The sequence below is a fragment of the Ostrea edulis genome, chromosome 1 (genome assembly GCF_947568905.1).
Source record: "Ostrea edulis chromosome 1, xbOstEdul1.1, whole genome shotgun sequence".
Classification (NCBI taxonomy): Eukaryota; Metazoa; Mollusca; class Bivalvia; order Ostreida; family Ostreidae; genus Ostrea; species Ostrea edulis.
The window spans coordinates 98,742,147-98,814,235 of NC_079164.1; the positions used below are offsets into that span (position 1 = coordinate 98,742,147).

General features: G+C 35.7%; 4 protein-coding genes across 24 annotated transcripts; 3 read left to right on the forward strand and 1 right to left on the reverse strand.

The window, feature by feature from the left end:
- Nucleotides 1-1,457: 1,457 nt before the first annotated feature.
- LOC125671242 (tripartite motif-containing protein 2-like) lies at nucleotides 1,458-37,343 on the reverse strand. Of its 20 annotated transcripts, none has more exons than XM_048906804.2 (8): nucleotides 37,084-37,343; nucleotides 33,138-33,238; nucleotides 31,831-31,954; nucleotides 24,107-24,172; nucleotides 12,681-12,789; nucleotides 10,790-11,134; nucleotides 4,234-6,282; nucleotides 1,458-3,459 (listed from the first exon to the last, which is right to left on the reverse strand). In XM_048906804.2, the coding sequence occupies exon 7, from the start codon at nucleotides 6,278-6,280 to the stop codon at nucleotides 4,250-4,252; it is 2,031 nt and encodes a 676-aa protein (XP_048762761.2). In that variant the 5' UTR covers nucleotides 6,281-6,282; nucleotides 10,790-11,134; nucleotides 12,681-12,789; nucleotides 24,107-24,172; nucleotides 31,831-31,954; nucleotides 33,138-33,238; nucleotides 37,084-37,343; the 3' UTR covers nucleotides 1,458-3,459; nucleotides 4,234-4,249. The 20 variants fall into 20 exon arrangements, with proteins under 20 accessions (XP_048762761.2, XP_055996239.1, XP_048762744.2 ...); XM_056140264.1 differs by having other exon boundaries at nucleotides 4,220-6,282; XM_048906787.2 differs by lacking the exon at nucleotides 10,790-11,134.
- Nucleotides 37,344-37,404: 61 nt separating this feature from the next.
- On the forward strand, nucleotides 37,405-42,272 carry LOC125671281 (uncharacterized). Of its 2 annotated transcripts, none has more exons than XM_048906858.2 (3): nucleotides 37,405-37,539; nucleotides 39,928-40,229; nucleotides 40,957-42,272. In XM_048906858.2, the coding sequence occupies exons 1-3, from the start codon at nucleotides 37,532-37,534 to the stop codon at nucleotides 41,607-41,609; spliced, it is 963 nt and encodes a 320-aa protein (XP_048762815.1). In that variant the 5' UTR covers nucleotides 37,405-37,531; the 3' UTR covers nucleotides 41,610-42,272. The 2 variants fall into 2 exon arrangements, with proteins under 2 accessions (XP_048762815.1, XP_048762823.1); XM_048906866.2 differs by lacking the exon at nucleotides 37,405-37,539 and adding an exon at nucleotides 37,611-37,783.
- A 7,701-nt stretch (nucleotides 42,273-49,973) lies between these two features.
- On the forward strand, nucleotides 49,974-50,984 carry LOC125664784 (toll-like receptor 5). Its single transcript, XM_048897592.2, has one exon. It carries the CDS (start codon nucleotides 49,974-49,976, stop codon nucleotides 50,760-50,762), a length of 789 nt encoding a protein of 262 aa, XP_048753549.2. The 3' UTR covers nucleotides 50,763-50,984.
- Nucleotides 50,985-63,699: 12,715 nt separating this feature from the next.
- LOC125671237 (uncharacterized) lies at nucleotides 63,700-69,501 on the forward strand. The gene is made up of 8 exons (XM_048906773.2): nucleotides 63,700-63,963; nucleotides 64,681-64,893; nucleotides 65,000-65,291; nucleotides 65,577-66,158; nucleotides 66,255-66,332; nucleotides 66,611-66,694; nucleotides 66,802-68,127; nucleotides 68,417-69,501. The coding sequence occupies exons 1-8, from the start codon at nucleotides 63,712-63,714 to the stop codon at nucleotides 69,082-69,084; spliced, it is 3,495 nt and encodes a 1,164-aa protein (XP_048762730.2). The 5' UTR covers nucleotides 63,700-63,711; the 3' UTR covers nucleotides 69,085-69,501.
- The last annotated feature ends 2,588 nt before the right edge of the window (nucleotides 69,502-72,089 follow it).

The following is a 72,089-nucleotide window of genomic DNA, read 5'->3' on the forward strand; positions in this document are numbered from 1 at the left end:
TTTTTGTTTGGAATCCTACCATGCTGTATAAAGTGGATGGGTATTTGTCAATATTTGGCGGGAATATATCAAGGGACCATAGATTAAAGTGCATTCTATTTTCTGATATCAAAAATTACATTTTCTGATATAAAAAATACGCCAGATATTCTGATATCAATTAAAAATGAAAATATATTTATTGGTATTAGAATTTTTTTTTTATATCAAATATTCCATTCTACAAAAATGAAAATAACGCATAATCTTTTTAGAAAAATAGCGCTAGAATTTGATATCAGGAAATGCTTTTCTGATATCAGAATTTCTTTTATAATTTTTAAAATCAAAAAATAATTTTTCTGATATCTAAAATTCGATTTTCAATACCAAAATATGATTTTTATTTTAAATATGAGAAAATATATCAGAAATCGATATTTTGATACCAGAAAATGGAAATTTCTTATATCAAAAAATCATTAATTATATCAATAACTACCCAAATACTAAAACAGTACCATCTTCTGCTTCTCTCTCTCACATATATAAGCACCATCCGTGCAAGTGTCAGCTGGGCAGGGCATATTGTTTCCTGGAGTTGGGCCCCTATGAAACATTAACCTGCCAGACCACTCATCTAAAAAAACACGGGTCAGACGTCACAATACGTAGAATCACCCGAGGAATCATTCAGACAAGGCTGAATTATGTAGGATTAATAGTTTTACTTTACTGGAAATAAACCAACAAACTTGTCCGGCTGTCCATGGACTCTGACAGTGGCATACGAAAATGTTGTTTCATATGATATACATTGGGAGGAAATATTTTACATGAAAAATATTGGGAGGAAATGTTTCATATGAAATATACTAGGAGGAAATTATTGTTTTATATGAAATAGATGTATATTAGAAAAAAATGTTGTTTTATATGAAATATATTAGGAGAAAATGTTGTTTCATATGAAATATATGAGGAGAAAATGTTGTTTCATATGAAATATATGAGGAGGAAATATTGTTTTATATGAAATATATTAGGAAGAAATATTGACTGCATGTCTCTGTATCAGCTATGAGAACGAAGTCTGCACCAGGCAAATGCACTCAGTCTTCAGAGAGAGGAGAGTGAAAATTTCTCATGAAGAACTGGGTGTTATAACCATCATTTCTGACCTTGAAATGTAATCACTCTTCTACATGCATTCTCTCGAAAATTAACTCATTACTAAAGTCAATTTTATCTCGTACCTACTAAACACGCAACTTTTAAATAAATTACTGTGCGTGTCAAAATTAGACTATTACTGGACCTAGTTCTTTATCAAAGATACCTCATAATTTGTACATATGTGTTGTCGGAACCCATGGCTTTTCTCTCCGTTACACTTCTTATATAGTATAACGTAGATAAAACCTGTGGATTCCAACAATGGTGCACATGAAACCATGCAATAAATTAAAAAGATGTCATAATATTGTACTATATTTTTATTTTCTTGTGTAAATCATGAAATACTTGCACAACTTTGTCAAGGCAGTTTACATTTTACATGAACTGATAGCTGAAGCAAACATTCAAGAACACTGCACTGAGTTGTCTATACTGAATCAGTACTACATCATGAAAGACTCGATTCACTCATCATACAAAACGTACGGATATAACCGCAATGGTACAGAGGATAAATATAAACATCTCTAAATCTCAATTATCTAATATCCAAAACTTAAAAACCAACATCCAATCTATGGACAAAAATCATTTGTCATGTAACCCAACCCCCAACCCCCTAACACAACAACCAAAAAACACCACCAGAATGCATGTATAACGATAAACTGCATTATAAATCCGATTTTAACACAAGTTATATTTTCCTCATAAACCTTTTTACGAAGTAAGTTCCTGAAGCAGTTTATTTTACACATATGTCCACACATAATGGTTGTTGAAAAACAAAATTTAGACTTGTTTCCTTGGTAACATGATGACTGTTGGTAGTTGATGGATAATTTAGACTTGTTTCCTTGGTAACATGATGACTGCTGGTAGTTGATGAATATCAACTATTTTTTTCAAAGTTTGATATCACTAACATAACAGATATCTTACTAGCAAAGGAAAATGATCTATTCTGGACAAAACTGACTCTCAACCTATCTCACTAGATTACTCTGCATTACTTGAAGTGATCGCCCACATAAAAATTAAAACAAAAATGGATCAAACTTCTGAAGGAAATTTCATCCCAGCTATCACACACCTACATGTACTAGCATAATGACCAGTCATGTCTTTGTCACTCAGCGACATCTATCATATCACAATCACGAATTCACATAAAGTCAAAAATGCATAGAAATTCAAAGTAAACAGCTTGTAAAGTTGATTATGTAAAAACTCAGTATATTTGTGGACCAATGGAGCTCATACCCCAGCAAGATTGACATCTAGTCATACTTTAAAATTAAATATAATGATTTGAACTTTCAGCACTTCATACATAAAAATCAAGTTTTGTAATCTCATATTCCAGAAAGGAAAATGAAGAAGTTGATTTTTGAGATTCTTTCAATAGGAATTAATTACAGCAGGGAGAGGCAGTTCACAGCCCCGTGAACACCATTTAATCATGTCAGCTAGAAACCCCCAATTCCTCTGCTCCAAAAATTTACATTATTGACCAAAATATTGTACATGTAGCTGATGGAATTAGTATTTGGTCTCAATCTAAAAATAATTCAGATATATACTAACAGCACATCAGAACCAAAATTTCAATAGCGTTCAAAATACAGTATTACTCGAGATGAAAAAAGAAAACAAAATTCATATTCCATGTTTAAAACAGAATTGATGGGTTAATATGCAACATAACACACACATGATGGAATAGAGATGGTACAATGTTTGCTGTTACTTAGTTTGACAGAATTAATATTAGAGGGGCGGAATGACCACTGATGGATTGGAACACTTTTTTTGTGTTGTCTTTCATGCATAATACTAGATGAAACTGATTGTCCACCACGCTTCTGGGGATTATACACACATGTACATGAAGAAACATTAAGTAGGTCGATTTCTTGACAATATCATGATTTTACAGATCTTTAAAACATCTACAGACTTTGCTATTCTTTGAATGTATACTTTTTTTGATTTAGAATTCAATACAATGTTTACAAGTAAAATAACTGCACAAATTATCCCACAAATATTGAAACATCAAAGAGAAAAGTGCATATTTGAATAGGCCTTACAAAAGTGTGTCATACAGAGTTCTAAATATATCACATAAACACCGTCTGGCATCTTGAGTATCTAAGAACTAAGGTCATTGCACAGAGTTACTCCTATTTGGGTTTTGTTTGCTTGCTTTTTTTCTTCCTGGTGCAGGAATGGATTTCACTTTTAGTCACATGGTCACATGATCTGTCCCATGGTGCATTTGGGATTATTAGTTTACATCTACAACAACAGATTAACAAAATATTGATTATAGATATGAGAACCATACATCACTGCTTAACACATTCTTTGTTTCATCATTGTGTAGTATGAAATCTGATATGAATGTTTTATTTTTCAAGATTAAAATACCATTTTCCCTAATAGTTTCTTCTACAAAGAGGTACAGTGTAGGTTTACTAATTAGTAATTTGGTCCTAATTTATCGTAATTTTACACTTCGTCTAAATAAGTTACAAAATTGTTCATCAAAATTTTTGAATTAGGTGAGATAAACAAAACTAATAAAATTTTTAGTAATGAATCATAAATTTACTATTAACAATGTCAAAACATGTGCATATTCTACCATTTCTTTTCAAGTGGCAAAAATTCATATTTTTCTCTCAACTACAAGGTTTCAGGAAGAGTCGGCAACATGCATTGACCACAATGAAATTGAGATGTGTTGATTTTTACATCTTATAAATGTTGCAAATGCAAGAAATTAGCTTTAGTCAGTGCATAACATCTCTGATTTTCAAGTGTTAAACTGCCCTAAAAGTCAATTTTTTAAAGAAGTTTCAAGGAAACTGAGAAATTCCCAAATTTGTGATCTTATAAAAATAAATCTTTATTTTGTTACCGACTTATTTAACATGTAAATACATGTACATGTAGCTTAATTTCATATAAATAGAAGAATTTTTCTAAATGAATTTCCGGGCCAGAATTGGCTTATTTCCATCTTATGTCTTTTCTTTTTCATGACTTCCTTTACCTCATTATTTTTACCTTGGAGCAGCAGTGTTTATCTGTAGCGATATTTCTTCAAACAGTCATTGCCCAGGTCAACAACGAAGACATGGTGATCTGACGTGGTGGCCAGGCCGCTGGGACGCTTAAGCCGATCACTGTTGCTGTCAATACAGAAAATCACCTTTCCACTAGAGTTCATGACTTGTACAAAGCTCTTGCCTTTCTCAGTTTTAGTGGCTAGAATGTATCCACCCGAGTCCACCACCAAGCCTGTGTACTGCCCTTTCTTTTGATCTGGAATCATGCGAGAGAACTTGCCATCCCTGCTAAAGATCTGAATTCTGTGGTCAGCGACTAGTATTTCATCACATTTGCCTACAGCTATGGCACAAATAAGCTTGAACTGTCCATCTTTTTCCCCTCTTCCTCCAAACGTTGTCAGGGGCTTACCATTGCCATCAAACATAAACATTTTGTTGGCACCATGATCTGCTACAATGATCTCTCCTCGGCTGTTAACAGCAATGTCAGTTGGCTCCTGAAAATCGGAGCAGGTAAATTTGTTGACTAGCTCACCCTCTTTGGTCACTATGGAGACAGTTCTGGTCCTCCAGTTGACAATCGCTATTTTGCCTTCTGGTGTCAAGGCCAGACCAGTTCCTCCCTGATTCTCCAGGCCCACAGGGCCTAGGTGTCGGACGACATCACCAGCATTACTGATGACTTTGATTCTGCTATTACCCGTATCAGAGACAAACAGTGTACCCTCACTGTCTGACACAACTCTCACCGGCTGAACGAAATTCTCTTCTCCCTTCCCACGAGACCCTAACTTCCACACCGGATCTATGTGATCTGAGACATCAACCACATAAGGACTTCCTTTGATTGGTCGGTTGAAAATACTCACAAAGACTTTGACTTTTCCGGCCCTCGGTGGAACGTATTGCACTTCATACGATCCGTCATCTCGGTCTCGCACTTTCGACTCCACCAGCTCCCCCTTTTCCGTGCGCACCTCGGTACACACTGGGTCAGAACCATTGGTTCTGGGGTTGCCATGGTAATCCACTGTGTTGATGACCATGGAGGATTTGAGATGAGTAATTGCCTCCCCTGCTTTAGCTGAACACAAGGCAGGAAAGGTCGTACTGATATTTATTCTGCCAAACTCATTTAGAGCTTTGCTAATTTCCTTCACTGAGCTGTTATGCTTGAACTCGTACTTCATGAAGGAATTTTCTCGTGGCTCAGACAGTGTATTTGTTGCATCAAGCTTCTCGTTGAGGTCTCCAATTTTCCTTGTGATGTTCCGGACTTCGACTTGAAACTGAAGTCCATCACACTCACTCTGTACCCTGTCTTTTTCTGCCTGGATTAAGTCCAGTTGTTCACGCAAAATTTTGCGCTTGTCTTCTCGTATTTTACGGACCCACTGTAGGCAATCATGCCTGCGTTTGTCCACCATGGCGATGACATCTTGGAATGATCTATTTATAGATTCTACAGTCTTTTCTACTGAGTTTTCTAAGAGCTGCATCTCTGCAGACACATTGTCGTAAGCATGGTTGAGGTTTTTGATACAGAGGTGAGCTTTGTACAGCAGGATCTCCGACATCCTCTTGATGGCAATGGAGAATGGAATGACGGTGTGTTGACTGGCGCCTGCGCCGTTGTGTTGCCCACCGCTACACTGGGTACAAAACACCGAATCACAGGTCTCGCAAAAGAGAAGCTCCTGGTTGGAATGTGTTGAGCACTTGGGTATAACGTCGCGACGCTGCTGCTGCATCAAATCTAGCAGCTGGTTTACGATATAACTAGGTGGAAATGCAACAACTCCTCCACGTGGGACACCGATGTGTTCTCGACAAATGGGACATCGGAAATAGCCAGTGTCGTGGACTTGTGCTTCCACAATCCTCTCTAGACAGCTTCTACACACAGTGTGGGAACATGGCAGCAGTTTCGGAGAATGCTCCAGAGCATCATAGATACACAGGCACGTGCCACAGGTCAGAAAACTGTCATTAAAATCTTCATAATTAATGGACACTGTCTCCACCAGAGTTTGTGACATCATATCTGTAATGAGGAGAGAAATAACACACATTACCACATAGCTTAATCACCAAATCTACCATGCATGTACAGTATTATTGATAGTTATGAAAGTTCACTTGTCACAAATCTACGATTCAGAAGTCGCGAGAGAGAATCCAATCTGATTGCTCATATGATATAAAATAAAATATAACTGTGCCTACTTTCAGAGTTACCCTGAAACATCGGACATAGGAGAACCTATCAATGTCATTGTTACATAACGGTGAGCAGCTCACAAACTTCCTGACCTCTAGCACAGTGATACACTGTGCAGCCATTTGTTATTTATTTACAATTTACGCTCCAGTAATCAGGTCACCACTCTATTTGTTACAGTTTCTGGGTGAACAAGCTGGTTAATTGACAGATTGATTTCTGATACCTTATCTCCCTGTTTCAGAGGTATCTTCTTACCTGTAACAATTCCACACCTCTTAACATCAAATGTGTTTACCTGAGTTTACCTGCGGATGGAATGTGTAAACACTAGCCATTTCAAGAGGGATAACTCATTCTTGTTTATAATACCTCCACACTGTAAATCTATACTAGGGAATGAAGGCATGTTTTAAATCTAATTTTTTTTTCATACGAAAACTACAATACTTCATCAAAGAATTTCTATTCTTATATTTATTTTCATTTTCGAAGAATTTCTAGGGATTTGTGTAACTTTCAGTGTGACATATGAATCGTGAGATGTCGGTTCATGAGTATCAATCATGAATGGAAGAGGCAGTTTCCGAGAGACAATTTCACATTGATCAAGCTCCTGCTAAAATTCCCAATAGACCTAACAATCCAGGGTCTATTAGTTTAGTAATTAGCAGGTGCAGTCGGCCCCATAACTTCTCCTTGTGGGTGCCAGAACACAACATAATGCAATACACAATTTGTAACCACACCACCCCTCTTAATTATTAATGAAACCTACTTTCACCGAAAACCATAATGTGAGCCCAATACACAAACCCCCGCTGTAAATGGTCTGTCAATTATTAACATGTATCACACAATTCCATTAATTGCTACCAATCAATATTCCCCCAGCAAACATCCCCAAGCAGCTGTGTTGTTGACCCCCTGATGGTCTATAAGATATTGATGTTATATATTTACCATCCCAATTGAAGGCATAACAACAGAGATATTTCTTCAACTAATATCTAATTTGCAATCACAGTATCGAAAAATCAGAATCTCCAATCAAGTCAACAGATAATCCAAGAAGATTGAACTCTTCATTTCATATAAACTGAAAGTTAATAAAATCTTAAAGAGATTCCAAAAATATAATTCTCTTTAGCTGAGTTTGGAACTAATATGGAGGATATCCAGAGGCCAGTAACTCTTGATTTAACAGCAGGGAATTGGCAGGACAACTTTATCATCTCCAGCCATCTGTTGCCCACAAGCAGGACTGATACAACCAGCCCCTCATTACTGGATATATGTTACAACAAAACTTAATCGCCCTTACATCATTTCCCCATTGAAACCTACTTGACATTCATTTACAATGTAGAGGAGTCCTATCTCTTAATGTGATCCAAATTCTGCTGTTTCTATATGGAATTTAATGTAACAAATGCCAGATATTATGTACAATTGTAAAAGTCTTCACAGATCACAGACTACCATCAGATAATTAACTTATCTGCCTTAATTTTAAAAAAATAAGATAATAATTCTCTATTTAGATAATTTATAAACATACATGTACATCAGAAATCATGAGAAGCAGTACTTCAATTACTGCTTTAATATTATGATGATCAAATCATAAAACATTTAATTAGATATCAGCATTAAAAAAAAAACAAATATTATATTTCAATTTTCCTAGCTATTTACATATTTCAATTTAAAGCGCTGAGTAAAAGATTTCAGAGAAGTTATCCAAAAGAAGGGCACATGTACAGCAACGTACATTATGATAATGTTTGCCATAGGAAGGATTTGTGACATATTAATATCAATTTATTTATCTACAATATGTGCTTTCTCTGACATCAATTTATCTAATTACAATTTGTGTCATTTCAGTAGTCTACAATTTTGCACAAAAATATTTCATCCAAAAAGCCAGATGTATTTAAAATTCAAAATTGAATGAACTTGCCAAATGAATTGAACCTAATAGCAGCAATTTTATACAGGTAAATTGTCATCTATATATCTGAGGGCACTACAGACCCGTAAACTGTAAGGAATGAATGTAGAGTGTATATAAATATCAAAGTATTACTAACACTGAAAGAAGAATTTAATCATTAACTTTTTCAAGGTTAGAAGAAAAAATTTCCATTCTTGCATTTTTCTTGCATCATCGATCTGCAGAAACAACTTTGCCATAACAGAAATCAAAATACTGAAAAAGGATTAAAAAAAAACAAAAAACCACTTACACTCACAGATGAAATTCCAACAAAAACTGACACAGGAGTTTTATCAGCCATGTCTGTAACAAGGAGAGCTCTCACTCTGCTCTCACTTCCTTCCCATCCAGTCACTGCTAGCACAATCAATACTCACATTGCTGATCAGCCCTATTTATTGGGAGTTTAGTGTGACCCCTCCTATGTCAACTATAGGCCTGAAGTTTACAATTTATAATCCCTCCTCCAAATTCCACCTATGACACTCTATCAAACATTTTGAATTGGAACGGTACAGAATTCAATCAGCCTCTATCCTATATACCTGTACATCCCTAATTACAACTTCCTGTCCCATTTCTGCAACAGATATCATGGAGTTGAGTGTTAAATGGCCCAATAAAATCTCCTCTCAACACACATCAGATCCCTTCAGCACACACTTTAAACAATTAAAAACAATTAGTCCCACAAAGAAGGCCAATAGAGCAGGCCAATTTTATGAGGGCTTGATGAAGCAATATATACACCTTGTTGACAATCTATCTAAGCCCCCTGATAAAATTCTGGTTGTGCATGATAAGCATCAGAATGACCCTGACTCCTTCACAGGTTACCCCAGGAGGGACACAGCACGATGTTACAATGAGCAAGCCAACAGGTGAATGTAAAAGGTGAATAACACTCTGTCAATAATCACCTGAATGATTGGTCATTCACCTTAATTTAACACCTGTCTGTGTGTATTTGTCTTTTCAATTAGCCGCCATCATGCATAACTGAAGATATGAAGGAATCTGCTGAAATGAGAGCTTTATCTGCAGTATTTAACATAGCTAATAGTGGCTAGTGGAATATTATATGTTTTGCTTCATGCAAATATGAATACTTTGTCTTCTGTGTGAAGTTAATTAATACAACAATTATTTATATGATATTTATCAGGATTGCTACAGAGTCTTCATGCATTGCGTACTCAGTTAAGGAGCTGTACGTGTTAACACCAATATTTACATTCACTGAATCTTTTCTCTTATATTTCTTTTGAAAGTGACATATTGCTTTCATCCTCAACAATGAATACATGTTTGTTGCAAACTAGTTTGATCCAGTTTTTTAGTACCATCAGTCCGCGTAATCATTACCAAATATGGAGCATTGTCAAGGTCAAAGGGTGTATTGGCTGTTCTGTTCAAAGTAACGAATAGGTCAACGATAGAATATTTCTATTACTCAAATGTAGTTTATATTTTGAAAAAATACCTAAAAATATAAATAAACAATACGTTTTTCTTTACGCGGGTTATGAATTTTTTCTGCAATGTTTGCTACCTTCACCACCCGATGAAACAACAATGAATGGCATTTTATTCTTTAAATATTAACATTATGCATGTAAAATAAAAAAAAGTATTGGGAACTTTCAAAAATTATTTTATTTAGCAAAATACTCGGTATTTGCAATCCACTAACTTATGGCCCTGAGATATCAAAAGAGGCCTACAGGCCTTATTTGTCACCTGAGTATTAGTTAAAAGTATCACTATAGTCCCAAGGGCTACAGAATCTGATATATTTTTTTCTGTTCTGCACATCTAAGCTAAATTCAGCAACAGTACATAACATGATGTGTTCTTAAAACATAAATGCCCCAAAATGTGCCTATACTGATGAATGATTTTACACAATACAACACATGTAACATTAACATGATACATGACTATAACAGAGTCAACACTCATGTAACCTAAAAACTCATGATCTAATATTTTATACATCCTGCAGTAGCACTTTTAAAAGCCAATCGGAGTGGTAACCACATCTACTAAAGGGAGAAAGAAAATAGCCCCGATATTTATTTACACACTCAAACACGCTCCTCACTAAAACTGTGACAATGTGTTAATTATCCTAAAGGATAAGTTCACACAGCAGACAGAAAATGTGACTGCAGATGTCATGCATTTTTAAAATATAGAGGGATTCTCTATTGCATTCCCTGCATCATTCATGAAATATATTGTACACTTACTTTAAACCAAATACTACGATGACAATTCAGAAAATTTACTAAAATTCAACAGCATAAGACAGATGTCTATACTTACTGAGAGAGAGACATTTAGTTCCCCTTATTAACCTGACTGCAACATGTCAGCCATGCCCCGAGTGATCTAAACAATTCAATAAAATGAAAGACATCCACATCGCTTGATAATTCCTCATAGGACTGAAGAACAATACATTACATCACCACACACAGCTTCAGAGAAGGACGCACAGCACGAGGATGTGCATCATGGGAAGCCTGTCTGCACGTCTCACTTATAAGACACTGGAAAGTGTCACTAGAATATCACTATGTAACATATTATGTAATCGGAAGATAAGCCCAGTCTGCATTCTCTCCAAATAGAAATGTACTCCCATCAGTTAATCGACCATCCTCATTCCTAAAATGGATTTTAGCACCCCGTTTAGATAAATCATTCCCATTATTTATTAATGTTCAGTTCAAATGTAGTAGTAAATTACATCATAACTTGTTAGAATTTGCATGATAAAGGAAAGCTATGTTACATGTATAAAACAATAAACATCAAAGCTGGCTGCCATTCTTTGGAATCCTCTGTAAGTTTGCTGCCATTGTCAATATGCTGTAAAACACATTGCTGATGAGCTACAGGGTTCCTTTAGTCAATACAATAATAAATCTATAATATATGTTTTTATTTTTTAATTTCAGCCAGTATTTTTGGTAAGGAAGGTCTGCAAATCTTTATGCCTGGTCTGTTCACATCCATACATAGTACAACCATTACAAATGTTTCTGGGAAATCCATCCACAATCTATTACAAATCTTTCAGTCTGTCTTGCCAACATCTACTAATTTTGGACTATACAAATTTTTCAGTCCGGTCGACCAAACATCTACTAATTTAGGACCAGACTTACAAATCTTTCCGTCTGGCCGACCAAACATCTACTAATTTAGTACCAGACTTACAAATCTTTCTGTCCGGCCGACCAAACATCTACTTTTTTAGAATTTGAACCCAGTAGTTCACACAGAGTTCTGATTCCACTACAGAGATCTTGACCAAGTGACAGTAGAGAGAAACCTGTAGTATTGACTATCAGTACAATGCCCTGTGAAACCACAATCTCTAAATATCCTGACAGAAGAAAAGGGATCCCTCTAGTTGAGTCCTGTAGTGGAAAAAATTAAAACGCTAAGCTGATGCTGGAAATCAGAGGTTTGCCATCAATCGATTCTGCTGATGCCACTAAATCACTTGTTGCATTGTTTTAGACCTCCAGCTCGGAATACTTGCTGCACACACATAAAAACATGCTAGAAGTGTTTCTAGAGCTCTTAAGAGGAAAATTTAGGTAATTGGAAAAAATTGTTTTAAGACACAAGGAATGAAATACTCTCCCCAGAATTCTGGAGCAGATGGTAGTGTGTGTCAATTAATTTGTCCCTTAATTCATAACCAGGTTGCATCCCACGTTTTTCTAAGCTATTACAGAGTGCATACGCCTGCTGATTTCAACATTACATTGAGGAGAGTTCACTCTACATCCGCAAAACCGATCTCAAGCTACCTTATACATACCACTGTACACCAGAATAACTCGAGAGAGAAGAATCCTGACAAACCAATTATTGTATGAGTACAGAGGGGTAGGTCATCCTGCCTTCGCTCCTGTACAAAGTCACAGTATGACTGTACTTTGGCATGGGAAACATATGAAAGCCTCTGTGATACAATATATCTATAAAGAAAGGCTGTAAGAGCTAGCACGTAGCTAAACTACTGTGGATATGAATGGACTTCCTTGTGAGATAAATGGTTAGAAAGTCAGGCCTTCCTATTACACCTGAAGTATTCAGGTCTAAATATATGTACATATTAGTATCAAGTGTAATATATATCACTAGGGGAATTCTCTAGGACGAGCAGAAGACATGCAGCACACATACAAACATTTACCTGTGAGCACACCTGGATGAAATCCTTGAACAGATGATGCCTGGTGCTCGTGGAATGTCCGACAACATTGGGCTACTTTTTACAACATTCTGGACCTGGTGACTCAAATCTACAGAGAAATAAATGATATTTCAATTAGATTAGACCATTTAAGAAATAAATTTCAGCTTTGTAAATACAAGAGAGTATGAACTCACAGTGACACTTCATGCCAGCATACTTCATGAAGCATGTTGCACTCTTTGTGAAAAGTATGCTGACGTGAAGCGTTGCTGCTCAAATAACTGAAGCATTGCTGCTCATATAACTGAAACGTTGTTTACAAAGTACATATGCATTATGGGTAATCAAATGATTAGCAAGTGGTTAACTCCGTTAACACAGTGTTAACTATAACCACCGTGTTAAATTGCTTTCGAAAAACAGAATTTAACCATTGTGTTTGCTGATCACTTGGTTAGGAGTTAACACTGCGTTAAACTTTAATAACCACTGTGTTAAAGTTAACCAGCTTTCAAAAAACTATGCAGGCCCTGAACATTAAATGGAATATATACTATAGATTCCTAAATAATCACGTGGGGAATTTAATATTATCATGTAAATAATTACGCGGGGAATTTATTATCGTGTAATTTCGTGAGAGGCATATCACTTGCAAAATGAGATTATTCGTTTTTCATTTTCTGTTGCTAAACTACAAGTAAGAACTCTTGACAGACGACAAATTCCTGTTCACGCGATTTGACGTATACGTCATTTCACCTTATTAAGTACTCGCGTAAAATAAAGAATTAATGTACAGTATCCTTCAGTATAAATTCATAAGATTTGAATGCAAAATAACACAGTACAGAATATGAAATGATTTTTTTGTCTTAAACACAAACATGTATTTCCAATTACAAGGCATAGAAACACTATAATTGACAATTAATTGTACAATAGATCGATGAACCTAGTTCTTATGCGACTATAATTCCTTCAGATGACAAATCTGATGAGGTACAAGAAAGAGAGAAAAAATCCAGGATAGCCCAGGAACCTCCAGAGAGCATCAATTGAAATCCCGTAATTTTCTCCCACCGCATAAGATGTCTGGGCTTGAAAACCCATGAGCTTTACTGGGATGACTCAATCAACAAATTAACAGCAATTAATATGTCTGACTATGTGTGTGCTTTCTTCCACTTTAGACGTTAACATCACATAGGCCTGACAAGAATAGCCCAAACTGAGACATGTGCCAGACAATATGTCATATGTAGATGCATGCCAGACCATGTTTCCTATAATGCAGTTGTTCGACCTGTAATATCAAAGGTTGGGTTTTTTCCTCTCTGTATCCAATCAATAGTCTTGGTAAAATTATTCAGTAATAGCCACATAAAACTCCTGATCAACAGTTCTTGTGGGATTCCGGAACTGACTATCAACCTAAACATTGAAATGACTATCTACCTAAACATTGAAATGACTACCTACCTAAACATTGAAATGACTATATATACCTAAACATTGAAATGACTATATATACCTAAACATTGAAATGACTACCTACCTAAACATTGAAATGACTACCTACCTAAACATTGAAATGACTATCTACCTAAACATTGAAATGACTATATGTATACCTAAACATTGAAATGACTACCTACATAAACATTGAAATGACTATATATATATATACCTAAACATTGAAATGACTATCTATACCTAAACATTGAAATGACTATATATACCTAAACATTGAAATGACTACCTACCTAAACATTGAAATGACTATCAACCTAAACATTGAAATGACTATCAACCTAAACATTGAAATGACTATCTACCTAAACATTGAAATGACTATCTATACCTAAACATTGAAATGACTATATATACCTAAACATTGAAATGACTATCTACCTAAACATTGAAATGACTACCTACCTAAACATTGAAATGACTATCAACCTAAACATTGAAATGACTACCTACCTAAACATTGAAATGACTATCTATACCTAAACATTGAAATGACTATCAACCTAAACATTGCAATGACTATCTATCTAAACACTGAAATGACTATCTATACCTAAACACTGAAATGACTATCTATACCTAAACATTGAAATGACTATCAACCTAAACATTGAAATGACTATCTACCTAAACATTGAAATGACTATCTACCTAAAGATTGAAATGACCTAAACACTGAAATGACTATCTACCTAAACATTGAAATGACTATCTATACCTAAACACTGAAATGACTATCTATACCTAAACATTGAAATGACTATCTATACCTAAACATTGAAATGACTATCTATACCTAAACACTGAAATGACTATCTATACCTAAACATTGAAATGACTACCTATACCTAAACACTGAAATGACTATCTATACCTAAACACTGAAATGACTATCTATACCTAAACATTGAAATGACTACCTATACCTAAACACTGAAATGACTATCTATACCTAAACATTGCACTGATTGTTTAACCTAGATACAGAACTGACTTCGTATCTGTCTAAACACAATTAACTGACTATATCTGTCTAAATACAGAACTGACTATCTGTCTATAAATACAGAACTGACTATCTGTCTAAATACAGAATTAACTATCAGCAATAAACATTACACCGCCAGTTACAAATCAGAATGCATGTTGCAATAACCATTGCACAACACAATTTCCTTGCATAACAAAACAAATTGCAGATTTGATAAAAAGTAATCAAAGAAATTTCCACTCCATCCGAGCATATTGTCCAGACCACTATGTTTGACTAATTGATTTCCTGTAAATTTTCAGGTGTTTGCTCAGGGAGACAAACAAGAAAATGAAGGAGGATAATTTGTCATAATTTCATTCTTAATGAACAGTTGGCTCAAGTTATGATAAAACAATTTCTACCTTAATTAAATATCATAAATCATGTACAATCATTTTCTGTCCACATTAAACATAAGGTACGTGATGCAGATGAGGTTGTGTTTTAACTTTCCATTAAATCCTGCTATACACAACTTCCACGGTAACAAAAGTAACTATGGATACCAAAGAATTTTTATGAATTTTTCTTTATCAGTGTTCTACAGTAAGTTGAATATAAACAAAGAGAGCTTAAAGGAAAAAATACTGAAAATGAACCAGTAAAGACATTTCATATCCATGTAATGTACAGCAAACACGCTAATATAATGAATTCACACATAGAGACATTAATTCCCATACAAGAAAAAATAATGCAAATTTTATTGGATATAACGAAGTTTGGTTATTATGAACTGTTTTTCACTGGCACTAGCTGGAGGTTCATTATAACTGTGTTTTACAGTATATAATAAACTATTTTTTGCTGACCCTGGAGGTTCACTACAACTGTGTTTTATTGTAAATGAAGTTTGGTTATAATGAACTATTTTTTGCTGACCCTGGAGGTTCACTACAACTGTGTTTTATTGTAAATGAAGTTTGGTTATAATGAACTATTTTTCGCTGGCCCTGGAGGTTCACTATAACTGTATTTTACTGTATAATGAAGTTTGGTTATAATGAACTATTTTTTGCTGGTCCTGGGGTTCGCTGTAACTGTGTTTTACTGTATAATGAAGTTTAGTTATAATGAACTATTTTTTGCTGGTCCTGTGTGTTTTACTGTATATAATGAACTATTTTTTGCTGGTCCTGGGGTTCACTGTAACTGTATTTTATTGTTACATATATGTGAGTTCACATCAATGTGACAGCCTGTCATTCATAGTGAAGACAGGTATCTGATCATGTAGATGCAGAGTAACGATTAACTATTGTAATCAATTATGAAACCTAATCTAGACAGAACCATGAGAGAAAATGCTGATACTGGATACCTTTAGATCAACTTACTGCTAGCAACAGGTGCTTTTTACTGGTGTTTTAAGTAGATCTCTACCAATTATACAAACATTAGTATTAAACAATGAATGTTGAACGGTCAATATGGGACAATTGACTGCATGCCAGCCAGATAAACTGATCAAAGCCTGCACTATAGGTAACTCTAGCTGCAATTTAACTGAGGACAATGAAAGATGTTTATCAAACATGTATGACCTAAATTGTTTCAACAATTAGTTACAAAAGAAAACTCCATAATTCATATTCCTGAAGAATGCAATGATAATTGTACTAAATAGATTATTGGCACCCCGTGCACACTGAACGAGGGTTATACGACCACATTTGCATGTTCAAATCTTGTACAGAGAGCAGGACCCCATTCTGTGTGCCAAATTCCAATACTCTGAACTTCCTGATCACATTAGGAGTGTCAACAATGTGTAACTTTTATGTTTAAACTTTAATATTTATTTAATGATTATTTACAAACAAGTTCTATATCTTATATCAATCATGTTTCTCATCCACTCAGATGTCAGTGCAAAAAGGTCATTTACAGATGTGGGAGGATCAAAACCTAAAGAAACCCACATGTCCGAGTGGGCAACCACATATTTCATACTCTCACATACAACTTTTCTCTTTTGGATTATAAGAAGCATTGCAGCAGATTTAGAGTTAAATTGCATTAAATGTAAAATCATTTGCCCTGGCTAATTAAAATTAAATCATTTAACCTGGTTAATTTAATGAAATAATTCCTGGCCAATAAATTGAAGTTATTTACTCTGGCTAATTTAATTCTATTATCTACCCTGGTCGAACTGCATGCCTACAAAACTTCACATATACAGCTCAGTGCATGGTTATTTCGTTGAACTACAAATCTATTGATTGTGAGATTGAATCTGGTAGATAATTTTGTTGGTTTTAATCCTATCATAATTCGATAAAAAATATTTTTTTCATTTTCTCAAATCTTGACTTTCCAGAAGTTTTCACTAGTTCACATATGCCATTAACATGTATTTAAAAAATTGATAAAAAATATTTATTCATTTCCTCTAATCTTGACTTTTCAAGAGCTTTCACTATAGTTATATATAAACACCATTACATGTATTAAAGGGACTGGTTCACGATTTTTGACAAAAATATTTTTCGTTTTTCATGTTAAACATTAAGAATATAACTCATTTAATGCTGACAGCCAAAAACAAAGACTCGGGTCTTTTTATGTATACAAATAAACCAGTGAAATATTAATTTTGTAATATAAAGCATCTTAATTTTGCATAGTCGCAAATTTTAATTTTAGATGACAAATTTTACCCAAAGAATACTTGAAATGTGATAGATGAAATAAACTTAGATCAATATCCATTTCTTTTGAAAAATTTGTAAACAATAACATACCGTAATCTTAGTTTACAAAACAAATAATAAACTCTCTAAAATGAGCTTCTGTGATAATGTATAACCTTAATTTTTATGTGAAATCTTTTAAACACATTAGACAGTAGATTTTGATCATTAAAAGTGAAAAACAAAATTTGAAGGAAAATCGTGAGTCAGTCCCTTTAAAAGAAAAGCACAGAGAGCATAAAATATACAGTATATACACACACCATCAACACCCTCCACCATCTGTAGAAACAGCAAATCAAGAGTCCTCAAAAAGACTTCAAACCTTTCTGATCAGTTACACTGATGATCGTAAATCTCTTCTTTGATAGACAGACAAATAGTAAAAATTATCTATCAGTTCATGAAGTAAGCTATAATATACCTTGAAAATCTTATCAAATCACCGGTAAACCCCCTCCTCCCTGCACCTGCCTGTCTGAAGTAATCGTTCATAACCCGTAATATTTCATCTTCTTAGCACTCCATGTACATTGCTCTCAGCAACAAGTTTTTTGAATTTGTTGAGAGTGATCACTTTGCAAAATTATGACTTGAAGAATTCACAAAGTATAGATTCCAAATAAACTTGGTTTTCATTAGTTTACCTTTGGATTACCGCATCAGCTGCAATATTCCAACGGATGTAGAATACTACAGCCAAAACTAGCAGATGGTTAATGTCTGCAAAACATTTTGCAATGTGATAATTTGCATCACATTCAGTGGATGTAAACAATGCTGTAGTCTTTTACTGAATATCGCTCCATAAAGTTCCCTTCACCTCAGAGATTTCGAAATGTTCAAGTCTGAGCATGAGTTTTTACTGTTTCTTTACTACACAGAATTCCTTACAATTTTCCAATCAGATTACAAATGTAAATAACTGTGATTACGCAATTCCTTGCCTTTTACAGCTCAGTAATCCAATGACAAAATCCACCAAAGTTATTTCTTCCAGATACATGTAATAGAATTTACCTTTCCTTAAAAAGGCAGCTGATACAATATAAGTAGATTAATATCTAATTCACGACAGCCTTCACAATATATCCTATGAATTGATAGAATCATTGAATGCTATAAGGAAGCAAATATTTGGGGATATAAAACCCTGCAGCCGTAAATCACAAGCTGATAAATATATACCATTGTGTTGTCTGAGCTGCGTATCTTAAAAATGCAACACTTAGAAAATTTCTGAGGAAATTTACAGTTTCGGATCAACGTATAAATTGACTTTCTTAATTGTCCGTTTACACTTTCAGTTGAATTTGTAGAGTTGTTGTTTTTTTTAAAAATTCAATATCAGGAAAATCGGTCATGATTTATGCACATATAACATGCTATCATTTATAGAAAATTTGAAATGTAATATTTTCAAGTACAAGTCAAAAAATTTAATTTGAAACTATACATAAAAAAATGCATTGTAATTAATCAAAATAACATAATCCACTCCACAATAAAAATTTACCTAGTTATTGTCGTAGCAGGCTGACAAAAAGGGATTTTGCACCAAGACTTCTACCAAGAGAATTATAATATCCTATTGTACTTGAATTAAAGGTAGAATTTCAAAACTTAATTTTTCATTTGAATCCGGCTTGGAGAACTTATCAGCCTGATCTTCCTTAGAGCTATTACCATCAATGTCATTCTGCCCTTGAATGTCATTGAACATTCCACCATATTAATAAATCCAAGGCAAGACTGGACCCGGGTTTCCTTTTAATATCTTTTATATCCTTTTGATGGCCACATTTTTCAGAAATGATGCTTGAAAGAGGGGGAGGGGGTGTTTCCAAATCAAATTTCTCTAAAACAAAATCAATAAATGAAGTCTAGAGTATAATGATGTATATTACAATCCCTATCAATAAATGAAGTCTGGAGTATAATGATGTATATTACAATCCCTATCAATAAATGAAGTCTAGAGTAATGAAGTATATTACAATCCCCATCAAACTTCTTGTAAATGAAAGATCTAGGATATCTATGATAATTAAATTTGTGGTGTTGGAAATTTGAAATTTTGTCTAATGTAGCAAAAAATTGCTATTTTGCGTAAACCCGTGAAGACATTAACTATTAAAATTCCTGTGGCACTTGAATGTGTCATTATCAGTTTGCCTGCCTACATGTATCTCTCTATAATCCCCTGAGCTAACGAGATGGATGATGAAATTTGAAAGGACAAAGAAAAACTTTCTAATTTAATTTTGCCACAGTGACATACTTCTGTATGAATGTGTTATTCTTCCTAAAATCTTTTTGAAAAATAAGGTAACAGATCTAGAGTCCAAAGGTCACAGTGTAAGAGTCATATACTGAATATTCGGTAAAAAAAAAAAGTGCATCCTAATTTTCCCTCTCTCTCTCTCAGCATACCCCTTTCCATTTCTTTTCATCATTTTCTTTTTTATATTCCTTTAGAAATTCAGGGTAAAAATTCAAAATAGCAAGCAAGCAAAGTTTCCAAACTTCATAATTTCTATATAACTCACATTGTCTTCTGTTCAGTACAGAATGGGATTGAACAAGTACAGCCCGATGCACAAGAAATTCAATTATTTATTTTTTATATTCAGCTATGATTATATTTTAGCAGACTCAAAAATTTTATGAGGTATTATTGATGAGGTATTACCTGCACCTGATTTCAGGGATTTTACTCCTCACCAAAATTAGCCAACAGAAAACAGCAGTGAAAAATAAGACTGTATAAAAGTCTGCACTAGTACAAAGTAACATCAAACACCATCAGAACTCCTGACTGTCAGATTTACCTGAAAACGGAAGATCTGCACCTCCACAACAAAGGATTCTTCCACTTAAAACACACACAGTTTCCCTATAGTTAATGAATGAACCACCAGACATGAACCTCCCCCAATCTCGATGACCTGGAACCTTTACTGCAGCAAACATCCACATTTAAAACATGCTGTCGTGGTCATAAGACCTGGAGGTCAAAGGTTATCTCTCTGTAGTTTAATTACTGTGTTGTGTGTGATGAACTGATCTGATAGAGAGGCTTGACTTGGGAGTAATTGGATTGACAGCCGTTAAAGTCTGCACCATGGATACCTTTAGTGTGTTGATGAATACAAACCACCTCTTTTAATTACAAGATCCGGAGAGGAAGGGACATAACTTTTGAGAAGTAGGGTACTGTGAAATGGTTAGGATGTCTCATCTGATGGCATCAGTACAGCTTTGTTAATGAGCACCTAGTGTATTTTATGAACTGTTCCTCATAGGGGTCAAAACTAATCAGAGACAATCTTTGTTACACAGACCACTGTTACACTGACATTTTAGTAGTTAGAAGCCCAATTATCTGTAGTTAGGAGCCTATTTATCTGTGGTTAGAAGCCCAATTATCTGTAGTTAGAAGCCCAATTATCAGTGGTTAGGAGCCCAATTATCTGTGGTTAGGAGCCCAATTATCTGTAGTTAGGAGCCCAATTATCAGTGGTTAGGAGCCTAATTATCAGTGGTTAGGAGCCCAATTATCTGTAGTTAGGAGCCTATTTATCTGTGGTTAGAAGCCCAATTATCAGTGGTTAGGAGCCTATTTATCTGTGGTTAGGAGCCCAATTATCTGTAGTTAGAAGCCCAATTATTAGTGGTTAGGAGCCTATTTATCTGTGGTTAGGAGCCCAATTATCAGTGGTTAGGAGCCTATTTATCTGTGGTTAGAAGCCAAATTATCTGTAGTTAGAAGCCCAATTATCAGTGGTTAGGAGCCCAATTATCTGTGGTTAGGAGCCCAATTATCTGTAGTTAGGAGCCCAATTATCAGTGGTTAGGAGCCTAATTATCAGTGGTTAGGAGCCCAATTATCTGTAGTTAGGAGCCTATTTATCTGTGGTTAGAAGCCCAATTATCAGTGGTTAGGAGCCTATTTATCTGTGGTTAGGAGCCCAATTATCTGTAGTTAGAAGCCCAATTATTAGTGGTTAGGAGCCTATTTATCTGTGGTTAGGAGCCCAATTATCTGTAGTTAGGAGCCCAATTATCAGTGGTTAGGAGCCCAATTATCAGAGGTTAGGAGCCTATTTATCTGTGGTTAGGAGCCCAATTATCAGTGGTTATGGAAGCCCATTTATCAGTGGTTAGGAGCCCAATTATCAGTGGTTATGGAAGCCCATTTATCTGTGGTTAGGAGTCCAATTATCAGTGGTTAGGAGTCCATTTATCTGTGGTTAGGAGCCCATTTATCTGTGGTTATGGGAGCCCATTTATCTGTGGTTAGGAGTCTGATGTATATATTTTACTTTTCACTTTCACTTTTGCAGCAGTAAATCTAATCATCTCTACAATCAGGGAAGCTTCATTACGTCCTATAGGTTTACATAGTACAGATATGATCAGATCATTCCCCGCCCATACTCCTTATGACACCTAATGCAATCTGTTTTATTAGGCAATACTCCCATTTCTTGAACTTCTGATTATAAACTTTTTATATATACATGCTAGTAAGCAGTTTTTGCGATTACTCTGTAATTCAGCTCTATTTCTTTGTAAAGGACAAGCAAAAGTAGCTTTATATACAGTAGTATCTTGATGGTGCACATTTTTTAATTTATGAATCTGTATCATCAACTAATCTATATACTACACCTGATATTCAACTTAAATATATTTTATAAATCTTTTGAAGGTCATTCCAAGGTTGTTGGTTAGAGCACATGCATGTCAAAATCTTCAAGAAGCCTCAGCTAGGCAGGAAGTACATCAGAGTTTTCATTCTTACGTCCATCTTCCATAATCTGTAGTTCAATGTCCGATTAAAACCTTCCTTCATTCAACAACATATCCTTCAACTTATACTTAAGTGCACCCTTATCATTTCATGTTTTATGAACAGAGGAAACTTGGACACACACCTTATAGCTTCTCAATAAAATGGTGAAAGTATCAAAACCAAATTCAATTATTTCCCCAGTTTCCAAATCAAGGTTAAAAGGTTAAAAGCACCTGGAATAGGAATTCCAGATATTTTTGGTCATCATCATCAACATTCCTGGTGCATGCACAACATATTCCATTGAGTGGAACTGATCAGGGGGTACAATTCATTACCCTGCCTAGTCAGCCACTGCTCTGCTTATCTCCCTTATCACCCCTATCATTGTTTCAGTAAAGATATGATTGATGTTCCTTGTCTATTTTCACGACTCTGATGAAGTTCTATCCACCATTAAGTTTAATAAAGTGCTGATCTCCAGCTGATAACAGCCACTGAGAGACCTAAAGAGTTAAACATGCTTGAAGGTCAAATCGGGATGAATATCAGTCCATATTGCCCAATGGCTCATGTATTAAAAAGAAAGATGAACATTAGATATGAAAACTGCCTAGGAATTTGTCAGAGTGTTTTCAAACCAAAAAATTATGATGTACTCATTAAGCCTGGTGTCATGGCCAGTGAAGACTGATGTGAAGATCTGATAGTGTGCCTCTAAGTCTGTCCCTGCTCAACTGCTAGCTGATTACATAACAAGTGCACACAGAAAAATTCAATGAAAACTCCCTCCTAAAATCAACTTGAAATGACAGCTCCCTGAAGAATTAAATTACTGACTGGATACAAGCAGACACCACAAGAGTTTCCTGGCGGTTCATCCTGTGCATAGTCATAAATAATACTGGTAAATGCTAGCTCTTAGAAATATGAGATGTCGATAAAAATATTTTATAATAAACAGGAGTATGTTTATCTGAACAAAGAGATGCTGATAAAGTCGCCCAGGGAGAAACAGACAGACAGACAGATGGTTAGGCTGCAGAGGCATTGTACAATCCAATCAAAGCTCTGAATTTACATCAGATGAAAGCTGTCTTTGACGAGATCTTGATGGAAAATACATAGATTTCTCCCCACAGATAACCCAGATTTCTGAGTAAATGGAGGTCAGGCATTTACAGGAATTCACACTTTATCCCCATTCCAAATATTGTCTGTCGGTTACTGATGGTTTTGTACGGAGATCAGAAACAGCTCCTATAAAACTTACCTCTCTCAATGTCAAATATTTCTTCCTACAGATTACGATTAAATCCTAATTATTCAAAACATTTCAATATATGGGTAAAATATGCCTTACCTTCCCAGAAAAAATGTCTGTATTTCCTTAGTGCTTTAATCTTCTAAGACTGTTGTGATCCCTAATCTGAAAGTTAGAGAAGACTCCACGGTAATCCCAAAAATCACATTAAAGTAACGAGTGTTGTTGTTAGATTGTTGATAAACAAATCGATGGTTTTTAAATTTGTTGACTTATTGCCCTGTGGGAGCTATCAGGTGAAGAGTCTGCTTCATTTCTGAGTGGTTATGAGATTAATGTAACAGGTAAGAAGCTATTGGCCCACCTACAGCCTTACACCTGTACTTATCCACTAGCTTCTGTAGGAGTGATAAAGTTACCTATAGCTATATTGCCCGTGGATTTACTTACAACAATTTGACCGTACATGCTAAAACAGGACTCCAGTTTCACTCTGCTGTGAAATGCACTGACGATCTTGAATATACTGTGTAATTGTAACCCTGCTTTCACCCCATTAAGAGGCGGTTAAAAAGTTGGTAAGAGGGTGGTACAAGATCAATACATTTATCTTGCTAAAAAATAACTTGCATAAAAAGTTTTTTTGCTAAAAACTAGATAAAAAAAGACTTGATAAATTTGCCAGACACGAGTGCACGAAGTACAACACACAGAACCAACACCCTGGCAGTAATTAAGTAATTCAACTTCCAAAGTCTACGGTATGTGAAGTTTGGGATAGAAAGAACACTTGTTCATTCCAGCTGAAAATAACTATACAGGCAACATTTACTTACATGGGCAGTAATTGCATGTGGTAATAAAGGTATTTTCTGAAATTCAACTCAATCGTCAACCATTTCATGATATTCTACTGTGTCATACAGAGCCAAAATTCTTAATATCGTAATTCAGTACATACTTTTGTGTGAACAGCAACAAAAATGGTTTGGGAACACTAATATAAACCTTAATTCAACAACTTTCCCCAAAAACAATTTAAAACTGCTGGTTTTCCATACCAATGCAATTTCAAACAAAACTAAGTACGACTACAAGGTCCACTTACTCTACAGTGTGTATATAGATCTTTTAGATAAAAGAATGATTAATTATTTAAGAATGTTATTTCTTAATTTCAACATACACATGTAGGTTGATCGGAAAATGTTAAAATCTGAGAACTTTTCAATGGCAAAACCTGAAAGTTCAAGCAACCCATCTTATCTGAGCATACAAACTTACATGTACCTTCACAACTTCTGAGCACACAATCTTATCTTCACAACTTCTGAGCACACAATCTTATCTTCACAACTTCTGAGCACACAACCTTACCTTCACAACTTCCAAGCACACAATCTTATCTTCATAACTTCCAAGCACACACGCTTACCTTCATAACTTCCAAGCACACAAACTTCCGAGCACACAACCTTATCTCCATAACTTCCAAGCACACAAACTTCTAAGCACACACACTTACCTTCATAACTTCCAAGCACACAAACTTCCGAGCACACAACCTTATCTCCATAACTTCCAAGCACACAAACTTCCAAGCACACACACTTACCTTCATAACTTCCAAGCACACAAACTTTCGAGCACACATGCTTACCTTCATAACTTCCAAACACACAAACTTACGAGCACACATGCTTACCTTCATATAAACTTCCAAACACACAAACTTCCAAGCACACACACTTACCTTCATAACTTCCAAGCACACACACTTACCTTCATAACTTCCAAGCACACAAACTTACGAGCACACAACTTTATCTTCATAACTTCCAAGCACACATTAAACTTCTAAGTACACAAGCTTATCTTCACAATTTCTGCCTGGATTTCTCAACAACAAAAATCTTAAGCCAACACTTGGACTTAAGCTGAGGTTTTACTCAAATTTTGACTGCTCAAAAAAAAACCCAACTGAAACTTAATTTTGAGATTTCTTTCGATATATTCAAGCCTAAGCACATATGCTTATCTTCCACAACTTCTGAGCATACAATCCTATCTTTCAAAACTTTTGAACACATGATTTTATTTTCCATGACTTTCAAAGACCAAAGTGAATTTTCAGACTATATCCATGATCTGTATGAACCATGAAAAGGGTTTAAATGGTTTAATACTGCAACCAACCGAAAGTCATTATTCCACTAATAAATCAAGTCATACTCCACTATCAAAAGAAGACATAAACACCCATGAAATTTTTAAATGACACATTTAACAAACTCTACTACACTGTATATGACTAATCTTCTATCAGAGTAAGTAGTAAGCTTTCGTCTTTGGCAGACCTTTACAAATATGGACTTTTAACCCTGCTATCTCTCATTATTACCACATTATTAAAAATTTAATGTGGCAATCTTGTAATGCAGCAGTTGTGATATGTTAAATGCTGGGATGAAAAGTATACAATTTAATGTGATAATCCCGAAAAGCAAAGCAATTATTAGATGTTGAATTGTGAAATGTTGACAATCTTAAAAATCTTAACGAGCTTTCACTGAAATCCTGTTCGGATCTCTCGTTGGAATGTTTCCTATCATGTGGTGTTTTATATCGAGCTTTTAAGGCGTTCATCACCTCATGTGTCACCATCTACAATAATGTGTGGTTCATTTCTCCACACAAAGGTCAGAACACAATAACCTAGTACACATATAGATCCAATCAGTGCTGACTGAGCGATTGTTTCTGTTGGACAGCTAGGATTTCAAGGTCACCTTCACATTTCATGAAGGTGACATTCTGTATAACACTGCCCATCGTCCCTGAAATAGAACTAATTGTTTGGGTGTCAAAATTAACACCGTTAACTTGATATTGTACAGCTTCTTCCACACTGTAACACAATCCACACCAGTCGTGTGATGCAGAATTTAGAATTTAGCTGGTATCGAAAAAGATAAACAAAAAGGACTGGGGGCCTGTGTTGCTTTGTTCTGTTCTTTACCTTGGGATACACAACAACCAATATAAACCACGATGATCCCTGTCATCTAGCTAGCGAGACCATGGCAATCTTGTAATGCAGCAATTGCAGCAACACTATGTTAGCTACGAGTAAAGTTAGTACTGGAGTACTTCTGTAACAGTCTTTATTGGAGTACTTCTGTAACAGTCTTTATTGGAGTACTTCTGTAACAGTCTTTATTGGAGTACTTCTGTAACAGTCTTTATTGGAGTACTTCTGTAACAGTCTTTATTGGAGTACTTCTGTAACAGTCTTTATTGGAGTACTTCTGTAACAGTCTTTATTGTAGTACTTCTGTAACAGTCTTTATTGTAGTACTTCTGTAACAGTCTTTATTGTAGTACTTCTGTAACAGTCTTTATTGTAGTACTTCTGTAACAGTCTTTATTGTAGTACTTCTGTAACAGTCTTTATTGGAGTACTTCTGTAACAGTCTTTATTGTAGTACTTCTGTAACAGTCTTTATTGGAGTACTTCTGTAACAGTCTTTATTGGAGTACTTCTGTAACAGTCTTTATTGTAGTACTTCTGTAACAGTCTTTATTGTAGTACTTCTGTAAGTCTTTATTGTAGTACTTCTGTAACAGTCTTTATTGGAGTACTTCTGTAAGTCTTTATTGTAGTACTTCTGTAACAGTCTTTATTGTAGTACTTCTGTAACAGTCTTTATTGTAGTACTTCTGTAACAGTCTTTATTGGAGTACTTCTGTAACAGTCTTTATTGTAGTACTTCTGTAAGTCTTTATTGTAGTACTTCTGTAACAGTCTTTATTGTAGTACTTCTGTAACAGTCTTTATTGGAGTACTTCTGTAACAGTCTTTATTGGAGTACTTCTGTAACAGTCTTTATTGGAGTACTTCTGTGACAGTCTTTATTGGAGTACTTCTGTAACAGTCTTTATTGGAGTACTTCTGTAACAGTCTTTATTGTAGTACTTCTGTAACAGTCTTTATTGTAGTACTTCTGTAACAGTCTTTATTGGAGTACTTCTGTAACAGTCTTTATTGTAGTACTTCTGTAACAGTCTTTATTGGAGTACTTCTGTGACAGTCTTTATTGTAGTACTTCTGTAACAGTCTTTATTGGAGTACTTCTGTAACAGTCTTTATTGGAGTACTTCTGTAACAGTCTTTATTGGAGTACTTCTGTAACAGTCTTATTCATGTTTGATCATCCCATTATACACTTGTATCTTTCCCATTTTCATCGAGACATAGCTAGCTCAACTTTTTAAACACAAAATATTACCCTTATCCATTTCTTTTTACCCATAATTAATAAGAGTGACCATCATCTATACAACTCAACTTCCTAATTATTCAAAGTGACCATCACTCACCCACCTCAACTCGCTAATTAATCAAAGTGACCATCACTCATCCAACTCAACTTCCTAATTATTCAAAGTGACCGTCACTCACCCACCTCAACTTGCTAATTAATCAAAGTGACCATCACTCATCCAACTCAACTTCCTAATTAATCAAAGTGACCATCACTCACCAACCTCAACTTCCTAATTAATCAAAGTGACCATCACTCACCAACCTCAACTTCCTAATTAATCAAAGTGACCATCACTCACCAACCTCAACTTCCTTATTAATCAAAGTGACCGTCACTCACCCAAACTAACTTCCTAATTAATCAAAGTGACCATCACTTACCCACCTCAACTTCTTAATTATTCAAAGTGACCGTCACTCACCCAACTCAACTTCCTAATTATTCAAAGTGACCGTCACTCACCAAAACTAACTTCCTAATTATTCAAAGTGACCATCACTCATCCAACTCAACTTCCTAATGAATCAAAATGACCATCATCCATCTACCCTATAACCACATGAAACATTTAATCTCACAATAACAAAGATCACTCAACTTCATAATCCCTCTATTCTAATGAAAACATGATCCAACTATCACAAATCCTTCATCACTCTAACTGACCATCAACCTCATCATCTTCATTACATAAAATAACCATCAATCTCCACTCCTCAAACACTCACAATGTCTCCTCCATTTACCCAAACTCTTAAACAATCAAACAGACCAGTATCTGATTACACTCTTAAGGTGGCTCAGCAAACCTTGAAAGAGTTTCTAAAATCGGCACAAAATGAAGAAAGATATGATGATATGTAATAAGTGCAAATGTCAGAAAGGCAAAAATATGCAATTTAAAAAAAATAAGATATTGAAAAATTTAATTAATAAGGAAATATGAACAAAAGAGTCTGGCGGATTTGAACTCGGAATCTGTGAGTCACTAACCTGACACTTTATCCACTGAGCTATGATACACAAACAAATCGATCCATACAAATGATCAAACCTCCTGTAGCCATTAAAACCACTCAGACAACATAGAAAAAAACCTGGTAAGACATGCCCTCTAAAAATTCACAAACTCTTTTCACTTGCCTCTGTCTTCAGGAAAAACAATACACCGCCTGACCGGACTGTGTGTTTTATAAGTTGTCACGCACGTTAATCATCCCGCTAGTGGTGTGACTCTGTGATCAGCTTTATATACAAAACAAGAGTCCGGGACATGAGGAAACATGACTCAGTGTAAAATGTTGACAATATCTGAGTCTGGAAACTCTGAACACTAAAACAAAGAACCTGCACATAGAGATCTGAACTGATACCAAGCTGTGTTTTCCTCATACGCAGGAAGGAAACTGTACTATAACACAAAACAACCTAAGGCACTGTGCTAAACAACACAACAGAGAAATAGTTATCATAGGTTCAGCAGAGAGCACGGATTCTATCTGTTTATATATAGAAATTCTGTGCATGTACACATATCTCTGTACATGTATATAATTTCTATGTAAAAGTATAAGTACTATGTATACATACAGTGTGTGTGTGTGTGTGTGTGTGTGTGTGTGTGTATATATATATATATATACATTGTATATATATATATATATATATATATATATATATATATATATATATATATATATATATATATATATATATATATATATATATACACACACACACATACAATATATATATGTGTGTGTATATATATATATACAATATCTATGTACATGCACATTTATGTATATATTTCTATACATGTATAATATCCGTGTACATGTAGCAGTAAAAGTATAAGTACTATCTTTATGTACATGTATACTATTTATGTACATGTATACTATTTATGTACATGTACAATATCTATGAACATGATGTACAAGTCTAATATCTTTTAAAAGTACATGCATCATATCACTGTATATGTACGATATCTATATATGTATACATGTATAAAATCAATAGAAATAAATACAACTTCAACACTTTAATTCGTTGTGTACAGTAGCGATACTCTCTGGGTGAGGGGATGAATTGGTTGTGTCCAGTCGTACTCTCTGGGTGAGGGGATGAATTGGTTGTGTACAGTAGCGATACTCTCTGGGTGAGGGGATGAATTGGTTGTGTACAGTAGCGATACTCTCTGGGTGAGGGGATGAATTGGTTGTGTCCAGTAGTACTCTCTGGGTGAGGGGATGAATTGGTTGTGTACAGTAGTGGTACTCTCTGGGTGAGGGGATGAATTGCTTGTGTACAGTAGTGGTACTCTCTGGGTAAGGGGATGAATTGGTTGTGTACAGTAGTGGTACTCTCTGGGTGAGGGGATGAATTGCTTGTGTCCAGTAGTGGTACTCTCTGGGTAAGGGGATGACACAACACTAAGTAGCTTATTTGAGTTTAGATGTGTCTGTCACAGAATTAAACACAGTTACACCCCACACCTCCCAAAATCATTATCACCACCCTCCACATGTCACCAAGGATTCCATACTAAATGTTCAGTTTGTGGAGTAACAAAAGATCAAGTTCTATTTATTTAAGATAATGTTCCTTTTTATGTTCAAATGTAACATGTTTTCTGACAGCAAAGCTGCCATTATTTATTTTTATGTATATAGTGTTGCTGACCGAAAGTGGAATGCACTTTGTGGTCACCTTGATCCAGGTTTGTAATAAAATTCCTTCAACAATAGAAACGAACAATCTTTCAAAAGGATTATATGATTAATAAAACTCTCATTTGAATGTGTACGAAATCCATAACTTCGAGCAGTTTGCAAATTTTCTGAATTCTTGTCGACATTACATAGCCAGAGGACAATACAATAACACCTCTTTAAATACCTCTCGGACTCCTCCCCCCCCCCCCCCCCCCCCCTTCCTCCAACCTTAACCCCACCCCCCAAAAAATGTTTAGATCGTGCAACAACTTCATTTAATTGTGTCTATTGTTATGTTGTATTACATATCACAATAGTATAAAAGGCTAAAAAACTTCTTATTTTATTTATACTGAAGAAAGGATTTTCTGATTAATGATAATAATATATTGAAATATTTTCACCATAAATATAAGAAACACTTCTACACAGATAACATAAATATTTACAAAGGACCTTTGGCTTATCTCATATCACACAGTGTACATATACTCCTCCTTGTCAGCGTGACATGATTTTACTTACTGTATATAAACAAACAGTACAAAGGAGGACAGGCCATGTCAACCCGCCAAATTTATTCCCATAATACGTAGAATACCGAAAAAGTACCACTGAACATTTTCTGTGGTCATCTTATAACACCATAATCACAACAATAATAATTTCACCTTTGACCTTGTAGCACTTTGAATTATCAATATAAAACTCATGTCAGATATATACATGACAATTTCATAATGGGAGAAACAAGGGCAATTTATTCTGGTCTTACCTTCAGAAGAGCTGCAGACCTAGTGTTCTGAAGTTGGCATTATCAGCTGATCCGAATGCTCTGTAATTCCTCACGCCACTACTAACAAGCAATCATTGAACTGACACCAAGTTTTCTGTGTCAGCTAAAAATAGATAAAGAAAACACCACATGACTAATATAGACATGTACCAGCAAAAGACATCAATTGGCCGCGTTCTTTCTCATGAAAGTCAGAAGTTATTTACCTTTATGAAAAAAAGTCAACTCTGTGACCACGCCAGGTCAATAGAAATTTGGTTTATAAATAAATTTCTCTTGTCATGTTCAAACATATTCTCCATTGTAAGACATTTCAAAGTGTTTCCCATACAAACAGTATAATGTCCTTTTTCACATGCTTGAATACACAGCTCATATATAGATCTGTACAAGTCTTTGATCATTCATTTGAGAATGAATACTACATAACCTTCTAAGTCTGGTACGGATGTTGAACTTCTTAAAAAAGGGCACACTGCAGTAAAGGAATTGGTAGATGTTGAACTTCTTTAAAGGGCATATAAGAATTTAGAGGTCAACTTTAAATCTAGCAAATGTGTACAGAATATTTGAGAACCTATAGTAATCATGGGCTGACAATAAAATTAAAAGTTAGCATATTGTCATGCCTGTGTGGGGTCTCACTGTATGTAATTCACTAGCAAGCACTGGCCAACTAGTGGCAACATTGATATGTATAATACACGTTACAACACGTAGCTCTCCCCAAGTCTTAGTAGGGAGAAATTTTCCCTGGAAATTACAACACGAAATCGGCTTTGTGTTCAGTGATATTGGAGAAGCCTGTCTTTGTGTCCAACACTTTATAGGATAAGACATTTTCAAAGACAACCTGCTTCCTTCTAAATGAGAAAATTAAATACCCTGAACAAAGTCTGCAGAAAATAAATCAAAATGATTGACAGCAGGGTGTTGGGTATAATCTGTTTCCTCCCAATCTGGAAACCTTTCACAGGTATCACTGATGTCTGACAATACTTCAGGACAAGCATTGAAATGAAGACTGAAATGTGCGTGCCATCATGCAGTTCCTGTGTTTGTAGCACACTTGACAAACAGCACAGGATAATACGGAGATACAGGTTATATATACGCTAACAAGCAGCTATATATAACTCAAGTATGGGTATACTGCAACAGCAAACTATATATCAAACGTAACAAAGGAGAAAGGATCTGTTCCACGGTGACCATACTCAGAGGGGAGAGCACCGTAAATAATAGAGACCTGTAAACAGTTCGGTTGTTAGTAAATCTATACAGACCTGTTATGTTGGTGTTTTTCTGTAACAGAGAGAACAGACCCCCTTGTAAGTTGGTTACATCATTCTCTACTCCAATCCTTCTTCATGCAAATTCCACAGACCTGAAGCAATCACATCATATTAAATGAACATCCCTCTAAAATTAAAAGCAAAGATAATTACTGAATAATAATTTACACAATTATAGAAATGAACTGTGTGCAGAGTCGGAAAAGTTCTGATTCATAACTATGCAGCAATATCGATCACTAATGTGCTGCGATTCGAGCTGGCATTGAAGAAAAACAGAAGTTTGACCTGCTCTCTCCTCTTTGACGGAAAATCAATCCTAGCTTTGGATATGGCACGCAAAAATCAAATCACTTCAAAATGATCTGCTCTAAAGGTTTTTTTTTTCCTTAGAGAAAATCTACATGCCATACAGAGCGAATAGAAAATACAACAAAAATGTACCCATTCCGTGACCATGAATCAGCTTTTCGTGGAAAACATTTAAAAAATCCTTTAAATACATAATAAAACTTATGATAGGTTTATGTATGCATGTATCAGATGTGTTTGAGAAGGTATTTAAAGATAATCTAACTTTCTGTTTATATAAGCTTTTATTGTGTGCTTCTAAGACAGCTTTACCTAATCAACTAAACTAGATTAATCTGGTGTGTCTCCTGACATCTGTGTACTGGGGGCATACATGCAGTCACACTTCACTAGATATCAGTATATGGTTCCACTTGACCTCACCAGAATACAGACTTTATGAACTGCCAACAAAAGTGGATTATCATGTAAAACAAATTACTTGAGTTTTAACATTTGCACTGGTATTTTCATATTGCTTAAGTGCCCCCAGTGCTACTAATATTAATTACTATCACTACATGAAATTTCTATACCATTAGTACTACTAGAATATGTGTATGTAGTCTATAGGTTTGCATACTTGAATCATATCAGAATTCGATAACATTGTACTAATCTAAGATTCGATTACAGATACTTAATTTCTACTAACACATTTGTTGAACATGTTGAACATCGATCTACATATTAAATACCAACATTGATTTTCCCAGCCCTTTTGGTATGTATAAATAAAAGCTAGCTATTCTGTTATGGTTTTTTTTTAAAAGTATGCTTCAATGGTCCACACAATATACTGTTATTCCACCTTTTTATTCCAAAGAATTTCATTTATAGTGTGTGGATTTGCAAGGTTATTTAGCAGCAAAAATAAATTGAAATATTTTGTCTTTACATTGTAAATTTTTAAAAATTTGCAGATATTATGTCTAGCTGACAAATCCAACAAGGAATCATGGGAACAAGGTCTCGTGAATTGTAAGCAATTTACAGCATAAAAAAATAGCACCTTGTGGGCAGTGGCAAGGCCTATTTTTTTTTTTTTTTTTTTTTTTTTTTTTTTTATAAAATTAAACTTAAATATAGAGAAACAGGACCAATTTTATGTGTGAAGACTTGATTTTGAGTACCTCACACAATTAGGTTATATTACACAATCTGTTTTGTACTGACACAGCACATTTTGACGAGAAACCCCTACCATATAACATGTCAAACTGCCCCTCCCCCCTCACCTACCATAACATGTCAAACTGCCCCTCCCCCTCTCACCTGCTCCATGATTTGTGAGATTTGGTGGGTGATAACTCTACTTTTATGGCCAGTCCCAGATCTACTACAGATGGAGTTTTATTCATTGACCACCTTTACAGAATACTTTATTACCTCAGCCATCAAATATTGATCTCTACCTGCATAGCATCACATGTTCCACATCTCTCCCCTGACTAATCAAGTAATGATGAAATATTACACCTACAAATACCTGTCATTAATCTATCTAAACTAACTACACATGTACATATATCTAGTTCTTCTTTCATAGCAGATTCTATAGATACAAATCATGAATACAGTGGATATAACAACACTTTGGGTAAAAAATCAAAATGCATCTTTTGCCAATCATTGACATAACATTTCACAGTGAAAACATTTTTGTGACCATTTTTGTTCAAATTTGATCATTTTGTCTCCTTTTTTACTTTTTTTTTTTAAAAAGTTTATTTTGTTAATATTGCAAAGGTAAGAGGACTAAGTCTATACTCATTATTACAGCTGAAAGAAAAAAGGGGGGAAATTAGCATTACTTCATGATCAGTCTACAAATTTCACCTTGAATGGGGTACTAGCATAAATTATCTTCTGGGGTGAAAACATAAAATGAAGTAACATCGGAAGCCCTGATTCAGAGGGAGTTTATAATTCTCTGTTCAGCCAACCTGTGTCAGTCTGGAAACCAGGAATGATGACCAGATTTACTGGCCTGGAGGGTTAAAAAGATGCTAGTTAATTTGGACTCCAACATAAAAACTGATTATCACATTCCAAGACAGTTTATCAAATATGCACAATTATACAAATCATACTCCTACAGCCTGGCAAAGTTTTGTTTGAATATTATTGTGGTCAAATTTTTAAAAATAGCACAAATTGTCTTCCTTAATTGGGCTGTACTATGTTATTTTCTGAATCACATAAAAAAAATGGATGTTCTTTCAAACTGTCATTACCCATATCAACTTCATGAAATCTTGACTGACTCTTAAAATATTCAAGTGAAGTGGAAATATGTTAATATCAAAATAATTTGCTTAAGGAATCTTGGGGTAATTTCTGTCATATAACAGTCAACAATCACTTGTCAAAGGAAGCAGCAAGCAAAACTCAAGCACATGCTGCAATGTTTTATAACAGAAAGGGAGAGAATGAAATTAGCCAGACCAGGATTTGAACCCAGGCTCTCTGAATCTCTTGTCAGGTGCTCTTCCAACTGAGCTATTTGGCTACCGCCCATCAAATCCATCTGACCACTACATTCCTCCCTCCTTAAATGTCATTACGATTGAAGACATCAACCCAGGACATTTATCCCCTGGCAGGCATTTTCACCTGTCAATTCCAGGGCAGGTCTACGACACCAAATGTAACAGGAAGGGAGAAAATGCAATGGACTAGACCGAGATTCAAACCCGGGCCCCCTGAATCTCTTGTCAGGTGTTCTACCAACTGAGCTATCTGGCTACCAGCGATTGAAACCCGGCTGACCGCTACAGTTTTAAATATACACAGGGATGAATACCAAACTAGCACGTCACTCAACGTATACATATATACCTGTAATGTTTTAAGGAAGACACTACACCCATTAAGTTATAAATAGAAATGATGTGCACATTTTCCTATCTTGGCACACTCTCCAGTTCCTGTGAAACTTTCTTCTTCATAATTTTTTTTTTTTTAAATAAATTAAATAAAATGTTTTTCAGAAGTTAATTTGTACATTGAATGGGGGTAACAAATAAAACAAGATGAAAATATGGTTATTGTTCTTTATTTAGTAATGATGGCTCTTATAATATGGAAAACTGTGAATGTAACGGACATGAAAGACCTTGGCTGAGCAACCAAAGGGAAACAACTCTTCCAAATGTGTAATTCAGCTGTAACGTCACAATTAACATTGCAGTTTCAGTTTGACTAGACTGAATTCATTATTGATGTTAATTATTTAATGTTATAACATGATGCTACAGAACAGCTGTCATTATGTCAAAACTGAATGATTATCAAAACTGAGTTATTTATTTAAACTATGAGTCATGATTCTCACTTTTTTTTAACATAATGAAAGCGTTCCTAATGTGAGAAAGGCATGGTGATTTACATAATTCACTGTGTACAATAAAAATTGGTTAATTTCAAATGCACTAAATGATTCTTCCATGATAAGCTATGAAAGAGCATGTGGTCCGTTTATAGGAAATTCGGAAGAAGTCCTCGCGCGCTGTGCCATCACGTAAACGTAGCCCCATCAGTTCTCATCGTTACAAATAGACATACTTTTAAAAATCGTTCTTACCTCGGTATATACACTCTCTAACACTTCAAATAAATCCCTATCAAATGGATTGACAGACCTAGCTGCTATATATGTCAAGTTCACTTTAAACCACAAGGAAAGACAACTCTTCTCTCATAATCTACTTTCGGTTTGTTTTTACAAAAATATTCATTGTTTTCGGATCAACACTAGGCCCTACTTATATATGATAAAAGCTTTTATCTGTATTTTTAAACAGTTGGCCAAAAACGGTTAGTCCATTGCCTAAATTAAAGTCCATTTTAAATACCCCTGGACACACCTATATAAGGTAATCAACCAAAACCTATTGGTCATGTCTAAAAATAAATGATATTTAAATTAATGACAGAAAAAAAACAGGAAGGACTTTGCACTCCGCCCCCAGGATTAACACATTAGACAGGCTGTTTTCGTACGGAGGACAATTAACACACGTTACAGAACCATGGACAGGTATGTATACACTATAACTCTAATTATACTGATTAGATAATATTGATATAATAAGTGACAGTCAACTTGGGTATACTAGATCTGCAAAATCTTCTAATTATATGTTATATTTAAGACAATTACTATAATCATCGCAACTTATTGTCCTAACAAAGAAGGGGTGTACGTGTTGACTTTCTTGAAGCGATCGAGTGTCGGACAATGTGATTCATCATGGCTTAAAACTTGGCACCAAATTTTACAAGTATGTACAGTCAAAACAAGTATAATGTGTTAAAGAAAATTAATTCCTGTAAGTACTGAATAATTTAAAATTAAACTAGGCGTAAAGCAGGGCGATACCAGTAATCTTAAGTCCCGCCTTGTTTACAATGTATATCAATGACTTGTCAAAGTATCTTGAAGATACCCCTAATCTTATCATACAGAATTGTAAGGTAGGTAACTGCCTTATGAACGCTGGTGATGTAATATTATTATGTCGAACGGTAGTAGCCGGTCTAATACGGTCTATTGAATTATAGATCAAACTAGATACAAAATACGGAGGAAATTGATATGTAGGTTACGTACATCTGACCACAATTTTCAAACAGAAAGAGGTCGCTATGTGGACATTCCTAGAGATCAAAGTTTCTGTAAAAGATGTTCACAGGACATTATTGAAGGTGTCATGTCCATATTATATTGTATGCGGAGAGAATATGATGAATATTATACAAAAACACTGCTGTAACTTTGCTCACTTGGATAATGAAGACAAATTATCACGAGTCCTTAACCATGAAAATGGTGATTTGCGTCGTCACGTGTTATCCCGTTTTACAAAACATCTTGTACGACAAAATCGCAAGTCTTAAATTGTATTACACACTTATTAGTTTAAATGAGGGAATTAAAACGTTTCTGAAACTTAGTTTTCAACATTATTTTTTTCACTATTTTACATTGGAGTGATTTATCTTACAATAAACAGGAGAATTTCAGTATGTAAAGTTGGTCGTGGGTCGTAAGTTCTTTTGTAAAATGCACCCCAGGTGATTGTTTTCTTAATATTCGCCATTATTTTCTATCCCTTAGATAGAATGACACTTTCCTGCTTTGCATTGAAATATAAATGGCGGTACTACTTCAATCATTATTACATACATGGAGCATTATCCAACTTTGCAATCAAATCATAAAACCAATCTAGTATTATAAAATCTTATATATAACAGGGGATGCTTATTCCTCCTATAAAAAGGCACCTGATCCCACCTCTGGTGTGTCCAGGGGTCCGTGTTTGCCCAACTATCTATTTTGTATTGCTTGTAGGCGTTGTGAGATTGATCACTGTTCGTTATCTTCACCTTTCATATAGTAAATTTTATTTTAAACACAATTTGTATGTACTTATGTCAAGTTATGTGTAAGTGTATGTTACTTGTGAGGCCTGAGAGGGCCCTAATTTGGAAATCACTTATTTTAGAGACGTCACCAGCTGTAGTTGAAGTGCCACAAATTTCGACCTATGCTTAGGTCCTTAGAAATGAGGGTTCTTTAACGTGATCTTCTTGTGAATTACTTTTTTAGGGTTTTCGATATGTCATAAAGATCTTGAATGGGTTTCAAGGTTAAATATAGAATACAAAGGTCATTGGAATGGAAATGTGTGCTGATTACGTTATGACATGTTGCGCAGTCGTTGTTGATGTCGGGATCGACAGGGTAGGTCATGTGATCTGCACCTGGACAGGGTTGAATGTGCAACGAAAATCGATGGCTGGACCAGTAATTGAACTCTGTGCAGGTGTCTGTCCACCCGATTATCCAGAATGATATCCATGGTCGCCTACCAATGAACCAATTCTTTCTGCTGGTCTTCGCTATTATAAGTACAATTTGACTTCACAGACTTGTTTTTATTTATTTATTTATTTATTTACTTTGGTTGTTATCAAGTCTCCCAAAGGAAATTTGAACATGGACTGATAGAAACATAGGTGTGTCCAGGGGTCTGTGTTTGCCCAACTATCTACTTTGTATTGCTTATAGGAGTTCTGATATTGATCACTGTTCGTTATCTTCACCTTTCATCTTTAACAATGATGATTAAATGTTAATTGGTCCTACAAGCTGATTTATGCAACAAACTGGTACATGTATCATATAGATAACTTGAATCAAGCCAGTGTTTTATAATCGGCATATCTTGGTGGGTTTTTTTTTTATGTCTTGAAAGTACAACATTTCATATCCTCGCACTGGTGTAATGTGTGGTTTTGGGGTATATGCTTTGAGAGTTCCGTTAGTTCAATTAAAACCATTACAATAAATAAAGGTTGACAGAATCACCTACCTATGTAGTATGTCTGGTTTGTAACCGTTATTTCTTTTATTATCTAGAGAGCGAGTGTTAGCGGAGCTGGAGGATCAAGGATTCTCCGTGGTGGAGGGTGTCCTTTCAGAGGAGGACTGTCAGCAGTACAGTAACGAGTTCAAGGAATGGGTCAACCAATACAGAGACAACAATGTCATGTTCGGAAACTTCGAGTCCCTTGTCCAATCCTACAGGATAGGCCACTTCAATGCTTCTTGGGCCGTTCGTCTCAAGGTCAAACACGTGTTCGCTGATCTTTGGGGAACGGAGAAGTTGTTGACCAGTGTAGATGGAGTGGCCGCATCACCACCACCGGAAATGGCGCCAGGTACTAATTTATTTCAGTAAGAACCGAAATACTTAAATTTTTAATAAGGTACATTCAATATCGTGTGAAGTACAGATCTTATCATACAACAAAATAAAGATAAACAATATTTACTCACACGCACAAAAAACCAAACAACAACCCAAAAAAAAAAAAAACCAAAAATAAAGATAGTCTACATACAGCATACAGACGGCGTAAAAACAGTGTAAAGACGGCGTGAAACAGTGTAAAGATAGTGTAAAGACGGCGTGAAACAGTGTAAAGATAGTGTAAAGACGGCGTGAAACAGTGTAAAGACCGTGTAAAGACGTAGCAAACACAGAATAAAGACAGTGTAAACATACGGTGTATGGCTTCTTCATAGAGTTTATCACAAACTGTGCGCCAAGAACAGAATTCAGTTATTTGAATGGTGGTTGGTTGAAAACTGCTCTGAAGATCATTCAGCATACCGTGACATGTTTTCTTCTCTGATACAGGCATTTGAGACTTCTGATCCATATCAGCAACTGATTTATCTATAATAGCATATTTCAACCTTCTCCACAAAAGGCGTGTTGAGTAAATTGAATACTTTTTGTGGAAACAAAATGTGGTTTGAAATGCACAAAGAATAAACTATCTACGTCAAGTAACTTATTCAAAGAACAAACTCAAAATATCTTATATATTGTACATGTAAGTTTATTGTTATCAACCTTCATTGTTACCATATTTTTTCCAGATCGACCAAAATTTCGAACCAGCAAAACATTTCTACATTTGGACCAGGGAGCAATGAGGCAGGGCCTACATGCGTACCAGAGCGGCGTGTATCTGGAGGAATCCTCATCATCGGATCATTGCTTTAGAGTCCTGAAGGGATCACACAAACGCATCAATGAATTTTACGACCAGCATCCACTGGCAGCCAAAGAATCAAGTGTGTTTGAATACTACGAACTCACAAAAGAAGAAATTGATTGGTATAAAGACCTTGGATTTCCCGAGACAACGGTTCCGGTTCCAAAAGGAGGAATGGTGCTGTGGGATTCTCGTTTGGTTCATGATAACGCAAGACCGTTAGAGGGTCGACCTCACCCCGATAGATGGCGTCACGCTATATTCGTGTGCATGACACCTGCGAAATGGGCAAAGCAGTCCGATTTGAAGATTAAAAAAGATGCATATAAAAATCTTCTTTTGACAACACATTGGCCAAGTCGAAATGTTGCTACGTTTCCGGAATACCATCCCACGGGAAAGGGGGATTATAAAGAACTGACCGAACTTCCGGAAATAGCGAAAACTAAGGAAGTGAAGCTGCTGATGGGAGTGGAGGAGTATGACTTCAGTGACGGGGAACCGAATGGACCCGAGGATCCAAAATGGAAGTGAAAGAGACAAACAAATCTGGAGTTTTGAATATCAAGCGGAATCGAAAAGAAAAGACAAAATGGTAGAAATACCCACCAAGAATGTATATATACTCGAATTCACAGCATTCGTTGATCACTTTAAGGTTAGCCCTCTTTGGATGGATCGTTAATCAGCTCTAGATTAGCACAACTATTTTGAAGGATTTGTTCACGACGGTCGACTTCCGATGAAAGCATATACGGTCTGTTGTAGGGTTGGCTGTCGAGCTCCTTGGCAGCTATCTCAGTGACAGTTAACAACGCATAGAAATTGAACAACAGGAACCTGTACGTGGGCCTTTCATGCTAAACATTTTCTAATATAACCAATGATATATTTTATTTTTTGACGAATCTGCATTATACAATTATGCAGATGACAACATGTTGTTTTATGCACACAAAGAGTGTCCAGTTAAAATAAAAGTTTTATTGAAACTCTCATCGGATTGTTTGAACACAACTCTATGAAGGATAACCGAAATGAATTTCAGACCATATGCCAAGGGAGGAACACTAACGGGAGTGTAACACAGAAAACCTTATACGTGTTAGAAATACGTCAAAATGGCCACCTGAAGTTCTAATGTGCATTATGAACTTTTAGGGAATCTAATTTCTAAATAAATTTGTTTCAAGTGCCTTGTCAGATTTCTTTTCATTGTTGGACAATATTTTTAGCGGTAGTGAAACGAAATGGCCATATTCTTTTTTCATGAATAACAAATTTTACATCCTTGTGAGTTTATCGATCGATTACCTGTTATTGTAAATGTAATGGTGGGACACTAAGCGGACCAGGTTTTGTTATTGTAAATGTAATGGTGGGACACTAAGCGGACCAGGATTTGTTATTGTAAATGTAATTGTGGGGCACTCAGCGGACCAGCATCTGTTATTGTAAATGTAATGGTGGAACTATAAGCGGACCAGGGCTTATTATTGTAAATGTAATGGTGTGACACTAAGCGGACCAGGGTTTGTTATTGTAAATGTAATGGTGGGACACTAAGCGGACCAGCATCTGTTATTGTAAATGTAATGGTGGAACTCTAAGCGAACCAGGGCTTGTTATTGTAAATGTAATGATGTGACACTAAGCGGACCAGGGTTTGTTATTGTAAATGTAATGGTGTGACACTCAACAGACCAGGGTTTGTTATTGTAAATGTAATGGTGTGACACTCAGCAGACCAGGGTTTGTTATTGTAAATGTAATGGTGGTAGACTAAGCGAACCAGGGTTTGTTATTGTAAATGTAATGGTGGAACTCTACGCGGACCAGGGTTTGTTATTGTAAATGTAATGGTGTAACTCTAAGCGGACCAGGGTTTGTTATTGTAAATGTAATGGTGTGACACTCAGCGGACCAGCATCTGTTATTGTAAATGTAATGGTGTGACACTCAGCAAACCAGCGTTTGTTATTGTAAATGTAATGGTGGGACACTCAGCGGACCAGCATCTGTTATTGTAAATGTAATGGTGGGACACTAAGCGGACCAGCATCTGTTATTGTAAATGTAATTGTGGGACACTCAGCAGACCAGGGTTTGTTATTGTAAATGTAATGGTGGAACTCTAAGTGGACCAGGATTTGTTATTGTAAATGTAATGGTGGGACACTAACCGGACCAGGGTTTGTTAATGTAAATGTAATGGTGGAACTCTATGTAGACCAGGGTTTGTTATTGTAAATGTAATGGTGGGACACTAAGCGGACCAGCATCTGTTATGGTAAATATAATGGTGGGACACTAAGCGAACCAGGGTTTGTTATTGTAAATGTAATGGTGGAACTCTAAGCGGACCAGCATCTGTTATTGTAAATGTAATGTTTTGACACTAAGCGGACCAGCATCTGTTATTGTAAATGTAATGATGTGACACTAAGTGAACCAGGGTTTGTTATTGTAAATGTAATGGTGGGACACTAAGCGGACCAGAGTCTGTTATTGTAAATGTAATGGTGTGACACTCAGCAGACCAGGGTTTGTTATTGTAAATGTAATGGTGGGACACTAAGCGAACCAGGGTTTCTTATTGTAAATGTAATGGTGTGACACTAAGCGGACCAGGGTTTGTTAATGTAAATGTAATGGTGGAACTCTACGCGGACCAGGGTTTGTTATTGTAAATGTAATGGTGGAACACTAAGCGGACCAGCATCTGTTATTGTAAATGTAATGGTGGGACACTAAGCGGACCAGAGTCTGTTATTGTAAATGTAATGGTGGGACACTAAGCGGACCAGGGTTTGTTATTGTAAATGTAATGGTGGGACACTCGGCGAACCAGGGTGTTATTGTAAATGTAATGGTGGGACACTAAGCGGACCAGGGTTTGTTATTGTAAATGTAATGGTGGGACACTAAGCGGACCAGAGTCTGTTATTGTAAATGTAATGGTGGGACACTAAGCGGACCAGGGTTTGTTATTGTAAATGTAATGGTGGGACACTAAGCGGACCAGAGTCTGTTATTGTAAATGTAATGGTGTGACACTCAGCAGACCAGGGTTTGTTATTGTAAATATAATGGTGGGACACTAAGCGAACCAGGGTGTTATTGTAAATGTAATGGTGTGACAGTCAGCAGACCAGGACCACAATGTAAACTAGTCATTTGTACTAATTGTGCTATCCGGTCTAAATAAAAGAATTTATTATTATTATTATTACCACCAGGGTTTTAATCTACTGTATTAGATTACTTAGAAAATGAGTTCTTTTGTATTCATCTTTCAATTAATGTTTTGATATATAAACGACATGGCTTGTTTTTTAATACATTTCCGGTAGATACAATAAAACAGTAAGAGATGGGTATATATGTAAGGGATACAAGACTCCGATGGTCTATTGTGTCAGATACGGGACTGCCCGAGCCGCGTAGCGGCGATTGATCAGTTCTGTATCTGATATAATAGACCATCGGAGTCTTGTATCTTACTTAAAACATTGTTCTATCTAAAACAGTATTTCTCATAATATTGGCGTGCTCTTGATAATACTGGACTATGTTCAGTACAGTATGAAAAATAAAGTACCGTCAAGACAAAGAACTGACGTCACAACAATGTTTTAATAAAACCTCTTAAACAAAATGTTTGTTTATTTTCATTTTTGACATTCATGTATCACTTTCTAATCAATGATATAAATTTATTTCACTATATTACTAGTATTTTATATTCTATCTATATATTTTATGAAAAATTGTATTACATGTACTAGTAAATTGAAATAAGTTTTCTTATTCAATAGAAAATGAAACTGATGCTGTACCAATTTTGGAATCGACGAAATTTTGTTTGCTGTAAGGTAAAGATGGTTAAAAATTTGTATGGATCAAGCACTATAGGAAGACCAAGATAATTTGATAGTGACGGGTAAGTGAAAGGAACACTTTTCTAGTAAGCTCACCTGGGGAGAAATTTTCTTATTAATTTCCCCCCAAGAGGAGACAGTGAACTTGTGAAATAAATGCACTGCAGAAAAAACCGGAACTTGGGATATAAGTGGTGAAGTTGCTTAGCAAATCTTGTTCTCAAAACGTGTAAGAAAGTTTCCTTATATAGGAGAAACTTTAGACATATTGTTCTAGAACATATTCTAGAAGTGGTGCAAATCAAATGTGGATTCTATAAAATTTCAAAGAACTTTTAGTAGATTTAAAATCACAAAACTGTTCCAAAATCAACAGCACTAAATTGTACCATTATTCAACATTGTACACGATTATTCCTAACGTTAAATAAAAACTAGACTTTTCGACATCTGAATATACTAGATTTCCTCATTGACAACATCTACGTAGTCTTTCGTGATCAGATCTTTCAACAGTCTGTTGGAATTCCAATGGGGAAGAATTGTACTCCTTTATAAGCTAATCTGTTTTTGTATTCATATGAGGCAGAATTTAAAAAGTGCATTTATTTCCATTTATTAGAGTTAAAACTAACAAATTTTCAAATAAAATATGTCGGTCATCACACTTTTGAAGTTGTGAGACATACATAAACAGAATCATATATCAACGTCAGAAAATTGCAATTTTCCTTAATCAAATTTCATAACAAATTGGTTATGACGATATAATAGCATTCATAATAATTTCATGAAACTGTTTCTTCACAAAAAATGTACAAAATGTCTGTAAAAATTAAAGGAAATCTATCGCGTACTAGACTTGATAAAGAAATCAACAAAAACAGAGTTATTCCCCTTGGGTTCAATATTTTGAAACTTATCGTTGATTATTCATCTATTACTTAGACTTTTAAAGTAGTTTATTTTTAACAAGATTTTTTACGATAACTATCGAAAAGACTCTAACAAAATTTATGTTCCTATCATGCACAAATCTAAATAAATAATTGATTTTGCAAAATCTGATGACGTCACAGGAGGGCGGAATTACTTTTTAAAATTTTAGACATACATGATTCGACGACGTTTTATCTACTAATATTAATAATACTCCTTTTCATTCGTATTCGATATATCACTGTGAATTTGAAATAAAAGACACGACAGAGTCTTACATATTTGTTTCATATTTGGATATTTTATTAAACCTTGCATATAGATGTTCACGGCAAACTAACAACACAACTTTATGACAAAATTTCCTTCGTCTCCCATATTCCATTATGTCTCTCAACTGATTCGATACTCGAAAGCATATTCTGCGTATGATCAAGTTTAAAATCAAGGCAGGCTATTGGCAAATAAATTGATGTTACAGGGGTTTCAACAGTGTGCATTTCACAAATTCTATGGTCGATAGAATGATTTAATTTGCAAATACAATTTGCCAGTAGGTCGAATGCTGTCTGACGCGTTTCATGTTAATTGTTAGGTCGTTCTTTACATGCTAATTTTGACAGTGGAATACTCCATTTACCTGGTCAAAATATAGTGCTCATGGCGGTGGATGTTGCACACATAAAACAGATTTCATAAACTCTAAATGTACCTTTTCTACTTCGCTGGCATTATGACAATCCCAAATTCAGACCACTTGCTAGAGAATCAAACTGTGATTCTGAGCTTAAACACATATTTTCAACTTTAGACTTTGATAAAAGCATGGCTTTTCTTCCATGGCATGCTAAATGTCTTTGCGCGCAAAATGGTTAACATAGCAGTTAAGTAAAAGACCAAGATATAAAAATCTGTCAACAGCTTCAATTCAGTTACTATTCAGATTTTTATGTAGGTTTAATTTTACCTCCATTTCTAAATATAAAACATTTTGTATTATCTACAGTAACAGAAAGATCCATGTATTCTGTATCTAACATTTGTCGAAGCTCATATTCTCGGCAAAAATGATCATATCATTTTCATACATCAATACAAACAAATTCATTTCTCATAAATGTGTAAGCACAGTATATATATTATTTTTTTGAAAAAAGATTTCTACATCAAAATCATTTACATATAAAGACAAAGTATAGGAGATAGCACCTTCCCTTCTAAAAGTCTAACCTTAAAACATTCCGAAAACAAAACTACAGTTTTAGCAATAAACATTCTTTCATACATGATCCTAGCATGAATAATACACCGTGATTTACGTCCAATGCCGTAGGTGCTGAGAATTTCCACAATTCAACTCGGTCAACCGTGTCAAAGGTTTTCTTAAAATCCATAAAACAATTTGTATAATAACTGTTATACAGTCATATTATTAACTGACGTTAGATAATAAAAACAATTACCCTTTCGAGACTGCAATCCAAGCTAGACCACAGTGAAAATCTTTCATATTAATTATTGATATGGATAACTTATTATGTAGGTAAATACCAGTTTTGAATACTAGCATTTTATTAAAGACACTTGCAACAAAAATTTTCTACATTCTTTTGAAGAGTTCCAATTTTTACATTTTCGACAAAATTGGAGTATGTTTGAAAGTTTCCTTATCATTAGAGTCTTTATTGATATTTATTTACCAACATGACGCACCAAGAGCATTTTTGATCAATAGGTGAAAAGAGTTCAAGTGATCGCAGAGTGCCTCTATACTGGAAAGCTCTGAAAACAAATACCCAATAAGCACTACTAATTTGATCAACTTGACTTACTGCTAATTCAGTTTGCAATGTTGTTATTTTCACATGCTTTGTATAGTTATTCATTTTGTACAGAAATATTTTGAAACAGAGAAGTTCGATTTGTTAATAGCAAATATCCTGAAACAAACTGTGAATGATAGACAAACTAAACAATCTACTCATTTAACAAACGATCACTTGAGCCGTTGATAGCAAAAAAGGTCCTTATCTTATCCAACAATGTTTTTCAAAAAAACCTCATAATGAAACAATGTAACATCCTTTTTTGCATACTCGTAAAGGAAAAGGTCATGATTACCAATCAGGAGTTGGTTGTCATCGTTGATTGACTGTAATATTTTAACGACAATCAACATTGCACTAATATTTTGAGAGATGTTCTCTATTGTTCACACTTTAGCATTGATATACTTAAGGACCCTTTTTGCTGGGAACGGCTCACTTGCATGTGACTTTACTTGTTCAAGGAGTCAGGTTCTTATGCGTGATAGAGACGAACTAGTTACTTGGATAAGTTAAATGACTGCATAATTGTCTTGGACACAATCGCAAAAGACTTTTCAATTGCCAATGTCTGAATAAAAAAGATGGGTGCCGTTTTAAATTTTCCGACTTTCCAAAACCCTAATAGGTGTTCAGGGCTGTAACACAAGAAGTCACCACAAGAAGTACCCTTGGTGGTATAAATGCTTTTTATAGCCTGTCACTTGATCTATTTAGAGTTGTCAGACATTTGGAGTTTGTGTTAAAATCAGAATTGCAATAATGATTTTAGATTTGAGATCGCTTGGAAATTAACTGCTGTGGTTTGACCAGATTCAGTATGTCTTGAGGTGCTTGGTTGGGGATTTGATTGGCTTAAATAGATAGGGGTGTGGTCAATTTGTTTGTTGTTGAAAACAGTGACTATAGTTATATCCTAAGCATGTGGGGAGGTATGTGTAGTATGGTTGAAGACATTTGTAGTCCTGTAGTACTCACCGTATTTGAGAGTTTTGGACATTGATATGCAGTGTTTGAGAGTTTTGGACATTGATATGCAGTGTTTGAGAGTTTTGGACATTGATATGCAGTGTTTGAGAGTTTTGGACATTGATATGCAGTGTTTGAGAGTTTTGGACATTGATATGCAGTGTTTGAGAGTTTTGGACCTAGGTCTTATTAAGGGGTGTGTTTAGGACCAAACTGGCTGCCATCCTATATTTCTAGGAAATGCTGCTTTGAGATTAACCCTCCATTAAATATTGTTGATTGTTGCTGTAGCTCCTCATTGAGAGTGAGAAGCAGTGAATAGTGGACAAACTGGTTTTACATTATGCCATAATGAGTCAGTATGATGAGCCCAAAGTGTATCTGATACACTGCATAAAGGAGTGGGACTGATTGTTCCTTGGAGAAATGCATGGCATTTAGAATTGAGAGTCATGGGTCTTTTGCATGAGACCTTTCAAACCGAGCTCCCGTGTCGCGGTAGGCGTTGGCACGATAAAGAATCATCACTGGTACTGCACTGAACGTCATGTATAGGTCTAAATTTGCTGCATTTCATCTACAGCTGGTGATTGTCTCAGTCTGAGTGGAAACATTCTCGATAGGAGGTAAACACTTTTGACGGCGATAGATACTCGTTCCGGTGCCAGTTCACGCTACACCGGCTTTAAGAAAGTAAGTGAGATACAGCAAGTCAATTCAATTTAGTCATACAAGATGCACACTGTGTCTGAAATATTTTATAAAGCACAGATTATAGCTGCCCGAAGTAAAGAAATTTACTATATAGGGATACTTATCTAAGCCCAGACCAGGGGTTGAATCCAACACTAGTCAAACCAAAGATCGCAAATGCCAACACAATCAAAATCCATAACAAGTTGATTAAATTCAGATGCTTTGATCCGCTCACGGATGTATATAAGCGGATCAAAGAATCTGATTTTATGCAGATTGACTCCATGAATAATGACTTACATTTGGCAATATATATGCTTCACTGAAAAATATATTTCAAAATAATTGATTTTCCTTCTCCCTGACGGAATGGCGTGTAGCTAGTGCTTTAGTAATTATATATGAATGCTCGAACATTACTGTACAAGGAATTTGGATAAAATCTTCTCTGCTTAGTCGACCATGAAGTATACAAATTAAACATCTTAACTTGACATTAACATTTCTATATTTATGTTTGAGATTATTCATTCCTGTATTGTAGCTTTTAGAAAATTAATCATAATGCAGTAAGTTTTCGAATTATCATGGAGGATTTCAGTGATGACTTGAACGTCACAGTCTCGAAGGGACTAAACGGACGAAAAGACATATTTAGAAGAAGAAAACGCGCCATTGATATTTCGTACGTTGATAATCTACCGTCGGCCGACAACACTAAAGAAGTAGGTACACATTCCTCCAATGTTAAGTCCTGGGACATTAGTGCAGTGTTGTCGGGATGTTTACTCGTCACTACTGTCATTACCCTGGTTTTCTTTGTGGTGTTTAGGAAGAGAATGGACTATCGAATGTATCGAATAAGGCGACGTCTTGAACGGCGAAAGCGTCCCCGTCCGGGAGAACAGTCCTTATTGGAGGAAAAACACTATGACGTATATTTGTCGTATGCAGAAAGTGACTATCCATGGGTGTTGAACCATTTACTTCCGCATATTGACAGCGGAGAGTTTGATGAAAACAAGGCTTTTGAAGGCAAATTTAAAACGTATTTCAGTGACAGAGACGCACAACCAGGAAAACGCGAACTGGAAATTGTGTGCGATAACATTGAACAGAGTAGAAAAAGTATAGTAGTTTTATCCGGAAACTACAAACAGAAGCCATTACACACGCTAGAATTGGAATATATGTTGATGTGCAAAGAAAATTTGGTCATTCAGGAAATCATCCTTGTTATGACGGAAGAATTGAACTTCGAACAAATTCCCGAAGTTCTCCATCCTCAAATAAAGAAAGAGAAGGTTCTACAATGGGAAAATGACAAAATGAAGGAAAGGAAGTTTCTTAAAGATTTGATACAGGCTCTGAATTAACATATACCTCATTTGACTCTTCAATGGATTCAAGAAGAGAAAGACTATATCTGTCAAGCTCATTCTTAACTGAAATTTGGTTATTTAGAGTGGTGCTGCGAGATTTAGATAAAGCAATATCGCTCGATGAAGAGTAAAGCGTAACTTATTCTAAATCGAGCTTTAAAACTACATTTAATTACTTACAATCATTGCTAAAACGGGTTTCTTTCTTCTTTTTTTTTTTTTACATATTCAATAATAATGCAAGAATTGTGTATGTCATTGTTTCCTTTCCTTCCGAATCTTCTGATGAAAAGGTGAAGATAACCATCAGTGATATATGTTACAGAAGTTGTGACGTATATTGACAGATAGCCATCAGTGACATGATATGTTACAGAAGTTGTGACGTATATTGACACATTGTGGTTTATGTTTCAAGTAATTGTCATTAAAATGCAATGACTTTTAGATATTGTCGTTATAACTATTTAGTTTACCAATATAATTGTGTTAAATGCTGTCTGACGTGTTTTTCATGCAAAGTGTTAGGCTGTTCTTTACATAATGCTTTTGACTACGGTTTACTACGAGGGCGAGTCAATAAGTAACCAGCCTAACTGATTTCCGGTTGAGATCCACCTCTTCTTTTTCTATGGAATTGCCCTCTAGTGTGATGCACTTGGACTAACGGTGTTCAAGTGTCATCAGCTCAGAACTGAAGAAGTCAGGGTCCTTTCCATTAACCCATTCCTCAACTGCCGTCACGACTTCTTCGTCAGACCGGAAATGACGTCCACGGATATCCTGTTTCAAGTGTGGGAATAGGAAGAAGTCACAAGGAGCTAGGTCAGGCGAATAGGCAGGATGTGGTATTAATTCATACCCGTTTCGCTTTACAGCATCCATTGCAACATTGCAAGTGTGGACTCTCGCGATGTCCTGTTGCAGCGAAACACCTTTAGAGAGTTTACCTCGGCGTTTTTCTCAGCTGGTCAATCAAGATTACATAGTACTCTCCAGTTAATGTACTTCTCTTGGGCAAAAAGTCCCAAAATACTGTGGCCATCATCTTGCCAGCGGATGATTGCGTCTTGAACTTCTTTGGCCTCGGGGACCCAGGCCCTATCCACTGACGACTCTGAGTTTTATTCTCTGTCTCATAATAATGAACCCAAGTCTCATCTACAGTCACCAGACGCAAAAGGAAACCATTTATTGGCCTAAGACGCTTTACAAGGCGCTACATAATGCCTAATGCCTGCGCTATTTCTTCCACCTGAATTCGCCTATCAAAGTATACCAGATCCCGAACTTTCTTACACATTTCTTCGTCGGTGGCATCCAGTGCGCGTTCAGACCTGGTTTCATCTTCTAAAGACGTTCTACCGCGTTTGAATTCCCCTATCCAGAATTTAACCTGAGCATAAGATGGTACAGAAGACCATAAACATCGTCTAACTCGTCGTGCCTGTTTTATCTTTTAAATATGTCAAGGGTTTAATAATGTTGTATAAAGATTATTCCCGAGTTCAGATTGACTCCAAACGCAGATAAAGGTGATAAAGCTGTTTATATAAATCATGGAATCATGAACGTCAGTGAACGCGATGAAAGTGGTAAATGTGGTAATCTACAAATATATTGAATTCAACTCATACGTCCAACCGCGCACAAAGTTTTAACGCGAAAATGATTTTAATAAATAATATTATTTTAGCTAAATTGATATAGAAAATAGTTTTATATTAAAATAAAGTCTTACCATGCAAGACAGCGTAGGAAATCTAGAAGATTTCTGAATTAATTATAGCTAATGGACAAATGCTATGAAGCTACTTATGTTCAGGTCCGTCTCTTGAGGTGTCAGGATTTTTAATGATAAAAACAGGTGCGTGATGTTAAAGTTAGCGCTAGACATGCGCACTCACTCACAGAACTAGAAAAACAAGTCTAATATCCTATTCATACGGCACGATTTGCATACATAAGTATTTTTTGCATATGTGTAAATTTAGTTCACATGCCCTCAATTACTAACGGGATGCAAATTCTGCATATATGCAAAATCTGCACCCGAGTGTAAATTTGAGCATGTGAACGCAATTGCATATATGCAAAAGTAAATATACATATGTGCAAATATACACCCGGGTGTAAATCTGCACCTACTCAGACCAGATGCAAATTTACTTTTGCATATGTGTATATTTACTCCTAGTGTATTTTTCGTCATGTGAACGCACACACCGTATACAACGTCGCACTCGAGGAGTCGTCACTGTGGATCACGAGGCATCGGCTCCGAAGAGGAGCAAACGCAGTATCACCGAATATGATATCGCTTTTCTCATAAAATACACCGTGTTTCTGCAAACATCATATTGCATAGAGTGTCGTAGACATATCTTGATCAATCAAATTTGTCACCGAAGCCTACACAGTAAGGGAAAACCCTCCTTCTCAATCGAAAATAATCGGCACTCTTTATCAATCTTCGAGAATCATTGCCATTTGACCCTAATTTGTTAAGTATCATGTGAACGTTTAGCAAATATATTTTTACACACGGGTGCAATTTTTGCATATATATATGCAAAATTTGCACCCCGTGAGTAAATCAGCGCATGTGAACGGGACTTTATACCCTATTCATGCGACACGATTTGCATACATAAGAATTTTTTGCATATGTGTAAATTTATTTAAGTGAGCAATTCTTGTCCTATGAACTGATTTACTTTTATGCAAATCCTGTATACATATGTAAATTTGCACCTAGTCAGGGGTACGTGCAAATTAACTTTTGCTCAATGTTGTAGCAAATTTTCTGCTCCTGTGTGTATTTTTTGTCGTGTGAACGCAAATTAAATTTACTTACGTATGTATTTGATGTACACAATCATGAACAGTAGGTTTAGCAACACCAAATAAATTTCCATTGTTCGATATTCAGCAGTGGATACTAACCAGTAAATGGCAATAGCTACTTTTTTCTTTGCATTCAACAGAATCTCTACAGTCCGCGGGGCAGGTGCCAAAGCACTTTCTAGCTTTAAAGCTTAAAGGGACATGAGCACGATTTGAGCTGAAAATTTTCAAATTTGATTTTTTGATGTTTAATGTTTAGAATGCTTAACTAAGGTATTACTAATGATCAACAAAAATTTGAGAGTCACTAGTCAAGGCTCATGGGAGATACAGAGGCCACAAGTCCTTGTTATGTAAACAAGGTTCGTGCCATGTTTTTGTATAAACATTGTTTACATAAACTCGAAAAAAAATCGTTTAAAGCAGCTATTTTCAATTTATAAGTGAATGAATTCTTAACAGAATTAAATAGTTTCTAGTGATTGGCACGTTTCATTTTGTTTTAAACACGCTATTTTCTATCAAACAGTCTAATGTAAACAAAAACCATGGCACGAGCCTTGTTTACATAACAAAGAATTGCGAGTGCTGTATCTCACTTATAACTTAACAACTGATATTCAAATTTTGGTTCACCATTAGAAATACTTTAGTTAAGCATTGTAAACAATAAAAATTGAAATATTGAATTGAAAACATTCAGCTCAAATCGTGTCCATGCCCCTGTAGAGAAAGTTCCCTTTCTCATACGAAAGTTCCCCGTACTACTCATTGTCATCAAAACCAGTGAGGATGGTGCTGTCGTACCGTTCGGAATAACTATTTTTCCTACGAACATCTCTTAAACATCTTGTTATATATGCTGCGCTTAGATAGTATGGAAATGTACGTTTTCTATGAAAATGGACAAGTCTGAATCGATCCATCTCTATTTTAAAAATGGGTTTTATCAGGATTTACTTACAGTATTTAAACTTCGTCTGAACGCGTAGCAAATATATTTTTACTTATGTGAGTATATTTACTCATGTGCATTACAAAGTAAATTGTCGTCGTATGAATGGGGTATAACACATCCTTCCTCCCCCGGGCATTCCAATTATAGTAACCACTATCAAAGGGAATTAACTCCCACACAATGAATGAATGAAAGAATGAATGAACAAATGAATGAACGCAAGTCAATTTGTCAATAAAACAAATTAAACATCAATTATGATAATGAATAAATTACAGTCTGTGACAAATACAAATACCGAATTAGAGCACGGTACTCAACTTTAGATAAAAAGCATGCCTTTGCATCACTAACCATGTTTGATATTCAATATCTTATAAAAGAATGACTCGATATGCGTGTAATTTTGTACCCAAGAATAAACCATGTATTAAAACAAGGCATGAAAATCATGACCGTCTCGGGCAACCGGAAATGGGATAGGCTGGTTACTTATTGACTCGCCCTCGTATGTTAACCTGGTCAAGATACACTAGCAGGTGTGACCGGTCGACAGAGGACGCTGACCCCTTCTAGTCTCCTCTAGTGTGCCCAGGGGTCCGTGTTTGCTCAACTCTTACTTTTGTATTCCTTATAGGAGTTGTGAGATTGATCACTGTTCGTTATTTTATTTCATAGAACTGTCTTGTCATATTGTAGATTCCTTATTTTACGCGATTACTTATTATCGAAATGACTCATGGACGTCAAATTGCGAGAAAATACATTCTCGAGTGCTCTGTTGATCAAGTGTTTTTGCATGTATTACAGCGATATAAAAATAAAGGCGAAAAAAAAAATCGCGAGTGATGTTTCTCGCGAAATTACGCGATGATAAATTCCTCGCGAATATTTAGGAATTTTGGTTCCTATGTCGAATTCATTATTGGTGTACTTTGTTTCAAAAAGGAACAAGAGCGGACCAACCACGCCTCAACAACAAAGGCTATTCCTACACAACCAGCAGCAGGTCCCAGAATAAAATCTTAGGAAATAGTATACTGTGGCTAACGCTAGCATTACTTTTCCATGTAAACATCATTTTGAATTACATAAGGCTGCATGTTTGTACTTTGATTTAATATGGATTTTCTTGATGGGTGATTAAGTCTGTAAGCTGCTACAAGTCGATGTTACAGGGGTTTCAAAAGTGAACATTTAGCAAATGTTATGGTCGTTATAATGCTCTAATTTGCAAATACAAGCTATCACTGGATCGAATGCTGTGTGACATGTTCCATACCAATTGTTGGGCCTTTCTTTAATACCGATTTTGATTACAGATTACTCCGGGATGATTTCAGATTCTCCATCGTCAACTTCCCATACTCATGTAGCATTATTCCATTATCACCTGCATATGGTGTTTATATCTCTCAACTGATTCGATACGCAAGAGCTTGTTCTGCGTCTGATCAGTTGTTAAATCGAGGCACGCTACTAACAAACAAGTTCATGTTACAGGGTTTTCAACAGTCTCGTTTACAGTCAGCATTTCGCAAATTCTATGATCGTTATAATGATTAAGTTTTGGGGGATACCCCTCCTAGACATCAGATCCCACCTCTGGTGTGTCCAGGAGTCCATGTTTGTCAAGCTCGTAATTTCGTATTCCTTATAGGATTTATGAGATTGGTCACTGTTCGTTATCTTCACCTTTTCATTTTGTGTTGCGGATTCCTCCTAGTACATCATCATACATAGAAGGGACGGTTGGTCGCTTAGATATTGTTTAACGTTCCACTCGAAAATCTTTCCCTCATATGGAGACGTCACCCTAGCAGGTGAAGAACTGCAAAATTTAGGCTTATGCTCGGCGCTTATGGCCTTTGAGTAGGGAGGGATCTTTATAGTACCACACCTGCTGTGACACGGGGCCTTGGTTTTTACGGTCTCAATCGCCTATTACGACAAGCAAGGGATGGGTGTTGCTTTTTTCTGTAGCGCTTCTATACATCACTGATTAAAGATTCTGCAGCCAGTCCAACAAAGTCCTCCTGATGGTTGTTGGGTCTGCAAAATGTCACAAGGATCTTGTCAGATGTCACTCTAGCAGGAAATTGTTTGTCAACCTACAGCCAGTGTGTTCTGTTGTTATAGTTTGTCCTCGTAGCTTACATCATCAAGAAAATTAAAAAAAACTTTACCATTTTCAGGAAATTTCACATGAACTGAACCGAACATACACTTGCGTGGTTGCCATACTAGACCAATATGTGTTTGAAATGAATATTAAGTACACGAAAACGACAATACATTAATTGTAATGAATCTTTATCATTAAATTCAAAGATTATTGACACAAAATGTCTAGTTAAAATGTGTGATGTCTAGCTGAATATGAAATGATGAATATGGAAAAATTATTGCATTCATTGTATCTTATTTAAAGGTCCTCTCGAGAATCTTTCACTCATATGGAGACGTCACCATTGCTGGCGAAAGACTGCAAATCTGTGTTTACGGCCTTTGACCAGGGGGATATTTAACGTGCCACACCTTCTGTGACACGGGGCCGCGGTTTTTGAGGTCTCATCAGAAGAACCGCTCCATTTAGTTGCCTTTTACAACACGCATTGGGTACTGAGGACCTATTTTAACCTGGATCCCCACTGGCTGGAAAAAGATCATTTTAATTCATTTTAAATGTTGAAATACAAATCACAAATAAATCATATTAACATTATCAATGTTTTTAAAATATAGCATGCATTTACTCAATTTTGGTACAGGTACCAGGTAAAAACGGACTAGATCTATACCCATGTAATCACTCAGGTGTAAACATTTTGGCAAGGTGACAACAAACAATTCTTTATATTTCCTCTATCTTCATCATGTTGGATACGAGTCTTCTGTGAGAAAAAGACACAGCAAATAGAACATGCTGGCGGTGTGTTGATCCTCATACACAACGACATTATCAGAATTGATATCAATGGTAGGTATTTGTATGTTTCCGTTTTATGATCTATGATATAGCAAAAATGTAGGCAACTTTCTTTATAAAGGCTTATGTGTAGTTGAACTCAGAAATCGTTCGTAAATATATGATTTTTTTTGGGGGGGGGGTGTTTTTATTATTTTGATTTTCATACATTATTTTGTTTCTTGTTTGATGTCCCATTCGAGAATCTGTGTTGTAGGGTCGTCATCAGTTTTCTTTCTTTAATTTTTTTCCCCCGTCGATACTCGAGTCAAGTTTTTATTGATTTAAATGAAACGTCTCTCAAAAAGGACCTTGTATATCGATTCTATATACGTCTTTGTTGAATCAATACTTTATTTTAAATTTCAACAGTCAGGATTTTAAATATCCTGGCCTCCATTCTCCGGATATACTCCATTCTGGTAATGTTTTTAAAGGACAAGTGACACAAAACCATTTCGTTCTCCAAATATTTTTTTGATAAACTTAAATTAATTCATTAAAACCTTTCTGTTTAACAGGCATCAGATAAGTATCTGAAGCAGATTTTGTTCAAAAACTTATACGTCAGAAGAAAAAATCTCTTGCTGTGGCCTTCAATTCGACATTTAGATATATCGACGACGTTTTGTCTATTAACAATAATATCTTTCATTCATATGTCGATTCGATATATCCCTGTGAACTCAAAATAAAAGACACCACAGAGTCGTCCACTTCTGTTTCATACTTAGACATTTTATTGAAAGTAGACATTAAAGGCAAACTGACAACTCAACTGTATGACACACAGGATGATTTCAGCTTCTCAATCGTCAACTTCCCATATTTATGTAGTAATATTCCATTATCACCTGCATATGGTGTTTATATATCTCAAACGATTCGATATGCAAGAGCTTGTTCTGCGTATGGCCAGTTTTTAAATCAAGGTAAGCTACTGACAAACAAGTTGATGGTACAGGGGTTTCAACAGTCTCGATTGAAGTAAGCATTTCGTAACTTTTATGGCCGTTATAACGATCTAGTTCGTCAATACAATCAATCATTGGGTCAAATGCTGTCTGTCACGTTTCATACCAATTGTTTGGCCGTTCTCGGCACAATGATTTTGACTACGGATAACTCCGTTTACCTGATCAGGATGTAGGGCTCACGGCGGGTGTGACCGGTCGACAGGGGATGCTTATTCTTCCTAGGCACCTGATCCCACCTCTGGTGTGTCCAGGGGTCCGTGTTTGCCCAACTATCTATTTTGTATTGCTTATAGGAGTTATGAGATTGATCACTGTTCGTTATCTTCACCTTTCATAAGAAAGAGGTTTGCCGATCTCTAATGAGATAAGAAACTGCATTCCTGCTATATGTCATACTTGTCTAAAGAAGACTATAATAAACAAACCGATGTATGAGGATTTTACAAACAATATTTGCATATAGAAACAGTTGGTATCATACTGCCTTCAATTTGTTGTATTCAATAAAAGGAATACATCAACCACAACATATTTGACATACAGACAGCAGTTTATAAAGAAAACGTTCAGAAATTATATAATATTTTACCTCAGATGGATGTTCTGTAGTTCCTAATCTGTAATTACATGTTTCCTCCTCATCAGATTCTTTTTCAAACTCTAATTCTTCATAGTCACTCAGACTAAAATCCGGTTCTTCATTTCTGTTGATAATAGGATGGCCTTCATCATCATCGCTGTAAAAAATCTTTATTTTCTTGAATCTCTTCATTTTTTTTCAAATCCCAAGCTTTCCTCGAATTCTTTATTTTTCTAAAATTGTACACTTCCTTTGAATTTAAGATTTTGTTGACACGAGAGACTGACGTCACACTGGACTTGAGAGTCAGTAGTATGAAAGTTGATGAAAGACTTTCCAGTTTGTATTCTCCTTGTTCGGGTTTTGACTTTTAAACTTATGTCGGGAATGAATACTTGTACAGTTTTATATTCAGTGTTATTTTCTGTATGAGAGGAGTTCGTTACAGGACATGAAAAGTAGGTCATAAAATGTTCAAATTGTCAGATTCTATTAAAGCATCATCTTCATCAGCATTATTTTCTTCTCCTTTTATTACTTCTTCTAACACCTGACAATTTTTATTAAATTATAAAAATTAAATAATAAATGTTGATTTAAATGTTTTAACATGCATTTTAGAAAATCTTGAAATCTGTTGTTCTTATATCAAAATCATATTTTATATAATTACCTCTAACTTTCGGGTTTTTTTTTTTATTAGTACTTGTACTTTCACTGTTGGTTGTCCATGGTACATGCGGCACAGTGTCTTCCTTAAGCTGATCATGGGTATTTGGGTTTAGCTAATGTGGATGTCTTGAGTATTGACTTAGAGAAAAGTGCTTATCACAAATCTTACTATGCTTTGTCACAACAAAATCTTTCTTTTGAGAATAATGAATCCATATTTTTTTTAATGAATATTGTCTTTGGAAAACAAACAAAATGACACATTTTTATCTACCTTTGAAGAGATAGAATAATTAAAACCACACAGTACACCATTTCTTTGAACACTAATTATCTGTTCTGTAGAAACAGAAAGGGGTTTCTGAGGTTATTATAAATCATGTTTATTTCATGAGCTCTAAAACAAACAAACAAACACACACACACACACACACACACACACACACATGTACGTATGTATGTAGCTGTAGTCAAAATCTGTTTGCCAAGAACGACCTAACAATTGGTATGAAATACGTCAGACAGCATTTGAACCAATGAGAGGTTGTATTGGCAAATTAGATTGTTTCAACGACAATAGAAATTGCGAAAATTTGACTTTAAACGAGACTATTGAAACTCCTGTAACATAAACGTGTGTGTCAGTAGCCTGCCTCGATTTAAAAACTGATCATAGGCAGAAAAAGCTCTTACGTATAGATTCAGTTGAGAGATATAAACACCATATGCAGGTCATAATGGAATATTTCGACATAAATATGGGAAGTTAACGATGAAGAAGCTGAAATCATCCCGTTTATCATAAGAGTGAGGTGTAAGTTTGCCGTTAATATTAATTTCCAATAAAATATCTTAGTATGAAGCAGATGTGGATGACTTTGTGGTGACCTTTATTTCAAGTTCACAGGAATATATCGAATCTACATACATGTATTTATGAAAATTATTATTGTTGATAGATAATACGTCATCGATATATTTAAATGTAGAATTGAATAATAATAATAATAAATTTATTTTGTAAAGCGTAAAATACATATTTCTCTAAACGCTATTTAAATAACAATAGAATAAACAAAATAAGTTGCATAATAACAAATGACTAGTAGGTGAAGATAAGGAGTCCGTTATGATTGCACAACAGAGTAATCTTGACTTAGATTTCATCTGCACAGACAAGTTGTAATGAATTGTTGACAGATGAGTCTTTAGTTTAGATTTAAAGATACAGAGACTAGCAGCAGTTCTGATATCATATGGTAAAGCATTCCACAGTTTAGGGCCAGTCACACTAAAAGCTCGAGTTTGAATCACAGATGAGGTGATAAATGGCACTTGTAGTTGGCTCTGATCAATGGACCACAGAGTTCTGGAGGGAGAATAGGGTGTTATGAGTTCCTACAGATAGGATGGAGCCATGGTGTTGCCTGTTTTGTACACTAACACCAATGTCTTGAAGATGACTCTTTGCTAACCTGGCAGCCAATGGAGGGAGCGTAGTACTGGTGTAATGCTGTCATATTTGCGGGTGCCTGCGATGATTCTGGCTGCAGCGTTTTGGATAGATTGGAGCCGCTGCTTTGATGGTAAGCCGTAGTAGAGAGAGTTGCAGTAGTCCAGCTTTGTTGTTATGAAGGCACGGACATCAGATACCAGCAATTCCCTGTCAAGATATCTCCTCAACTGGTTCAGGTTCTTAAGGTGGATGAAGGCACCTCTGCACACTGATGATATATGTGCCTCCATGGTCGTGTGACAGTCAATGGCTACACCAACGCCCTTGACCTTAGCAACAGGAGTGATAGAGTCGTCTCCTACTTGCAGTGATGGTATGTGCAGCTTATAGGCTATTTGTTTGGAGGATATCACTAGTACCTCAGTCTTGTCTGTGTTGATCTTGAGGTGATGCTGAGCCATCCAGGTTTGAACTGACCTCAAGCAAGACTCCATCTGACTGACTACAAGGGCGGTCTGTTGGACTTTAAAGCTGATATCGGTATACAGTTCATTATCGTCAGTATACATGTGGTACAAGACATTGAAGGCCACGGGAAGATATTTTTTCTTTTCATGTAGAAGTTTTTTTTAATACATTCTGCTTCAAAAGAATATAAGAACAGGTCAGCTAACAAAGGAGCACAATTCGTGCCCATGGGAATTCCAACAGACTGTTGGAACACAGGCATCAGAAGTATGGATTTTACTACCCCCCCCCCTTTTATGATAACTTTTTGTGGCAATAATCTCTCTGAAATGTGTGAATTCCCAGTCTATCTCATCAATCTTTTGATTTATGTAATCGTTTCACACTTTTTGTAAGCTTTAGAGATTGTCCTTTTACCGGTATAATAAATTACACAAGGTATGAAACAAAAATTTGTAAACAAACAGGGGGTCCCGGTTTTGGGGCACATTTTCCAAGTAATTTTAGCGTTACCTAAGGAATTTTGGCAAGCGGCAGGTCAGGGAGATGTCATACTACAAGTCTCTTCAACTCAAAACCCACCTCATCTCTTTTATTTGACACAATCTTGCGTGCATTGATCGGACAGGGCATCATCTTTTCCACTGGCAGCCAAAACGGAGGTCATAGAGTACGAATTTATAACATGTAAGATGAAGATAACGAACAGTGATCAATCTCATAACTCCTACAAGCAATACAAAATAGATAGTTGGGCAAACACGGACCCCTGGACACACCAGAGGTGGGATCAGATGCCTAGGAGGAGTAAGCATCCCCTGTTGACCGGTCACACCCGCCGTGAGCCCCATATCCTGATTAGGTAAACGGAGTTATCCGCAGTCAAAATCAGTGTGCCAAGAACGGCTTAACAATCGGTATGAAACACGTCAGACAGCATTTGACCCAATGCGAGGATGTATTGACGAACTAGATCGTTATAACGATCATAGAATTTGCGAAATGCTGAATTCAATCGAGACTGTTCAAACCCCATTACCATCAACTTGTTCGTCAGTAGCTTACCTCGATTTAAAAACTGACTATACGCAGAACAAGCTCTTGCATATCGAATCAGTTGAGATATATAAACACCATATGCAGGTGATAATGGAATATTGCTACATAAATGTGGGAAGTTGACGATGGAGAAGCTGAAATCATCCCGTTTGTCATACAGTTGAGTTGTCAGTTTGTCGTTAATGTCTACTTTCACTAAAATATCTAAGTATGAAGCAGAAGTGGACGACTCTGTGGTGTCTTTTATTTCGAGCTCACAGGGATATATCAAATCGACATATGAATGAAAGCTATCATTTGTTAATAGACAAAACGTCATCGATATATCTAAAAGTCGAATTGAAGGTCACAGCGAGAGATTTTTTCTTCTCACGTAGAAGTTTTTGAATAAATTCTGCTTCATATGAATATAAAAACAGGTCAGCTAACAAAGGTTTGATTGGTCCGCAAATAATCCTGAGACCATTCGGATGATTCCGAGTCTAAGCAATGTCTTTGCGAACCAATCACACGTCACGTACAACAAATTCGTGTAAAAGTGTGAAACGATTACATGAATCGAAAGAGGGATGAGATAGACCGGGAATTCACACATTTCAGAGAAATTATTGCTACCAAAAACAATTATCAAAAGGGGGGGGGGGGGTAGTAATATCCACATTTCAGGTGTCTGTGTGTTGGAAGACCTGATTACCAAAGACTGCGAAAAATTGTCAATGAGGAACTCTAGCATATTTTTTATTTCAACTTCAGAATACTTGTGCGTGGAATCAGAGTGGTGTTTAACAAAGTAATTTTTGGATGACTGATCACTAGATATGAATATTTCCGTTTTCCATTTTTGTTAAAGAAACAACTCTCTATGATATCAAAAAGTCTAGTCTTTAAGTTATCGTGAGAAATGGTCGTTTAAAAAATATATATCCTTCCCTGTTTCAGAATACGTAACTTTATTAATATGGCGGGAAATGCAGTCCACTACGTTGCAACGTTCAACATCCAGTCGGATCGATCCAATTTCGCTTTTTCATCTTTGCAAGATGACAGAATATTCACTACGTCCTGTCCCTCCACGCTGCTTCTGAATCCCGATACTAGTAAACATTCCTTTGGGTACCAGGCGGAGGAATTCGTTGCCGCTTCGTTGGATCACGGGGACGACATCACCAATCATTACTTCTTTCGAAACTTAAAATGCCTCCACACACTGGTAACTAAATCACGAAAATTAGATTTAGATTTTTATTCAATTTATCATTTTTATCTGAAAGAAACATTAACCATTTACTTACAATGGATGGTTGCTTGCATATACATGTATATATCTTTTACATCATTGTGGCGCTTATGCCATTATAACGCATTAAAAGCAGAAAACAGGTTGGGATATGAATATAATGATTACTCGTCTTCTCTTAGTATATATATCTAACGAAATAGAAAGATGTTGAGAGTACTTAACACCTTGTAGTTGTATTTGTCTGGGGATCAAGCTGACACTGCTCCTTTTGAATAAGAACTTTATGCTTATCGAGATATACAAATAAGTTGATGTTACAATGGTTTCAAAAGTTTCGTTTAAAGTCAGCATTTCGTAAATTCTATGGTCGGTTATAACAATCTAGTTTGCCAATACACCCTATCTTTGGGTCAAATGCTATTTGACGTATTTCATACCGATTGTTAGGCCGTTCTTGGCATACAGATTTTGACTACGGATACGTCCGTATACCTGATCAAGATATAGGGATCACAGCGGATGTGACCGGTCGACAGGGGATGCTTACTCCTCCTAGGTACCTGATCCCATCTCTGGTAAATTCAGGGTCCGTGTTTGCCCAACTCTCTAATTTGTAGTTCTTCTACGAGTTGCGAGATTAATCACTGTTCTTTATTTTCACTTTTCATGCTCTATATTTTGTTATAGGAACGAAAAGTAGCAGATGAAGATGGAAATCTAATCCATACAAAAACAGTAATGTCGAGAATCATACAGCATTTTCTACAAGAAATGAATGGCTACAGAATGTTTTCAATGGCCAATCATGATGATTTATGCAGTGACGTATTTCTAGTTTTCATTCTGTCTGGAATAAACTTTTCTCGGATGGCTGAGCTTATTAGAGAATCAGCTGTAACGGTATGGATTCATAATAAGATAAATTTAATTTAGAAATTAACACAAATTTCCATTTCAGGGACAAAATAACAACAGCAAAACCTATCCCCGATAAACTTTTTTTCAGCTTGGTATCCACAGTAGCATGGTGGAATTCATTCCTGACGCCATTGCAACAGTGGAATTTTGTGAGGACGTAGATAGAAGACAAGTAAATGGTGATTGGTCTACCTATCCACCTTCAGTCAAAAATGATCCACCTTGTAATTACAAAGAAAAGGATGATTGGTCTACCGATCCACCCTCTGTCAAAACTGACTCTCGTTACAAAGGAAATGATCCTTCACATTTCAAAAAAGCCAAATATAATTTCCAAACTGGACCAGGGAAACAAAAGATGGTTGTTTTGAGAATAGGAGGTAACTTTTTGCTGTTAAAGATGCTAAATAAAGGACGCGAGGTGGAGAAAAAATGTATTATAACAAATGATGCTGATTTGCAATCATAAATATAATTGAATAGAATGCACACATAATATACATACATAATTAAACATTTACATGAAAACATCATATGCCTGATATAGCTTAAAGCTGCAGAACATCAAACGAATTGTAAATTTTCAATAATTTTAAGCGAAACTTTCTTCCGTTAATGCATGAAAAAAGAGAAGAGTTTTCTAACATTTCATTTTTTTTAAATAGCGGACTATTCTGAGATTTCCATAGTTCACAACAGATGCATTGAAGCAATGAAAAGAAAATCCCATGAAAGGGTGTTTGATGCCCTCTTGAAATATCTGACAGAGGCACTGGGCATAGACGACATATCGAAGCTGCAGAAAGAAAATTATTCCGCGTTTCTAGAAATGTGTCTCCTATTTGAACGTTCTCGCATACAAGCCAATTCAAACAAACCTCTCAATATGAAAATTGAATTACCTTCAATATTCTTTGCAACCAATGAAATTCGGACAGGAGACGACGTTCCACAAAATCGATCATTGTCATTGACAACAGAAGTGATTGAGGACATATACAAATCTACCTTTCAAAGCGCTGTCTCTCTGTTTTTATCAATTGCCAAACTTGTATCAGAAAATGACAAAATTGTAATAGCAGGGGAGTTTGCGGATGCTTTAGTTGTAGACAAACTTAACGAAACCTTTAGAGAAAAATGTGACTGTGAAGTGGTTCCGATTGGAAATCCGTCAGTGGTTGCATTATATGGCGCGTTGCTTCTTGGTAAAAAATGCTTGAAAGCAGGATGTTATCTAGAGGAAGAAGGTGAGTACATTGTAGATTTGGAGCTTTCTGTAAAGGCACACATATTCAAAGTTTCATATTTATACATGTACATGTATTACTTGTTTTCTCGCATAGTAACGGAAATATTTACATACACTGTCACCGATTCCAGAGGTGAAAATGATGTCAGGAATTCACAAAGCGGATTGAGTGGTAAAAACTTTCGTATTTAAAAAATGTAAAACTTTCGCAACTAAACTCATCCTATCCGAAAATTGTCCCCCTTTGTTTGTCTAACGTTCAGTCATAGTTGATTTTTAAATCAGTCTCTCAAAACAATTGTTAAAAGTACACTTCTTTTGGGGACATTTCATTTTGTTTGACATATTTGAGACACGGTAAAATATATATATTACATCTGGATGAATTGTACCGAATTTATTTGATTTGTGGTGTTTGATCATACATTGTTATACACAATCCTTTTGCAGAAGTCAAACATGAATCATTCACCTCCCTATTGCTTGACAGACATTTTGGAAAAGCCAAAGGGAAAATACTGACATTTTCCACAGGTACCTGTATTTTTGTATATTAGATAATCTTAAGGTGGTAACTTTATCTAGTAAAACTGATACTTATAGGAATATTATGATATATTTAAATTCAAAATCTATTTTAGATGGAACACTTTTGGGTGTAAAGAAGGATGTACAATGTGTTGGCGCCAACTGGCAATCACGTCACAGAGATTATACACTAGAGTCTCTGGATCTCGCAATTGAACACAGTTTCTTAGACTGTTCAACACACATAAAATTTCAGTTCGTCTTTCCTGACAGAACGCTCCCCAACATTTCTAAAATATGTGCGTATGATTCTGAACTGTCATTGGTGTCATCTAAAGTTAAAGAATTTCGGTCAGAGATCAGTTTTGAAATTTGCCAAATGTGGATGCTTGAAAAATGTGACAACACAATCGAAGAAATTGTTAAATTTGCTATTTCATCTTCTAGTGAATCAGTGAAAAGATTCGCAGTCAAATTGTTAATTGCTAGAAAGTTTGAACATGAGTCTGTGACAAAGAGCATTTTCAACACGAAAGACAGCATTATGATTCAGTGCATACTTTGGTTATGTGCTGCAAGTCTTTACAGGAAATATGAATCTTCTAATTCAGTCGAAGAAATTTGGCCCGGGTACTATTGCAATGAAGGTGAAAACCCTTACTGTATAGTTTTTGTACATTCGGATAACATTAAAGAACGTCCTGGAAAGTTTTGGGGAGTTTCTATACATTGCAGACATGAAAATAACGTGAGTTTGGAAGCCCAAGAAGTCATGATGTACGAACAAAAACTTTTGTCAACAATGCGAACTGTAAGAGACTTCCATGAAGATTATGGAGTGAATGGATTATTTAACAGTCATTCCAATTTAGTCATGATCTCTCATTCTAAAATAAAATCATCAGGGTATTCTGACAAATCCCTTAAAGTGATTTTGGAACCTTGTATAGTTTTTTACTGCAGAATTAAGGGAGTTGTTCCAATAAAGGAGCAACACTTTCCAACAACCCTCAACAGTTACAAAGTGGATGTCAGAGAAGCCTTCTGTATTCGAACAGCAGATAAAAGATCGTTACGAATGGGAGATTCAATTCGGTCAAGAAATTTAGAATCGTATGGGACTATTGGCGGATTCGTTGATCTTCCTCAAGGCGGAATTGGTGCAATTACGTGTGCACACGTCGTATGTCCGGAGTCCATCCTGTCAAAAGCGACACAGGAGCAGACTACTGAATGTATTGCGGATTATTTGGAAGAGCACAATATAGAAATAACGTGTCCTCCACAGACGAAAACGTTAGGTACTGTAGAGAAGATGGCATTTTATGTGAATAAAGATGGCAACACCAGTGTGGATGCAGCATTGATTAAGCTCAGCAGTCGACATCCATTAGATGGCAGATTTCGAGAATATACCGAAGAGGAATTAATACGAACTGGTGAGCATTATCAAACGTTTACAGAATATATCTGATGCATAGTTCTGCTGGATAACTCCATTTACCTGATCAGGATATAGGGCTCACGGCGGGTGTGACCGGTCGACAGGGGATGTTTACTGATCCCACCTCTGGTATATCCAGGGGTCCATGTTTTCCAAACTCTCTATTTTGTATTGATTATAGGTGTTATGAGATTCATTATTGTTCGTTATCTTTACCTTTCATGGTCTGTTTCCATTAGTACAATGTTGTTTTTAAAATTTAATCAATACCTTCTATATTTTAGGATACAATCTGAACGCCCAGCCTACGTTTAACACTGGAGAAACCATCACAGTTTCACCCGAAAATTGTCGCTATACATTGATCAAATTCGGTGCAGTGTCTGGAATTACTAAAGGATTGTTTCAGTTGAGTAGATCCCACGCCAAATTCACCACAAAATTAGTAACAAAAGAACATTCTTGTCTTCGTTTCACTATGCACAATCAGTACGAAGTTCAACCAGTGTTGGACGATTCTAGAGATCTAACTGAACAGCATTTCGCCACCAGTGGTGATTCGGGTTCCCTTGTTTTTATGCAAATGCCCGATACAAACGCATTGAAATGCTGCGGAATGGTTGTAGCAACAACTTCATACGGAAGTTGTTTGATGACCCCAATAGAAAATGTTCTTGTTGACCTTGGATTATCTGCACGAAATTTGAAAAGGTTTCATCTTCCTGACGAAAGCCCATCAGGATCACAGGACTCAGATCTAAGCCCCACGGATCGAATTTTATTGTCGATAAAGGAAAAGGTTGACGTGATACCCAGCCTTAAAGAGAATGTGGACGCTATACCTAGGTTGACAAATCGCGTCGAAAGAATGGATGTTGATCTTCAAGACACGAGGGACAGAGTAGGGAAGATAGAAAGACGTAGCGTGGGATACACTTGTGATATCCTTTAATAGAGGGATTTACATCGGTATCAATATGTCACATTTTACATTATATATATTTCAAACGTCAGTCAACCCACTTGTAATTTTGTTATTTTCCTTGTTATCCTTTTCAAACATTTTTTACGAATAAGATGTCTGATACATATAACAAAGCGCATGGATGTAGGAACAGTCACAAAACGTGCAGAATTCCATCGCTCCAAACTGAATCTGCAACATCCGCCAAATGTGTCATCCCCTCATAATCTCCGCCAAACAGGTCATCCCTTTACAACATGACAACATTGCCTGGCTAGCCATGTTTACACTATGTATCCCTCATTCCTTAGTAGTGACCCCAGAGGCTAAAAATCCTTTTTAGCAATTCGATATAATAATATATTGAATAAAATTTTGTTTAAATTAAAAAAAAACACCTAAAAGCGTCCTGTTGTGACTTATTCTGTTGACTTTTCAAAACCGACAAGAACACGGATCTCCGTGCATCTGTAAACACAGAATTTTTTCTTTGACATTGACATTTTGTATTTGGTCTTTTAAAACAGAATGTCCAATGAAATATGAATATGATATATTCAAACAATACCGGCTGACACGTCGGTCAGTATAAAAAGGTGTCTCTCTGTGGAGTCTATAAGGGGCGTAGGCTACAACAGATCGGTTGGTGTCCCTCGGATTATCCTTCGAGATATCAAAGATTTGTCTTATGTACAATCGTCAAATTGTCCGTTTTTGGCAGAAATGTGAAGCAGGAGTGGGCGACTCTGTGTTGTATTTTATTTCGACTTCATAGGGATATATCGAATCGATATATGAATGAAAGTTATTATTGTTAATAGATAAAACTTCGCCGATATATCTATATGTTGAATTACAGGCCATAGTAAGAGAGTTTTTTAATAAATTCTGCTTCTAATGAATATAAAAACAGGTCAGCTAACAAAGGAGCACAATTCGTGTCCATGGGAATTCCAACAAACTGTTGGAAGACCTACTCACCAAGGACCACAAAGACATTGTCAATGAGGAACTTTAGCATATTTTTTTTTATTTCAACTTCAGAGTAATTCTGCGTGGAATCAGAGTAGTGTTTAACAAAACAAATTTTTGGTTGACTGATCACTAGATATGAATATTTCCGTTTTCCATTTTTGTTGAAGAAGCAACTGTCTATGATGTCAAAAAGTCTAGTCTTTCATTTATCGTGAGGAATGGTCGTGTAAAGTGTTGAAAAGTCATACGTTTTGATGTTGTTGATTTGGGAAAAGTTTTGTAAATTCAAGTTTACTAAAAGTTCTTTAGAAGTTTTTAGAATCCACATTTGATTTACACCACTTCTGGCAGATGTAGTGGCACTGTAAGTTTGAAGTTTCTCCTTCACAGCTGTTAATATTTTCGTGAGGAGCAAAGATAGGGTCTTGGTAGAGCACTTACTGGATCCAGCAATGTATCTTTGTTTGTAAGGGTTTTTATGTAGTTTAGGAATTTAGTATATGTACGGTAACTCATATTCATTCGACCCATGGACTGGGATATTAAATGTGTCTAAACTAAATCATGGTGTTGAAGAATTGCATATTTTGAAAAGGAAGTTGGGGTATAAGTATGATTACCAAAAGTGAAATTAATGCCAAGTTCGTTTAGAATATAGTTGTAATAACGAGCCTTACAAACAAAGACAATGTTGTTACAAGCTTTGTCAGTTGGAACCAAAACATATTCCTCGTGTAACCTATCTAATTCTTTTATCACTTCTGGTTTACTAAACACAGAAGGATAGATGACACGTACTTTTGTTCTAATATGTCTAATGCGAGATTTTAATATTCCTCTTATACTTTTAATCCATTCTGACAATGTATCAAGTTCTTCTTTTTCATATTTAGCCCACCGTCTGGCATAATCTTGGACATAATAGAGGTGAAGTTCTATCGCCAATTGAAAGACTGATGTTCTCAAAATTGGTACCGTATAAGTTTTACATTTAGGACCTTTTAGAATAAGTGATTTGAGGTCCTCATTTTCATATCAACATCATCAGTAATGACATATCCAACTGGACTATAGTTGAAAGAAGACGAAGAACAAGAACACGTGGGTGGACTAAGTAAAAGATGGTCTATATCTATGTGGTAGAGCATCCTTACCCGTCTGGAATAATAAGATGTTTAATTTATATTATTACATGTGTTCAGTGTTTTTAATTTTACGATAAATAATATCAGCTTAATATGTGCGATAAATACACAAACAGGTTTCCATAGTTGGTATTGAACAACTTTTAATATTTGAGTATTTCCCTTATGGCCTGCTATAGTTTAGGTTGGTTACGGATTGTTTTTCATGATTCATCGGTTCGTTTCTTAATTATTGGTCACATGACAGTTCTTGGTCAGTGTAAGATTCAGTTTGAATTTAGAAATTGAATTGGGCAGTTGTGTCATACTTTAGTTGAAAACTTTGGACATTTGGACTTACAGACTACAATCTACTAATCAGGTCAGTTACTAATTATGTTAAGGATTTTATGCATAGAGTGAGTGAGAGTAAGAGTAGTATGATTATTTTATTTCTATTTATTTCATAATGATTGTATTGATTCAGAAATCTGAGCAATATATATGTTTGCATTAATTGATAGATATACACCAAATCTACACATTACTATAGATCCATCTGGATTCTAATACCACATATTTGGTAAGAGTGTGTTATTTATTGTTTAGGTGGTGTTTGATATGTTTGTCTTGCCATTATATGTTCTGGACAGGTTCTTAGTTTAAATGCAGAATATTAAGTAAATTTGATTAATTATGACTTTATATTAATGATGTGATCTGATGAAGAAAAGACAATTCTATTTATGTGATTTATGAAGCTTAATATGGAATTATTTCTTTGTCATGTCTGTCCGTGATTTTATGTCTTGTCATATGTAATGTGTGCATGTTTAATATTTGTTATTACTTGTTGTAGAATCTTTTGGATGATATTTATTGGATAACATTGGA

What these genes read in the sequence shown, in the direction of transcription:
- LOC125664784 (XM_048897592.2), top strand. Translation starts at nt 49,974, where the DNA reads ATGGAGGATTTCAGTGATGACTTGAACGTCACAGTCTCGAAGGGACTA.
- LOC125671281 (XM_048906858.2), top strand. An exon ending in ACCACCGGAAATGGCGCCAG is followed by an intron (nt 40,230 to 40,956) that starts GTACTAATTTAT and finishes TATTTTTTCCAG; the next exon opens with ATCGACCAAAATTTCGAACC.
- LOC125671242 (XM_056140241.1), bottom strand. Translation starts at nt 6,310, where the DNA reads ATGTGTGTTATTTCTCTCCTCATTACAGATATGATGTCACAAACTCTG.
- LOC125671237 (XM_048906773.2), top strand. Translation starts at nt 63,712, where the DNA reads ATGGCGGGAAATGCAGTCCACTACGTTGCAACGTTCAACATCCAGTCG. An exon ending in TTAGAGAATCAGCTGTAACG is followed by an intron (nt 64,894 to 64,999) that starts GTATGGATTCAT and finishes ACTTTTTTTCAG; the next exon opens with CTTGGTATCCACAGTAGCAT. An exon ending in TTCACAAAGCGGATTGAGTG is followed by an intron (nt 66,333 to 66,610) that starts GTAAAAACTTTC and finishes ATCCTTTTGCAG; the next exon opens with AAGTCAAACATGAATCATTC.